This window comes from Trichomycterus rosablanca, chromosome 14, assembly GCF_030014385.1.
Source record: "Trichomycterus rosablanca isolate fTriRos1 chromosome 14, fTriRos1.hap1, whole genome shotgun sequence".
NCBI lineage: Eukaryota > Metazoa > Chordata > Actinopteri > Siluriformes > Trichomycteridae > Trichomycterus > Trichomycterus rosablanca.
Window position 1 is genome coordinate 27410163 of NC_086001.1, and position 72089 is coordinate 27482251.

The 72089-nt window shown below is 39.3% G+C and overlaps 1 protein-coding gene, 1 long non-coding RNA gene and 8 other non-coding genes across 10 annotated transcripts; 8 read left to right on the plus strand and 2 right to left on the minus strand.

Annotated features, from left to right (window-relative positions):
- Window positions 1-9322: 9322 nt before the first annotated feature.
- trnai-aau (transfer RNA isoleucine (anticodon AAU)) lies at window positions 9323-9396 on the minus strand. The gene has a single exon. It is a non-coding gene; the product is annotated as a tRNA-Ile (tRNA).
- A 489-nt stretch (window positions 9397-9885) lies between these two features.
- Window positions 9886-9959, plus strand: trnan-guu (transfer RNA asparagine (anticodon GUU)). Its single transcript has one exon. It is a non-coding gene; the product is annotated as a tRNA-Asn (tRNA).
- Window positions 9960-15602: 5643 nt separating this feature from the next.
- Window positions 15603-16463, plus strand: LOC134326823 (zinc finger protein ZFP2-like; the record flags this gene model as incomplete). The annotated part of the gene is made up of 2 exons (XM_063008977.1): window positions 15603-16199; window positions 16281-16463. Coding segments are annotated over 2 exons (780 nt in total), but the record flags the coding sequence as incomplete, so codon positions are not given.
- A 7708-nt stretch (window positions 16464-24171) lies between these two features.
- On the plus strand, window positions 24172-24631 carry LOC134326835 (uncharacterized). Its single transcript, XR_010014595.1, has 3 exons — window positions 24172-24198; window positions 24401-24472; window positions 24573-24631. It is a non-coding gene; the product is annotated as an uncharacterized LOC134326835 (long non-coding RNA).
- A 5856-nt stretch (window positions 24632-30487) lies between these two features.
- LOC134327189 (U7 small nuclear RNA) lies at window positions 30488-30546 on the plus strand. The gene has a single exon (XR_010014696.1). It is a non-coding gene; the product is annotated as a U7 small nuclear RNA (small nuclear RNA).
- A 417-nt stretch (window positions 30547-30963) lies between these two features.
- LOC134327197 (U7 small nuclear RNA) lies at window positions 30964-31022 on the plus strand. The gene has a single exon (XR_010014703.1). It is a non-coding gene; the product is annotated as a U7 small nuclear RNA (small nuclear RNA).
- Window positions 31023-33816: 2794 nt separating this feature from the next.
- Window positions 33817-33888, minus strand: trnat-cgu (transfer RNA threonine (anticodon CGU)). The gene has a single exon. It is a non-coding gene; the product is annotated as a tRNA-Thr (tRNA).
- A 30529-nt stretch (window positions 33889-64417) lies between these two features.
- On the plus strand, window positions 64418-64490 carry trnak-cuu (transfer RNA lysine (anticodon CUU)). The gene has a single exon. It is a non-coding gene; the product is annotated as a tRNA-Lys (tRNA).
- Window positions 64491-66829: 2339 nt separating this feature from the next.
- On the plus strand, window positions 66830-66901 carry trnaq-cug (transfer RNA glutamine (anticodon CUG)). Its single transcript has one exon. It is a non-coding gene; the product is annotated as a tRNA-Gln (tRNA).
- Window positions 66902-67226: 325 nt separating this feature from the next.
- trnaq-uug (transfer RNA glutamine (anticodon UUG)) lies at window positions 67227-67298 on the plus strand. Its single transcript has one exon. It is a non-coding gene; the product is annotated as a tRNA-Gln (tRNA).
- The last annotated feature ends 4791 nt before the right edge of the window (window positions 67299-72089 follow it).

A 72089-nucleotide genomic window follows, 5' to 3' on the forward strand; every position in this document is an offset into this window, starting at 1 on the left:
CATGGGCCAAAACAACTTAAACATTTGGGAGGGGGGGATTCCCTCAGATGGTAGAACCCATCTAATCTACTGTGATGTAGGGGCTGCACTGTCAGATGAATGGAGAATGAATGCAAGAAGAAGATTAGATAAGTGACAGATAAATGTCAAAATTATTTTTCCCAACCGGCCCAAACTCGAGATTGACATGAGCCGGCCCATCGGGAATCCTCCCGAATCTCCCAGTTGGCCACTCCAGGCTTGGATCAGACCATCAGAGAGATGTAGGTTTAATTCACTAACATCAGACCAGATTAAGAACTAATTCATAGTTTACAAACAAACACAATTCAGAATAAGCAGCAGACACAGAGTTAGGCTGCGTCCGAAATCACACACTCACTGAGTACGTACTAGATAGACTTTCAGTACAGAAGTGTGCAGTATGCACACAACACCCGTACCTACTACGTCCGCCATCTTACCAACTTCAAGTGACCATAGTTACAGACCGCATGCTCATTTCAAGCTCCACTCGCCAAAATTTTGGGTATTTATCGTCTTTATTTGCACCACTTACTGATTAATCTATAGTCATGTATCCCGACTCCACACTGAGACGGCAGAGCATTGTAAATCACAGAAGAGAACTAAGAAAGTTATTGATTTTTTACCTCAGAAATAATGTAAGTACTGCTAACCTCTTTAGCAACAGTATACTACTGTACATTACCATGATTAATTAATACAATGAAAATAAATGACAAAATGATAGATCTGACACATATTAATAATTACAGTAGAATCATTTTTTAAAAATCGTCTGTGCACGACATTGTGCACAAAATGAGTAGGGCTGTCAGAGGGCTCGTCAGGAGGATCATCACCCTACCAACTGGTGATGAACTAGAATGTGTAGGAGCTGGGTTTGCCCACTTGGCCGGATCCGAATGTTTTAGAGTGGCAGTTGGTGCTACTGATGGGTGCCACATTCAAATAAAACCCCCATCTGCCAACGCACAGTGCTACTTTTTGTACTGTGAGATATTTTTGTTGGTTACCCTGGGTCGGTTCATGATGCAAGGGTACTAAAGAACAGCCCTGTGTATAAAGAGGGCTTATACCCACCTGCAGGACGATACATTCTTGGGGATGGGGGTTATCCCTGCATTAATACACCCATCCGGCTCCTGACCCCTTATCGAGAGCCTGTGCAGAACCCTGTACAGGCTCGTTTTAACAGCAAACTGACCAAAGAGCTTTTGGAATGATGAAGACAAAATGGCGTTCCATTTTCTTTAAAGCCCTTGAGGTGAGCCCTGTCTTCGCCCCGGAGGTTGTTGCATGCTGTGCGGTGCTCCACAAGCTCTGTATCACTCATGGAGACATCATTGAGCCAGAATTAACAGAGGTACATGTTGACCAACCAGAGTCTGTAATTAATAACATTACCTTAGGTGAAGATGCAAGAAAGCATCTGGCTGCAGCTGTCTCAGCACCACAGCACAGCATACCAGCTCTTTATGAGCATGATTATGTTATGAGGTGGGGACGAAGGACCCAAGGATGCAGAGGATTTAACGAAAAAGGATTTTATTTAACATGGCCGGGAAGTGGCCGCTTTAAGTGGGAAGCGCTCGGAGGCACTTTGATTTTCAACTATTTATTTTTTCATTAGAATCTATAGGATTTTAATAAACCTTTCCTCTCTCTCTCTTGCCTTCCTATCTCTCCTTTCCTCCCTCATGCTTGCTTCCTGGACTCTCCTCTCTCTCTCTCTCTCTCTCTCTCTCTCTCTCGTGGTGTATGCTGGGAGTTGGGTGAGTGTAGGGTCACAGTGGAGAAGTTGTGGAGCGTTTTTCAATTTTTTTATTTTTCAAATACTTTACACGGGTGTTTCAAGTTTCACAAACATATTAAACATTTAGTTAATAATTCTGTACACACACCGAGTGGTTTTGTGAAACAACCCATTCGGGTAGCGCGATGACGGCTGCCCGGCATATCGCTCCGGCATGGGATTCGGTGTGTACCAGAGGTGGGAGTATCGGTGGAGCAGGTGTTGGAAGATGTAGGTGAGCGGGTTGGATACGAGCACATAGTCTCGGCCTCCCGAATGAACAAAGCCGTGGTCGTGTTTCTGCAGAAACAAACTGGTGGAATCCGATTTAAAGAAAGGCGAAATGTTTGTTTCTGTTTCCCCACTATTTTCAATAGCTACACGGGTAACCATAGCAAACTGTCCACCCTTCATCCCAAATGCGGATATACAGCGTGAACTCTCTCGGTTCGGTAAGTTTGCGGGTCCGATTAAAATGATTCCTCTTGGCTGTAAGAACCAGGCGTTAAAACATGTACTCTCATTTCGCCAACAAGTTTACATGCTTTTAAATGAGCCGACGCTGAACGTCTCTTTTCGGTGCACACATGACGGTAAATCCTACATGTTGTATGCTAACACCGGGGATATGCGTTGTTTTGAGTGTGGCTAAGTGGGGCACATTAAGGAGGTTTGTCCGGTAAGGTCTGAGAAGCAGACCGAGACCGAAGCTGAACCTGCTGCTCACAGTAGTGATGCTGGTGAGAAGAGTCAGGTGCACTCAATAGTGCAGCAAGCAGAGTCTGGTGATGTAACGATTAATACTGGAAGTGTAATAAACACAATTGAAACAGCAAATGATAAAATTAAGGATGCTGAGGCTGGCGTACAGGTGGCTAAGAAGAGGCCAGTTGAGAAAGACAGCAGTGAGGTAAAAGTTAAAGAAAGAAGTGTTGTGCAAGTTGATGAGGGAAAGGTGGAAGAGATCAGTGAGGAAAGGGTCATAATTGAAAGCAGTGTGAAAGCTACTGTTAACAAGTCACAAACCCTAAATATAGATTGTACAGAAAAAGGTTCTATAAGTGAAGACGTTGAAATTTCAGAACCCGAGATAAACGATGAAAGTCTGGAAACTGGTAAGGATGATGACACAATGTCAATAACTTCTGACATTGCAGAATATATAGCCCACTCAACAGAAGATGATCTGTAATAATAGGAGGAGATTGGAACTGTACTGTAGACTTCACACTGGACAGAAATGGAGAAGAACCCCATATACAGTCTAGCTTAGAACTGTTAAACATCACAAAAGATTCTAAGTTAATTGATATATGGAGAGTGAGGAATGAATCAGTCCAGCAGTACACATGGGTGAAGTTCTTAAACTCACAGATAATTGGTGCTAGATTAGATCGATTTTATATTAGCAAACTTCTTAATAATAGAGTATTCAATGTTTTTATTGGTCCAAATGGCCTTTCTGATCATCACATGATTTCTGTTGATTTATGTCTTAAAAAACTGCAACGTTTTAACTATTATTGGCATTTTAATATGAAATTACTTCAGGACAAATTATTCTGTGTTTCTTTCTGTAGTTTCTGGGACACATGGAGGGTCAAGAAGAGGGACTTTGAAAGTTTAGCACAATGGTGGGAGGTTGGGAAAACACAAATTGGGGTATAACACCCTTATAAGATAACACCTTAAACCCCCTGAATACTATCAACATTTTAAAAGAAAAGAAACTAGAATAAGTAGTCTTTTAAATGAAAGAGCTAAGGGGGCATTGATAAGAACAAGAATAGCATCAATTAAAGATGTAGATGCCCCCACTTCCTATTTTTTTAATCTTGAACGAAAAGCTGTAAAACAAAAGCAGATGATATATCTTCGGCGAGAAGATGGCTCCATCATCTCCGACCCAGTGGAGATGAGACGGATGGCTACAGCGTTCTACACAGAACTCTATGGGACTGACAGCTGCGATCATGGCTGTATGCAGATGCTGTTCCAGGAGCTCCCTGCATTGCGGCTAGAGGACAGCAGTGAACTGGATATGGACCTGGTATTTGAGGAGCTTACTGAAGCAGTCCAGCAACTGTCAACGGGCAAGTCGCCTGGCGTGGATGGACTGCCAGCGGAGTTCTATAAACATTTTTGGAAGGAACTTGGGACAGACTTGCATGAAGTACTTTTAGAATGCATTAAAACTGGTTTGCTACCGTCCAGCAGTCAGAGGGCTGTGCTTTCACTTTTACCAAAGAAAGGAGACTTGGGGTTACTGAAAAACTGGAGGCCGGTTTCACTCGTGTGTGGACTACAAAATTTTTTCAAAATGTTTGGCAAATAGACTAAAGAACGTTTTATGTAAGCTAATTGGTATAGAACAGACTTATTGTGTGCCAAGTCGAACTATTTTTGATAATCTTTTTTTAATTCGTGATATCATTGACATATCAATAAGAGACAATCTAAATGTTGGGATTTTATCTATCGACCAAGAAAAAGCATTTGATAGAGTTGGTACCTTTTTAACGTTTTAAAAGCTTTTAGGTTTGGTAATAATTTTATATCCATGATCAAACTCCTTTATAATAATGCTGCTGTAATGCTGAAGGTGGGGAGTGGGCTCAGCTACCCTTTGCCAGTCAGGAGAGGAATAAGACAAGGCTGTCCGCTATCAGGACAGCTTTACACCCTTGTTATTGAGCCACTCCTGAACAGAATAAGGAAAAACATCAGAGGTTTTTCTTTCGCTGAGCACTCTGTAAACCTTTCAGTATCAGCATATGCGGATGATGTCAGTGTGTTTTTTAGAGAAAAAGAAGATATTTTAGATCTATGTAAATGTCTATCTATTTTTGAAAAGGCTTCATCAGCAAGGGTTAACTGGAGTAAAAGTGAAGGACTTCTTTTAGGACAATGGGATCAAATAGAGCATTTACAACTCCCTGGGAATATACAGTGGGCGAGGGATGGTCTAAAAGTATTGGGGGTGTTTCTTGGAACCACTGATTATCAATTGAAAAACTGGGAAGGCGTGTGATGGATAAGGTTTCAACAAAGCTGGCTGGCTGGAAATGGTTAATGCCAGAACTTTCCTATAGAGGGAGAGTTTTAGTTACAAACAATCTGGCTGCCTCCATGCTGTGGCACAAGTTTATTGTTTTAGAACCTCCAGAGCAGTTAATACACAGAATCCAGGGCAAACTGGTAGATTTCTTTTGGTTTGGGCAACACTGGGTGCGTGCCCCAGTATTATACCTTCCTAAACAGGAAGGAGGACAGGGGCTGATCGATCTGAGAAGTCGTGTTGATTCCTTTCGTTTACAGACCATTCAGAAGTTGCTATTCACAGAACATTTAGGATGGGCAGGAATTGCTCGCGCTCTACTCAGAAAAGCAACAAACATGAACTATGATCACCAGTTATTCCTTTTAAATTTGACAGACTTAGAAATTACAAACTTGTCACCGTTATCAGTCTGTGCTGAAAGTCTGGCGAACAACCCTCTCAATCAATAGAAAAACAATAGAACCAGGAGAATGGATTATGACAGAACCATTGTTTCATAACCCATTTCTCCCTCTTAGACTGCTGGCTTCAAGGTGTTTGAAAGAGGCTTTTGTGAGGGCAGGATGCACATTATTGGGGCATCTTAGGGAACAGGATGGTTGGAAATCGCCAGAATCGCTTCAAATCGCAACAGGGATACGTTCCATGCGTCTGTTAAAACAGATACTGGATGAAGTGATAGCGATAGTCCCAGGAATCTGCAGAGAGGTGATAGAACAACAGCACCTGCAGATCCATACAAGGAACATGTGCTTTCCTCATATCAGTGTTTCAGCACTGAGAGTGGGAGAGAATGAAGATGTGAACAGTATCTTGTCCTTTGATACACCCCTGTTAGGAGATCTGAAGGACTTGAGGAAAAAAGCAATGTATATCACATGTGTGAAAGTGCACCATCAGAGTGTCCTACAACAGGTGCAGGCATGGAAGTGGTCAGGAGTGTTTGGGCATGGCCTTTTGATGAAGAGACACTGGCATTCTCTTTATAAGCCCCCTATTGAGAAGCGGGTTGGAGATCTCCAGTGGAGACTGATCCACAAGGCCATAGCCACTAACAAACATGTAGCCCATTTCAATTCAGAGGTGAGGTCAAACTGTCCCTTTTGTGGAGCTGTTGAAACAGTTGAACATCTTTTTATTCTCTGTCCCAGACTAAGTCGTCTGTTTCAAATACTATCCAGGTGGTTTGGAGAATTTGATGAGCGCTTCTCACATCAAGCATTTATTAGTAGTGTCAAATACAGTTTCAAATACCGAAAGAAAATCTGTCTCCTTAACTGTGTCTTAGGCCTCGCTAAGTTAGCGGTGTGGAAAAGCCGTAAAACAGAATAAGGGGAGCTGGAGCTGTTAGTGCTGAGGGGATTTTAAGAGGAATGTTAGCCACCCGGCTATATACATATTTTAAACTGGTTAACAATCTTGCAGAATTCCGTACGATGTGGTGTATAGGAAAGATTTTATGTGATGTTGATGATGAAGGACAATTAATATTAAGATTTTGAACCATAAGCAAAATTTTTAAGTACTAATGTTTATTTATTTATCTATCTATTTGTTTTATTTTTATTTATTTATTTATTTTCTTCTACTTTGCTTAGGTAATGTAAAATTATTATGGATATGATGTCCTGAATGTTTAAATAAAGTTGTGTAAACCTCTCTCTCTCTCTCTCTCTCTCTCTCTCTCTCTCTCTCTCTCTCTCTCTCTCTCTGCGTCTCTTGCTCTCTCTTTTCCTCTCATTCTATTCTTTTCCTTTCTCTTCTTTCCTCCCTCTCCTCATCCTCTCTCCATCTTCTCTCCTCGTTCTCTGCTGCTTCTATCTCCCTCTTATTTTCCCTTTCTTCCATCTCCCTCAGATACTCAACTACATCTTTCTCCACTCGTCTCTTTTTGGCTGGGGTTTCCATGCTTCTCGAGGATGGTGAAGCTTCAGCAGCATCCTGGCCAGATGAGGAAATAAGGGTCGCTGGGCTAATTGATTATCTCCCACCCAGAGTGGTAGAGAGAACAGAGTGGCGACATTCCCATAGGGAACCGTTGGAAAGGGGGCGGGACATTTTTTCTGCGCAGCTTCCGGGTTGTGGAGCTCTGTATAGTTCCAAACAACCCATAGAGCCCCATTCATTTCCACTACTTATCAAGCATTTTTAGCTGTTTGTTGCTTTGTTTTAAAAAAATTATGAATTTAATGTCATTAATATACTTAATATTGTTATTGTTTAGCATTTGCTCAGCACTAAATGTTACATGTTTATCTTAATTAATAGGTATAACTGAATTTAGCTTAGTCAGTTAAGCTTAATTAATGACACACGAGTCTTTTCACCTAAAATGAGTTGATTAATCAAGAGTCTTGTTACAGAAATGATCATAAAACATTAGAACCACAATAAATCATTATACTTTTACTTTCATACTTAAGTACATTTGAAGGTAAATTTAGTTTAGTACTTTAGTGGAGGTAAAGAGTATTTTTACTTTTACTACTACTTTTACTGGAGTAATATGTGACCTTGGATATCTGTACTTTAACTCACCTACATGGTTTGTGTACCTTGTCCACCACTTACATTAGACAAAATGAACTAGTGTATATTCATAATGAATTCATTAATGTATTACATGTAGGAATCAATTATTAATCACTCATGAAATAAGAGATGAATTAATGCTATTTCCTGTACCTTAAAGGTACGGTGGTGTGTTTATCAATCTGTTCATTCAGTGCAGGTAAACCTTATGAATCCAGCACATGACTGAGTGACATGAGTGTTTAGCCAAAATGATTATTATTATGAATCCTCAGGAAAGTGAAGGGAGATTAGTTTATGTAAAAAAAAAAACTTTTATCTCTGTATATTGTCTCTACTACTTAATGATATCGCATTATGTAATGTATGCTAATATAATGTACTGTGTGTTCACAAGAACGACCTATTAACAAGTCATTATAAACATCAATCTTCCACTTCATATACCAAATTGACATTAAAGCAGATGCAGTAAATGTAAACGCAGTTGAAAATACCCATAAATTGTACAAATGTGTATTATTTAGCGTTTAATATTTCATTTACTGCTGCCTGTCCCATATGAGAACATGACAGCGCCGGGTTTGTTTGGAACTATTGGAGGGTTACATGAACCACGTGACCGCGTAGCGGCGAGATCAAGGAGTGTCGCAACTCTCTCTATCTACGGCTCTGCTCCCACCTATTGCCTCATCCATATCCGCATACCATTTCCAGGATGCTGCTGTTGCTTCACCACCCTCTGTACTTACCCCAGTAGGTGGACACTTAAGTTCCTACAAGATTCATAAGCACAGTACAAGGACCTTAACTTGTATTACAAATATTTTCTGATATTTTTACTGAAGATCTTACCAACAAACGAAGCTTACTTTGTATTTTTGTTTGAGGTTCTCCCACTTCTTCTTCACATAAGTGGGAGTCACCTTCCCCTGCATTTGGTTCTCCAACACAAAGACTCTACAATATAATGCACATAACAGTTATTAATGTATATAGCATACACTACTTCAAAAAAAGTTTAGTCATTAAAAGTTTTTAATGCTTTGAAAAAGTTTGCAAAACTTGAATACTAAAACTTGTCTTTATACCACCCTTTGTAATTATTATTATGCATAATTAGTAACACAAATTTTGTTACGTCAAACAAACAGTTACTTACTCAAACCCTCGAACCGCTGCATTCTGTTTTCCAGTGAAGAGGGCCTGGTTGGCCACTCTCCACCGGATAAGATTTTTTGTGTCTTCATCAGACCCTGCAATATCAAACATTAGTTTTAAAAGGGATTTCTAATGTGACTGTGTAGCAACATTACAACAATCATGAATATTTAGCCTCAACAACCCCAAAGCTAGATATATTTACCTTCCTAAAGATAGTTTGGCCCCTCACTAGCATTACAGATAAAATTAAATAAATCTATAGATAGATAATTTATTACAGCAGCTCAATATATATTAATGCAAAGTATTATAGTAAGCAAGTATTAAAGTATGCAAGTATTTAAATTTGCAAGTATTAAAATACAAAAGTATTAAGTACACATGGAATGTTGCACAACACTATGTAGTTAAATACATTGAATAAAAAGTAGTATATCACTTTTATTGTCCTACCAGAATGACAACATTTGAAGCCCAGGTCAATAGGACCTGCTAGTTAGAGAAGGATCACTTGTTTGTTAGTTTAAGTCCAAGAGGGGGTGTGGCCCATACAGGGATCGAACCCACGACCTTGGCGTTATTTACACCACGCTCTAACCAACTGCGCTAACCAGCCGACTTCCAAGGGTAGGGCATATACCCACATACCCGATTCTACACTGACAGCCCTTCAGTTATGGAGCTGCCACACAGAAACGATGGAGAGCTTTACTGTTGTTGAGCAGAACAGATAATTAAAGTGGGTGTGGCCAGTACGGGGATCGAACCCGCGACCTTGGCGTTATTAGCACCACACTCTAACCAACTGAGCTAACCGGCCAGTTCATATATTCTCTCTTTAAATCTTTGTACATAATTCTACACTAACCCCCATTCAACCAGCTGCATGGCAGCACAAAAACCATTAGAGATTCTGCACACTTTCAGTGAAGATCTGCAGAAATGAGCGGCTCCTAAACTGAATTTGGTTGTTATTGCACCAGAAATGCAGCAGTTTCATGTTATTTAATGATCTGAGATCTCAGTCCTACTTCAGACATCACTGTCTAGTCATTTCTTATGTTCAGACTTTCTTAATACACATCTAAGAGGTTTTGTAGGTTCTTATATGTGTGAACTATCTAAACTATACTGTATTGTGGTACATTCATTCAGCCTTCATCAGTTTATCTCTGCTCATTTAGCCTACAGCAGTTTAGACCAGCCCACTTAACCACCAATTTGCCTCCACAGTGAGCCTGTATAGAGAGAGATTAGATTTTTTGTGTGTACCGTCCAATGAAACAGCTGTGCTGTTGGCTCTGCGCGTGTCTCTGTGGCACAATCGGTTAGTGCGTTCGGCTGTTAACCGAAAGGTTGGTGGTTCGAGCCCACCCAGGGACGAGAGCCTTTTATTGCACAGCCATGCCTGATGATCAAACAATTAAACCTCAGTGTATATTATCTGGAAACAGATTCTCTTCATATAGAAATATGCTTTACATTTGCTTGATGGTAATAACTCCTAGTGAAGTCTTAATGAACAATTAAACATCAGTTCAGGTTTAGTTCAATTGGGGAAAAATATTAACAGTAGCTGAACTCCCTAAAACCCAGAATCTACAAGTATAAATCCTACATTTATTCCACAAAGTTCACAAAATACATGATTTAATGAGTGAAAACTTGACGTTTTGACGTGGAGCCCCTCTGGTGTGCAGGCTGGTTCTGTTCAGGTTTCTCTGAACCTTGGTGTTCTGTAGAGAACCGACGCACGTTCCCACCAGTTCTTGAAAACCAAGCAGCGTCATCATCGGTGGGCGTTACTGAACGAAAGTTAAGAGTAGTAATATCATGGCGGAGTGTGTAGATTATGTGCGAGCATTTGTGCTGTTGTTACCGATGTTCGTTTTTATGTAAAAAGCATTGATCTAACAATCGGTGATAAGAAGACGCGATGTGTTTGTCTCAGTTGTTGTTTTTTTAGTTCGTTAACGTGAGAAGCGTTTTGCGCTTCGGTTTCACCGCGACTCTCGGCTCAAATAGCCGATTAGCTCAACGCTAAACACTAAAGTTACACCACATGAACATCCATCTGTTTGAAATAAACATCAAATCTACTCTAAAATACCACATGTATCTGTGTTTAGCTGGATTTACATGTGTGGTGTTTATGCAGCTCGGGGAGTTGAAAAAGCTTCACGCTTTATTTTTTACATTAAGCGTTTTTCATTCTGTCCGGGTCACTTTTATCACGTCATATCACACAGTTCATCTTTTTAAATGCGCTTTGAAAATATAAGCGGCAAACTGGCTCAAAATGTGATCAGGTAAAGTTTAAAAGATAAAAATGCAGCTCCATACGAGACTCCAGCGGACGCCATTGTTGCTAACGCGCTATGCTGTATAACATGACACGCCCTCAGACGGACGTCACGGTTCAGGCTAAAAAACCAAGTATTCTGCCAGATTGCCAGATTGGCCCGCTAGTTCACTGTCTGGAACCTCTTTTTTTTGGTGGAAAAACACGGAATCGGTTCAAAGTCAAGTTCAGGAACCGGAACGGGGTCCGTGCCGCGTTGGTGGAAAAGGGGTATGACACAAGGCGCCAGAACAGTGCCAAAAGTCACGTGATTCACAAACGGCATTAGCGGAACAGCGTTTGTATTTGTAAAATGTGTTCTATTTGTTTGTGAAATGCAGTGTATTAGAAAACAGCTGTGCATTTATTTGAAAGTCACATATGCATTTGCAACAGTGGCGTTTTGTATTTGTAAATCACACTGTGTGTGTTAGAGTCGTGTTTTTTATTTATACATCATGTTGTGTTTGTTTACAAATAGTGTTTTTTATTTGTACATTGTGTTTTGTTTGATTACAAATCATATTGTTTGCGAAGTTTTGGCACTAAATTAGCTCCATATACGATTACTTAAATGAATTTTTACGGGTAAAGTTACCAGCCTAAAAATCTACTCAAGTAAAAAGTAACTCATTTAAAATGTACTCAGAGTAAACGTTACTTCGTTATTTTTAAACAGGAGGGCGTGTCTCTTCTGTGTAATGCAAACATAACAAGTGGATATAAATCTCACAATAGTTGTTTTTAATTCAAATATAATAGAAGAAACATGTTGATACAACATTTAAAACATTTAGGGGTGTGTAATGTGTCATTTTAGTTCCATAAAACATTTTAAACTGTATAACCACTAGTGATGTGTCGTAGAATGATTCGATTCTATTGAACGGCCCTTTAAACTGAAATGAAGGAACCAATTTGCACTGCTGGGAGTCATTATATATACGGCTCTTGAAAATGAACCGAGTAAAAGATCCGACTCCCCATCTCAAAATTCTCTGCAGCAGTTTCCCAGACGCGATTTTTTTTTTTTAGGTGTGTGTTTTTTTTTTTTACTTAGTAACGGATGTTATTTAAAATGTAGCGAATTAAAACTCTTAATACAAAACATACTTAAGTAAAAGTAAAATTACAGGCTGTAAAATCTACAAGTACACAAAAAACTACTCAATTACAGTAACACGAGTAAATGTAATTCGTTACTTTCCACCTCTGTAAAATACTTCCCACACTCTTAACAGTGATGTGGTTTCTCTATGTGAATACGCTGATGCCATTTGAGATTATTTTCATGAGCAAAAATCTTTCCACACCCTGAGCAGTAATACGGTTTCTCTCCTGTGTGAATACGCTGGTGTTTTTGAAGGGTACTATGTTCAGCAAAACACTTTCCACACTCTAAGCAGTGATACGGTGTCTCTCCTGTGTGAATACGCTGGTGGGTTTGGAGGTTACTCTGTTGAGCAAAACTCTTTCCACACTCTGAGCGGTGATACGGCTTTTCTCCAGTGTGAACACGCTGGTGTACCTTAAGGTCACTACTTTGAGTAAAACTCTTCCCACACTCTGAGCAGTGGTACGGTTTCTCTCCTGTGTAAATGTGCTGGTGTTGTTGGAGATTACTCTGCTTAATAAAACTCTTCCCACACTCTGAGCAGTGATATGGCTTCTCTCCTGTATGAATGTGCTGGTGTTGTTTGAGATTACTCTGCGTAGTAAAACTCTTCCCACACTCTGAGCAGTGATGAAAGTTTTTCATGTTTATGCTTTGATAAGACTGTAGCAACTGTTTCCTTGGAAAGCAACAGAAACGAAGAAACAAGTCAATTAATTAGAATTACTTTTACTACATTAATACCACAATAATATTAAACTCATCACCTAGTAATAAAAACATTAAATTCACTTCACGTCTAAGTGAGAATCTGAATTTAAAGAACATCAGGATAAAATACTTATAAATACTGCAGAGATTAATAATTAAATAACTATAAATAACTTGATATAAATAAAAATATAAGAGATCTGACTTTCTCAACATCAGTCCTGCACCAAGCAAATCTAATCCAGTTCATGACAGGACTAATAATTAGCTCACAAGTGTAAATCTTTGGTGTGCTGGGAGTAAAAAAGGCTTCATAAAACACCACAATTATGAGCATAAAGCTATTTTAAACAGTCTGAATATATAAACCTAATAATATTAAATAACATAATAAAATAAAAAGAACAACAAATGCAACATAAATGTAAAAAAACAAACAAGAAAACCCTTTACCTTCCTGTTAGAATCCTGGCAGCCACTTTAACAAAGCTGGTGTCTCCAGCAGGTCGTTTCTGATGAAGAACGTGCAGAAGATCCTTCTTACCAAGTGACTCAGCTACAAGTCTAGAGTTTAGTCCTAAAATAGAGCTGAGGACAAAGACCCAAGACCAGTTAAAAACTCTGCATTGGTCAATCATCAGCCAACCATTCACACCTTCTTGTGTGAAGTACTAGCTCATTATCTATGGAACGTGTGCAAATGAACTAGATGGAGCCACAAAGCATGATGGGTGAAGTCAAACTACACCTATTTATCTCAGCAGAGAAGTTATTTACATTTAATCCTAAACACAAACAAAGAATTGAAAGGCTATTCTGTAAAGTGAAATGACATGAACTTAGATAAAGCTTTTATGATAAGAATCTAAGTCATGTAAAATGCTGTATGTATATTTGTGTGTGACTTTGTTCACATGCTAAAACTAGCAGACCTTGTTCATAGGTATGTGAGCGCAAATCCTCATTAAAAACATTTTGTACGGTTTGTAATGAAAGCTTTTAAACAGCCGTGACACATTTTGAAAGTAGCCCAATTTTCAACCATGACTGAATTTTTAAACAAGCCCAATTTGGCAGGAAAACCGTGAGAGTTGCCAGGTTCAGCAAAATTATCCAGCCTAATGTCTGATCTAAAATCAACCCTGAAGCTGAAACTAGCCCAGAATCCAGGGTGTCACAGATATTGGTGAAATGGCAAATGAATGATTAGTGTACTACTAGTGAATCTTTTATTAATATTAATAATATAGTTTTATTAGTCATTTTATAATCGTTTTAGATCTCATAAAAGAACATTTATTAGTAACACTTTAAATACTAAAAGCTCTGAATTTCATTTCTACTCTTTTCTGTTTTTCTCCTCTCCTGTTTTCTTCTCCTTTCTAATCTTCATTATTAACTAATGATATATGAATATAATTTCAGGTTACATGAAGAACTATTTTAAATTAGGCAGATGCTATCTGCACCCTGGTGTATGCACATCTAAACCCTATTTTTTGGTACACTTACATTTCTAGAATTTATTTAGAAATGATACATCAGAATGTCTTGATATTAACTGAGTGTAAACTACAGGTGATGTACTATCATTATAAAGTGGAATTGTTCTGTGGAAACAAGATAATTCATTTTAATAACAATAACAATTCATGTAATCAAGATTATTTTATTTAATAACAATCTAAAATAAAATGGAAATGAGCTTAAATTATGTTTTAGATGACTTTAAATTAAAGTAAAATCATAATAAATCTACAGATAAATCTATAGGTGGGTGTTTCCTCTTCTAGTTTTCTTATTGTTCCTCATATACAGTAGAAACTAATTCACACAAATATACATACAGCATTTTACATGACTTAGATTCTTATCATAAAAGCTTTATCGAAGTTCATGTCATTTCACTTTACAGAATAGCCTTTCAATTCCTTGTTTGTGTTGAGGATTAAATGTAAATCACTTCTCTGCTGAGATAAATAGGTGTAGTTTGACTTCACCCATCATGCTTTGTGGCTTCGTCTAGTTCATTTGCACACGTTCCATAGATAATGAGCTAGTACTTCACACAAGAAGGTGTGAATGGTTGGCTGATGATTGACCAATGCAGAGTTTTGAACTGGTCTTGGGTCTTTGTCCTCAGCTCTATTTAAGGACTAAACTCTAGACTTGTAGCTGAGTCACTTGGTAAGAAGGATCTTCTGCATGTTCTTCATTAGAAACGACCTGCTGGAGACACCAGCTTTGTTAAAGTGGCTGCCAGGATTCTAACAGGAAGGTAAAGCGTTTTCTTGTTTGTTTCTTTTACATTTATGTTGCATTTGTTGTTCTTTTTATTTTATTATGTTATTTAATATTATCAGGTTAATATATTCAGACTGTTTAAAATAGCTTTATGCTCATAATTGTGGTGATTTATGAAGCCTTTTTTACTCCCAGCACACCAAAGATTTACACTTGTGAGCTAATTATTAGTCCTGTCATGAACTGGATTAGATTTGCTTGGTGCAGGACTGATGTTGAGAAAGATCTCTTATATCTTTATTTATATCAAGTTATTTATAGTTATTTAATTATTAATATCTGCAGTATTTATAAGTATTTTATCCTGATGTTCTTTGAATTCAGATTCTCACTTAGACGTGAAGTGAATTTAATGTTTTTATTACTAGGTGACGAGTTTAATATTATTGTGGTATTAATGTAGTAAAAGTAATTCTAATTAATTGACTTGTTTCTTTGTTTCTGCTGCTTTCCAAGGAAACAGTTTCGACAGTCTTATCAAAGCACAAACATGAAGAACTTTCATCACTGCTCAGAGTGTGGGAAGAATTTTACTACACAGAGTAATCTCCAACAACACCAGCGCATTCACACAGGAGAGAAGCCATATCACTGTTCAGAGTGTGGGAAGAATTTTATTAAGCAGAGTCATCTCCAACAACACCAGCGTATTCACACAGGAGAGAAGCCATATCACTGCTCAGAGTGTGAAAAGAGTTTTACTATGCAGGGTAATCTCAAACAACACCAGCGCATTCACACAGGAGAGAAGCCATATCACTGTTCAGAGTGTGGGAAGAATTTTATTAAGCAGAGTCATCTCCAACAACACCAGCGTATTCACACAGGAGAGAAGCCATATCACTGCTCAGAGTGTGGGATGAGTTTTACTACGCAGGGTAATCTCAAACAACACCAGCGCATTCACACAGGAGAGAAGCCATATCACTGCTCAGAGTGTGGGATGAGTTTTACTACGCAGGGTAATCTCAAACAACACCAGCGCATTCACACAGAAGAAAAGCCATATCACTGCTTAGAGTGTGGAAGCAGTTTCTCTTATCAGAATACGCTTCAAAAACACCAGCGCATTCACACAGAAGAGAAGCCATATCACTGCTCAGTGTGTGGAAAAAGTTTTACTCAACAGGGTCACCTTCAAAATCACCAGCGTGTTCACACAGGAGAGAAACCGTATCACTGCTCAGAGTGTGGAAACAGTTTTGCTGAACTTAGTACCCTTCTAAAACACCAGCGTATTCACACAGGAGAGAAACCGTATAACTGCACTGAGTGTGGAAAGAGTTTTACTCAAAGTAGTGCCCTTAAAGTACACCAGCGTATTCACACAGGAGAGAAACCCTATCACTGCTCAGAGTGTGGAAACAGTTTTGCTGAACATGGTACCCTTCAAAAACACCAGCGTATTCACACAGGAGAGAAACCGTATCACTGCTCAGAGTGTAAAAAGTCTTTTGCTAATAAAAGTAATCTTAAACGACATCAACAAACTCACATAGGAAAGTAACATCACTGTTAAAAGTGTGGAAAGTATTTTTGTGCATTATTCTCTCTAACAACACCAGCACATTCACACAGGAGGTAAAGCTGTATGGTTTTCTTTTTCTAGAACTGTTCTACTTCAATTATTGAATGTACTGTACATCATGGTGTGAATATAATCATTACTCATTAAAAGTTATGTGGTGTAATGTACCAACCTCAGATCTGAATCTGTTTTTGTTCATTATTCAAGTTTAATCTACTTTAATAAACACAGAACAACTTTTACTCTCAAGTGGAAGAATTTTACCCTGGTCTTTATGGTGTTTGCTAAGTTTTCATGAATGAATAGCCTCTTACTTTAACACTTCTAGGTCTACACTCCAAAATTCTAGTCTTTAGATGATTTCCACTTAGCAAATAATGAACCGTCCTCAACCAGAATGTACATGAGAAGGTGTGAATGGAGGGCTGTGGACTGAACAGTGTTGCATTGTTCTATCATCATGAGTCTTTGTTCTTTGTGTTTATCTATAGACCAAATTAGTGGTAGCTAAACTCCTTTGTTAAAAGAAATACTCATATTTATGTTTAATTATCCCACCATCTTCTAGTGCATAAAACCCAGTTCATCTAAATCCTAATACAGACTGAACAGACATGTTTTAAAATTACATTTAAAAATAAATAAATACTATTGTGGTAGTTCAGGTGTTTTCTTATCATGGAGGTGACCAATTGACCAAGACCAGTTGAGGGCTCAGGAGACAAGTGTTTCTTTATTGATGAATAAATGTATTTGTTAAACTGTAAATTCCATCCGAGTCCTCTGTGTGATGAGAGTTTGGTTTTGAATCCGATGTCAGCAAATGTGTCCACAGTTGTTAAATGGGACTAAACTCACAATGTATTTGTATGTAGGCTTGAGCTGGAGTGACAATAGGAGATAGATGTAAAGAACTGGGTGGGTACCCAGCTAGCAAAAAACGTAGGATATAAATATCCGGCATGCCGGAACTTTTTGTGTCTGCCCACATCCGGCAGCCGGATCTGGCCCGGTGTCAAAATGAATGACGGATAGATTGTGGCTCGTATACGGCTGCCCGGATCCCAGCCATGACTGCCAGCAATATGCCAGCACTTAACCACCTGCTAGCCAGAACAGCCATTATCGGGCCAAGATAAGGCCCAGATAAGGCCTGCAGTAGATTTTTAAAAGGCTTTCCTTTAATGGTCACTGGGACTACTACAACTGTTCTTGCTTCTTGTAGCTGTGAAAATACTCTGTAAAAAAAAAAAATAATAAAATAAAAAAAATAATATATATATATATATATATATATATATATATATATATATACTTTATTATAATTATAAGTAATAATTATAATAGAGTACAATTAAAACATTAACAAAAAAAACAAATGTACACCAAAACACATTTTTCAATATTTTATTATATATATTTATATTATTATATAGTTTATTTATGGATCTTATTCAAATTTCCAGTTCCACTTAATGATGGAAAAGAAATGTTGAATAAGAAAAAAAGTAACTGTAGACATGCTAAGTAGCCTTAGACATGATAATGTGCTTTTTGATTATAATATTTTACAGTGTTATGTACAGTGCTTGCATACATTATCCCTAATCAATCCTGAAAATGTATTTCAAACTGTATGTTGATAAAAGCAGCTTTTGTAAATATCTTACCAAGATCAGTGTAGGCCAAATAACACAAGGTGGCTGAATGAGCTGGACTCAGGGGTGCACAAAAAGTCACTGCAGAAATATAAACACTTCATTAGTTCAATCATTCAATCAAGGAAATGTATAAAGACCTTTAAATATGTGCTTTAGGCATGATAATGTGTTTTGTCGCTGTAAACATGTTTCCTGGGTTATTTATGCCAGCCAATGACTAAAAGTTTTTATAATATTGTCAACTGCCAGGAAGAACTAATGTAACCAACCTTTTATATACATCAAACCCCTTACTCAAAAAAGATGGACCACCAGCTCCATACAGCTGTAGGTATAGGTAACTAATGTAATCATTTTAAAATATTATGTGTGTAATATAACTTGGCTATATTGTTAGATGGTTTATATCGTATTCATAATATCAGTGTAAGTTTCCTTTAGATGTATGTTTTAAATTATTTTTGATAGTCTTTGCTGCCATATTTATGTATAGCTGGCTAGATAGTTATAGTTTACCGTACCTGCCAAGCTAGCATTTTTGGCGTTAAAACGTTAAAACATAGCTATACTAAATGTATTAATAAAAAATACGAAATAATTTGATTATATATATTGTTCTGTTACTACAGTATATCAGTATTTTTAATATAATGTTTTAGTAAGGTTTTAGTCCTAAAGAGCAGCAGTTAACGTTACCTTGAAATCCTCAGTGAATAAGTATAAGTTTCTTATTTAAACTGAACTAAATGCGCGAGCCCCCTAGCGCATGCGTTCAGGGAACCTTTCGTATTGAAGTAGTGAACTGATTCTATCTGACACCACCATGTATTAACATTAAGGTAATAGTTAAAAATCACTTGTCAGTTATCATTGTTATAAACAGTTATCATTGTTATAAACAGTTATCATTGTTATAAACAGTTATCATGGCTTAGCGTACGTACATCTGGTTCAAGTCAAACAAGCTTATCAAGCGACTGTAAAATAATTTTACACATACATATACAACTATTATATTGGATTAAAAAAGTTGCTTTGAGTCTCAGTCAGCCAACATGCAGCCATATTCGGGGCAGATGCGGGGTGCCGCAATTCCGCCGAGTCTCAGTCAGCCAACAGTGGCGACATGCAGCCATATTCGGGCCAGATGCGGACTGCCGATCCGACAGACAGCCGACACTGCCAAACCGGAGCCGGAATCGGCCCAGATCTATCATGCTAGCTGGGCTGTGCGCTTCTCAAACTGAACTGTGTCTTTCTGTGAATTGTCTTGTAGTGATGACGTGTTAATGAAGAAATGACCACTCCGCTTGCCACTGACTAATTTACCCAAAGATTTTATTTCAGAACAATATCAAGGCAGTGACAAACGAGCATTCGCGATTTTGCTCGGAGGAAGACAGCCGATTTCTTCTCTCCCTTCTTTTACGCCAGCCCCAGGTTTAAATACCCCAGCGATTTACATACAACACATCTGGTTTAAATAGATCTAAACTAACTTGGGTAAGTACTATCAGTCTCTGAAACTGTTTAATCTATCAAACTTTTTCTCAGCATGTGCTACTCAATTATTCCTGTGCTTATATCTCACAGACCCTGCAGACATCAGAGGGCACATTATAGGAACAGCAACCTCATCTACCCCCAACTGTTTTGAATTTCATGCTATTACTGTTACTTTTCCGATTACTCTTCATATCATTGTCATTTACAGACCACCTGGCACACTGGGAGACTTCATAGAAGAGCTGGATGTTCTTCTGAGTTTCTTCCCTTCAGATGGAACTCCTCTAACTCTTCTTGGTGACTTTAATCTCCCTACACTTCAGTCCTCCTGTCTTCTTCCTCTTCTTTCATCTTTCGACCTCCTCTTTAACCACAGCCCTCCGACACACAAAGGAGGCAATCTTCTGGACCTGGTCTTCAGCCGTCCAGCTTCTGTTCTGGACCTCACTGTCACCCCACTCCACCTCTCTGACCATCACTTTGTGTCCTTCTCTCTCTGCCTCCCAACTCTTCCTACCTCCAACCACACTTTCACCCTTACAACACGCCCCAATCTTCACTCTTTATCTTCCTCCCTGCTAATCTCTTAAACATCCTAACTTCACTACCTAACCCTGACATGCTTGCTACCCTTCCACTCAACTCCGCAACTAATACTCTACTCTCTTCTCTTTCAACATCCCTCGATCAGCTCTGTCCTCCTACCCTCAAACGAGGAAAACCTTCTCACCCTGCTCCTTGGCTTTCAGATGCACTGCGCAGCAACAGAAGAGAATTAAGGGCAGCTGAGAGAAAGTGGAGGAAATCTAAGCTCAGTGGTGATCTCCACTCCTACCACGATCTGCTGTCCAGGTTCTCATCTGACGTGACTGCTGCAAAAACATCTTTTTACAAAGCCAAGCTTGAACAATCTGCTGCTGACCCACGTAAGCTTCATGCTATCTTTTCCTCTCTTTTAAACCCTCCTCCTCCTCCCCCTTCTGCCTCTCTCACTGCTACTGACTTTTCAACATTCTTTCAGGACAAGATCGACAAAATCAATCAATCCTTCTCTCCGACTGACCCACTTTCAACTGACCCTCAACCCACCAACACACTCACCAGCTTCACCCCACTCACCATGGATGAGGTTACACAGCTCCTCTCATCCAGCAATCCCACTACATGTGCACTTGACCCTATACCATCCACCATCCTCAAAGACATCTCACAGGACCTAATCCCCTTCATCACACCCATCATCAACAACTCCCTGACATCAGGTGTTGTCCCTACTGCATTTAAGAAGGCTCAGGTCATCCCCCTTCTTAAGAAACCTACACTAGACACTACAGACATCAACAACTACAGACCTGTCTCACTCCTCTCTTTTCTATCCAAAATTCTTGAACGTGCTGTCTATAACCAACTATCTGCCTTTCTCACTCAGAATGACCTCCACGATCCGTACCAGTCTGGCTTCAAGGCAGCGCATTCTACGGAAACCGCTCTTGTAGCGGTTACTGAGAAGCTTCATGCAGCCAAAGCAGCCAAACTGTCATCTGTCCTTATTCTTCTTGACCTCTCTGCAGCCTTTGACACAGTGAATCACAGCATTCTCTTGTCCACTCTCTCCAACCTTGGAGTAACAGGTTCAGCATGGCAATGGATGGCCTCCTACCTGGAAGGGCGCTCCTACCAAGTGTCATGGAGGGGATCCATATCTCCTCCATGCACTCTCTCAACCGGCGTTCCTCAGGGCTCTGTACTTGGCCCACTTCTTTTCTCTATCTACACCCGCTCTCTGGGCAAGGTCATAGCCTCCCATGGCTTCTCCTACCACTCCTATGCAGATGACACTCAGCTCATTCTGTCATTTCCTCCTGACGCGCAAGTCTCAGCTCGCATCTCAGCATGTCTGCAAGATATCTCACAATGGATGTCAGCTCATCATCTGAAACTTAATCCCAGCAAGACAGAGATGTTGCTCATTCCTGGAGATCAGTCTCCAACCCAGGACCTAGTAATTTCTCTGGATGACTCCCAGATCAGACCATCTGATAAGGTAAGAAGTCTTGGTGTTGTCCTTGATAACCAGCTGACATTCTCTCCTCATATAGCCAACATGACAAGATCATGCCGGTTCCTCCTGTACAACATCAGGAAGATTCGTCCCTTTCTCTCTAGGGAAGCTACCCAGATTCTGGTGCAATCACTTGTAATCTCACGGTTGGACTACTGCAACTCCCTTCTGGCTGGAGCTCCCATGTCCACGATTAAACCCTTACAGCTCATTCAAAATGCAGCTGCACGTGTGGTTTTTAACCAACCTAAACACTGCCACATCACCCCACTGCTACGTTCTCTTCACTGGCTTCCTGTAGCTGCACGCATTCAGTTTAAAACACTGACGCTCGCCTACAAAGCCAAAAATGGACCAGCCCCAAGCTACCTTTGTGGCCTAATCAAACCCCGCTCTGTACCACGCAACCTCCGAGCCTCTAGTCTCGCTCAACTTGAGCCCCCATCCAGGACTAAAGGAAGACAAGCATCAAGGCTGTTCTCTGTTCTAGCGCCGAAGTGGTGGAATGAACTTCCTCTGTCTGTCCGAACATCTGAGTCTCTTGCTGTCTTTAAAAAACGATTAAAAACCCACCTTTTTACTAAACACTTAGGCTGACTTGTACTTATTTACTAACATTTTGTTCCATTCTTATTCATTTCCAAAAAAAAAAAAAAAAAAAAAAAAAAAAGCACTTTGGTTCTAACAGGTTTTAGCAGATTTGTGTTCTTTGACTGTTGTTTTCCTAAACTTGAGAAATGAAATGTTCACTATAGAAGCACTTCTGTAAGTCGCTCTGGATAAGAGCGTCTGCTAAATGCTGAAAATGTAAATGTAAATGTAGATCACATTTCTCACCAGGCACTAAGAGAGATAGCCAGGCCCTTTGTCCATAGGAACACTGGCTCCCAACTTCCAACTGCACCAGGAGAACCTTATAGTTCACATACATTGAAGTCAGAAAGGCCTCCCAATGATGTGTTCCATATGTGGGGACATACCTATACGGGCCTCTCTATGGAATGCTCACTACAACTCACTAACCCCTACTAATTCAACTAGAAATGAGTATCACATATGAACTAATATTAAATGAGGTTTCTGAATAAAATATTTCATATAAAACTTCCAGATACATCATCTGCATATGAGGAAGAAATCTATGGAGAGATCTCAAATAACATGAACCTGAAGGTATGAACTTACATTGTAGAAAAGAAAAACAAGCCAGTAGCATCAGTGTGCACATTAAACCATTTACAGAAGGGTCATTAAGTTTGGCTAATTGAAATAATGGCATGTTTCTGACTTGAATGAGAGGGGCATTAAAAAGATCTCACAACATTTGAAGCCCAGGTCAATAGGACCTGCTAGTTAGAGAACGCTCACTTCCTAGCTAGCACGATAGATCTGGGCCGATTCCGGCTCCGGTTCGGCAGTGTTGGCTGTCTGTCGGCTCGGCACCCCACATCTGGCCCGATTACGGCTGCACATCCCCACTGTCGGCTGACTGAGACTCGGCGGACCTGCGGCACCCCACATCTGAATGATAACTGACAAGAGATTTTTAACTATTACCTTAATGTTAATACATGGTGGTGTCAGATAGAATCAGTTCACTACTTCAATACGAAAGGTTCCCTGAACGCATGCGCGTGGAGCCTCGACCATTTAGTTCAGTTTAAATAAGAAATCCGTTATTTTTTACACTTATTTATTGAGAATTTAAAGGTAACGTTAACAGCTGCTCTTTAGGACTAAAACTTACTAAAACATTATATTAAAAATACTGATATACTGTAGTAACAGCACAATATATAGAATCAAATACTTTTGTATTTTTGATAATTAATAATATATTATAGCTATGTTTTAACGTTAGCCAAAAATGCTAGCTTGGCAGGTACGGTAAACTAACTATCTAGCCAGCTATACATAAATATGGCAGCAAAGACTATCAAAAATAATTTAAAACATACACCTAAAGGAAACTTACACTGATATTATAAATACGATATAAACCATCTAACAATATAGCCAAGTTATATTACACACATAATATTTTAAAACGATTACATTAGTTACCTATACCTACAGCTGTATGGAGCTGGTGGTCCATTGTTTTTGAGTAAGGGGTGTGATGTATATAAAAGGTTGGTTACATTAGTTCCCTCTTCCTGGCAGTTGACAATATTATAAAAACTTTTAGTCATTGGCTGGCATAAATAACCCAGGAAACATGTTTACAAAGACAAAGCACATTATCATGCCTAAAGCACATATTTAAAGGTCTTTATACATTTCCTTGATTGAATGATTGAACTAATGTAGTGTTTATATTTCTGCAGTGACTTTTTGCGCACCCCGAGTCCAGCTCACTCAGCCACCTTCTGTAATTTGTGCTACACTGATCTTGGTAAGATAATCACAAAAGCTGCTTTTATCAACATACAGTTTGAAAGACATTTTCAGGATGGATTAGGGATACTGTATGCAAGCACTGTACATAACTGTAAAATATTATAATCAAAAAGTACATTATCATGTCTACAGCACATATTTCAAAGTTTGTGCTTATGTTTTTCAGCCTACTAAAGGCACTGTTTCTTCTGCTCTAGCACTGTTCTGGAAACTGCTTTTCATGATGCCACTCCTGCTGCCTGAGTGAATCAATAAACCATTTTAACCAGGTAAACATATTTAAACTACAGTTACCATCATTAAATGGAACTGGAAATTTGAATAAGATCCACATTGATCTATGAAAAATCATTTTTGTTTTCATTCTAGAATTACAGACCAGTGTCAGGAGGCAGGAGATCAGCAGTCAATTATGGCAGGACAAAACATTTTATAATAAATAAAAATACTTGAAATAAAATATTGAAAAATGTGTTTTGGTGTACATTTGTTTTTTTCTGTTACTGTTTTAATTGTACTCTATTATTAGTATTACTTATAATTATAATAAAGTATATATATATATATATATATATAAATAAATAAATATATATATATATATATATATATATATATATATATATAAATTTATTTATTTATTTATTTATTTATTTTTATTTTTCATAGCAATAAGAAGCAAGAACTGTTGTAGTAGTCCCAGTAACCATTAAAGGTTAAATATGGTGGGGGAAAGCCTTTTAAAAATCTCCAGTAGGCCAGAACTGCAATAATGGCTGTTCTGGCTAGCAGATGGTTAAGTGCTGGCATATTGCTGGCAGTCATGGCTGGGATCCGGGCAGCCGTATACGAGCCACAATCTATCCGTCATTCATTTTGACACCAGGCCAGATCCGGCTGCCGGATGTGGGCCGACACGAAAAGTTCCGGCATGCCGGATATGGCTGGGTCAGAGTTCAGGTTTAAGTTTGATGTTTGTTAAATTCGCTTTCTGGAATACCCCCCTGGTCGTGATGTTAGTGAATTAAACCTACATCACTCTGATGGTCTGACTGATGAGCTGTTCTGACAAGCTGCTTAAGCCCGGCTAGCTCAGTCAGTAGAGCATGAGACTCTTAATCTCAGGGTCGTTGGGCGAGTATCTTCATTTAACATCTACGGAAACCAAAAGAACGTTCTTCCACTTTGGACAGCCGGTCTCTGATGACTTATCAGGTGGATATTTGTGCTTGTAGGACTGTTGTTTACTGGATGTTTTTCAGTTACTTATTTCCACTATTCTGTGGAGCTACACATTGTTGTTGTGTCTCACATCCGTTTGATCAACAGGCAGGTTGGGCAATAAAAGACACTCGTCCCTGGGTGGGCTCGAACCACCAACCTTTCGGTTAACAGCCGAACGTGCTAACCGATTACGCCACAGAGACTCACACACAGCTGTTTCATTGGACGGTACACATGGGTCACATGACTCGCTAACGTTTAAGTCAGGCTAATAAACAGTGTAATACTCAGTGTTGCCAACTTATATATATTTAGCGAGTTTTCAGACCCTCGTGACTTTTTCTGGTGTTATTGGAGACTTTTGGAGACTCGGACGTGAGAGCACATATCGTTCTGCAGTTACTGTCCTCACCGAGCAGCAGGTGCTGCCGTTGTTCTGTTGACTTATTTTACCCAATACCATCGATTTGTCCTACCGAGCATGCGCACATCCGCTTTTGACTCGTTGAGTGGAACGCCTATAATTCTGTGCTACCTTTGCCTAATTTATTTCTGCTAGCGGTTAGTAATGTGTGGTTTTAGTTTTAATTCCTTTAAAAGTGTAAAGTTTAAGTGTATGTAATGCCGTTATCATGTGACTTATTTTGTATTCTATTTCAGATCTATACAAGGTGCTCAAATTATACATGATTGCATACAGTTGAATAACAGTTGTTTATCTAATGCTATGTGTTAATGTTTTATTTAACCATGTTTATACATGCGTTCAGTGATACATCTAGGAAAGCCAATCATTTTTAAATAACAATCTGCGACCTTAACATTACGACAACACAAAATGTATTCGGTTATTTTTCAGTTTTGTGCTTTCTTAGCAGTTCAGCTGCAAGGTCGTGTCTAATAAAGTTCATTACTGAGTGAATATGTTGAGCATTTATTACGTTATCTTGTACTTAGCTGTTTGTGTACGTCAAACAATGTTGTTGCTTTTCCCTTGTCAGTTCAGTTCTAATGATTTGTTCCTTATTCCATGTTTTTGTAGCTATAGATAAGATCTGTGTGATCTATAGTTTTCTCACTGGGATTTTATCCAAAAGGGTATGATAAATCACGGAGGTAAAACCTTAGAAGATATTCCTCATAGAGGGTTAGAATATTATTTACTACATGCCTGAGATACATGTAAACATACTACATTTTTACTATATGGCTGAGATACAGATCAATGGATCTATTGAGATGTGCTACCTACAGTTTACAATAATATATAGACCTTTCCACATGTGCTAACCCCTATGCAAATTAGGCGATGGCGTCATTTAGCGACTTCTAACGACTTTTTTAGGACAGCCAATAGCTACTTTCCTTACTGAGGAGTTGGCAACACTGACAGTGACCCACAGTATCCTCAGTGCAGGACTATCAGCCAATCACACAAATACCTCAGAAACAACCGGGAAAGTAAAAACACAAGTTTATTAATTAGTGTAAAATGAAGAAACTGTAAACATGAAACATGAAGAACAGCGGAGCCAAAATACAGAAAAGGTTCAGAGCTTTTACTTCATCAGATAGTTTATCAGTTAAACATAAAGCGTAAAACCATAAACACTATTTATAAATAAATACATTTCTTTAGTCGCCCACTTGAGATTTTTGTTTACATATGCCTGAAATTTGACAACCTAACCTAAACAGTTTTAAGCTTTTAATTATTTATTTATTTAGAAAGCCTGAACGACGGTCCTCTATAAGAAGCAGCTTGTTTACAGCGTCTCTCGTTTACGGCCACACCACCCTGAGAACACCTGTTCTCGGAAGCTACACTCTAAAAAGTAATGTGTCATTTTTTCTACACAACTACTGTGTCCTGTGGTCTGTAACATGTTTTGTGTCATTTCTGGCCACTTCTTACACAGACGCGTGTAAAGTAACTCCAATAGTTAGTCTACACAGAACTGTGAGAAAATACATTGCGTAAAAATATATATTTTTTCAATTTTACTTACATTTGTTGGATAAAATTTTTTATTTCTGACTAGAAACATAGATTATTTCACATGGAAGATTAAAAATAAATTAATAAATAAAAAATATGCGTTAATCACATTTCTCCTATCATGTATATCTGTGTTTCATGGTTGATTTCCTCTTTTTGGACCATGCAAGGAAAGGAGCAGGAGCAGTATGTTTTATTGATGTTTATTTAGTTCATGTTTATCAGTGTTTTGTTGTGTGTTTTATGTCAAGCCAAGCTATAAAAAGTAGGTTTTAACCCTGTGACCTGTTTTAACTTACAATAGACTCACAATTGACTTAGTTAGGTAAAAAAGGAGGCACTGAATTACATTAATATAAACCTAAGTTTGCTTTTCTGTTCCTATTCAGTAATAAATGTTCTGTTAAACATGACTAGTCGTTCTTTTTATTGGTATTATTTATCGTTAGCTAACTGGCTAACCGTTAATTGGACTTTTAGTTTGGTCAAAATGGCGCCACCACAGAATGACTGTGGATGAGGTTACCATAGCAACCCTCTGTGTGTTGAGTTTTCTCAAGGTAATTTACTTAACTGAACTATTGGGACTGTGTGGTTACAGTGATTCAGTAACATTATTTCAGTTAAATCTCATTATGAGAAGCGGATTTTAATCATTTTAACATTTTTCTTTAGCTCAGTTTAGCTCAGTTCGTTTTACTGAATCAATTATTTTAAATCATCCGTTTCAACGAATCGAAAAACTGAATCGATTGATTCATTAGGATTTAAGAGGATCTAATGCAGTCGGTTCGGAGGTTCAGAATCAGTTCGGAAGAATCGGTTCTATAAGTCGAATCGTTAGGAACATTGCTTATTGTTATTAGCGTTAAAGCTGGTAGTGGTGGATATATTTAGGGTAAAGCACAACTCTTCCAAAATACATCATCTGATTTACTAGGGTAGTAAATCATCTGATTTACCAGAAGGTAAAGGAAACATTTGAGCTTGTATGCTGTAACTAGTTTGCAGGTGACTTGTTTAATAGTTGTTAAACAGCCTATGTGAATATTAGAGACATGACAAATTTGGAGGAATATTAGTTGTGTTAGCTGATTACTCATTTGGTTGGTTGACTAATCAAATATTTAATGTTGTAAATGTCTAATTCAGTTAATATTTTGTAATGTGATTACACAAGACTCTCTGAGAGAGAAACACAGTAGTACCTTGTAATGATATTTTTTATCTTTCTTTTAGGACAGAGAAACAGACCTTTTACGAGTCATCTTTAAGAATGGAAAAGAAAAGTTCAAGAAAGATATATTTTGTACCTTTACTGTTAAACTGTTTGTAATTTGTTTTAATTTATCACTTGTCACAAAAAAAGAATGGTATTTAAACATTTGTAATATTGTACACTTTATTTTACCCATTTTCTTAATTACACATAATCAACACACATTGTGTAAGAACAACACATTGTGTGTGTTAAGTATCCTAACACGGTGGGTGTGCAAAAACAGGATGACACATTTACTGTGTTTAAATCAACACAGTATGTGTCGTCCCTGAGCACACTCTTCACATGTTGAAATTCCACACAGTGTGTGTCGTTTTTAACACATTTCTTTTTAGAGTGTAGGTAATGTGTGTGTGTGTTATGTGTGTTAGGTGCAGTGGTGTATAAAGTACCTGAAGGCCATACTTGAGTAAAAGTACAAGTATCTTACCAGAAATTTACTTTGATAGAAGTAAAAGTCACCTTTTAAAATATTACTTGAGTAAAAGTCTAAAAGTATCTGGTGTTTAATGTACTTAAGTATCAAAAGTAATTTGATATTAAATGTACTTAAGTATTAAAAGTAAAAGTAAATGCTGTTAGTATAAACTGAAGCGGTCATTTAGAAAAATATAAGATTGTTCTTTTAAGCCTGTAAACCACCTTAACAAGCTTTTTTCTTCCTTCCATCTGAACATGATCTGTGCCAATTCATGATTATAATCAGCTGTTCACATCACCTATTTGAAATCACGTCATTATTTAGTTATTTTTAACCTTATTACGAGGACTAAATTGCCCTGTTCCAACTTTTTTTAGAATGTGTTGTAGCTTAAAATGCATGTATGTGTATGTTAAGAATGAAGTTGACCAGACAAAACATGAAATATTTTGGGTTCATAAAAGATGGAATAAGAGTCGATGTAAGTGTAAAAAACACTGCATCTATTTTATTTGCATTTTCTATACTGTTCCATTTTTTTTTTTGATTTGGGTAGTAAATTCAAGTTATAGATACTGTATATATCCCAATAACCTAAAACAACTGAATTTTGGCAGAATTAATTTAAAAGCAAAACTCAAGCAAGTTTAACTAAACGTGTGGCACTTTTAACCCTTTAATGATCTGTTCAACCATTAGTATAATGTAAATAGCTGGGTAAAATAAGCTGTATTTAAATAATCTTTTTTTGGCTGTATCTACTCCCTGATTGGCGTGTGTTAAACGTAAAAAACATTGGTATTCTTACTTTAAGAAAACACCATTTCTAAATTATGTGTCAACCTGAAGCAGCAGCTGAAAAATCATCCATAAAATTTTGAAAGTTGAGTTCTTGTTGAGAGCATTAAAGAGTTAAGAATTACCGGTACGTTTGTAAGGGATATGTTCAATCTGATGCAAATAGAAACCATAGCCTTGAACTTTTATTTAAGTTTTCATTTTTCAGGTACTCAAGTATAAGGAAACTAGTTTGTGTGATGTATCTTCTATTGTATTTGTGGTATAACACAATATTACGGAGTCCTTCAACAAACAATCCAAATTGTATTATTCCTTACTCTTAACACTAAAGTAAACGTTTAAGAGATATCTGTTAATTTCCTATATTATCCAGCACCTTTCTTCAACGAACAAGAGACTGTAAATAAGGCTTATACTTCTTTATCCTCCAAATTATTCAGCAATTAAAAAACAATTTGCATAGACCACGCCCATAACTTCATTCAGCTTTTCCACATGTTCACCATCTGTGAGAAAACCTTGCAAAACAATCCCTACTTTAACAGTTCTATCACACAGGTAGGAAATTTGTCTCTTTTAGTATTTGTCTAGAAGGGTCCTGAAGTTATTAGGACCCCACCATTACCTGTATAAAGAAAGACTATTCATTCTTTAAATAAGATTTTTTAATATTTAGTCATACTATTTAAACTCTCACTGTCCAGAAACCCATATATCCTATTGTTTGGCCCAATGGTTAAAGAGTCCTTTAGCAAGATAATCTGGCCAAACAAGCCACATTTTATTTAACCCTTTCTCTTAACACTAAAGTAAACTTTTAAGAAATATCTGATAGTGTCCTATGTTATCCAGCACCTTTCTTCAACAAATAAGAGACTGTAAATAAGGCTAATGCTTCTTCATGGTCCAAATTATTCAGCAAATAAACAATTTGCATAAGCCACACCCACAACTTCATTCAGCTGTTCCACATGTTCACCATCTGTGAGAAAACCTTGCAGAACAATCCCTACTTTAACAGTTCTACCACACAACTAGGAAATTTGTCTCTTTTAGTATTTGTCTAGAAGGGTTCTAAAGTTATTAGGACCCCACCATTACCTGTATAAAGAAAGACTCAATAAAATTTTGTCATAAGGGCTTTTAAACCTTTGGTCTAAGAATCATGTTTATAAGGGATATGCTCAATCTGGTGTAAATAGAATCCATAGCCTGGAACTTTCATTTAAGTTTTCATTTATAAGGAAGCTAGTTTGTTCAACACATCTTCAATTGTATTTATGGTACAGCACAATATTACAGAGTCCTTCAACAAACAATCCAAATTGTATTATTCCTTACTCTTAACACTAAAGTAAACGTAGAATGACTATAGTTACGCTTTTTTGCGCAAGGGACTCTAGCCTCTCGATCCCCCGCTCCCCTGTTGTGAGCCACTTAGTACCCATTATCATGGTAATGACCCACAGCCACAGTCTACACACAAACACCTCACACACATCATCCCCCTCTGCCCTAATTTTACAGACAGGCCTGAGTTACAGGTCTGTGAGAGCCAGAGATCTTGCTTGTTTGTGGGTGACCAAATACTTATTTTCCACCATAATTTACAAATAAATTCTTTAAAATTTCCTACAATGTGATTTTCTTTTTTTTTTTTTTTTCATTTTGTCTCTCATAGTTGAAGTGTACCTATGATGAAAATTACAAACCTCTCTCATCTTTCTAAGTAGGAGAACTTGCACAATCAGTGGCTGACTAAATACTTTTTGACCCCACTGTATATGGCCAAGGGGATACCAGGGACATCATGTGCAGCGTAGATATTTATTTATATGCACACCTTTATGGCTCAAACAATGTGCGCATTGCTTTTCTGTTTAATACATGGTACTGGAATGCAACATACGGCAATTGATTTCACAACATACAGAGGTAGAAGTTCCTGCTGGTAATGTCCTGCTAACAGATAACAGACTGATATATCAGATGTCTTGTAATGCTGATGTATTCGCAAATCAGAGCCGTTTTGAGCTTATATTAGGTGGCATACAAACGTGTAAACAGGTATGGCACTTCTGTGCAATACATATGCAGCAGGCCTAATTGTTAAAAAAATAAATTTTTGGACTAAACTCATTAAAGATTTGTAATATTTAAATCTGTGAATAAAATGCATGAGTGCAAAAAGGTGATAATGCCAACTGGTCTGGTTTACCATTGATGCAGGGGCACATATTGGGACTTTAGAGACAATAGAGTGCAGAAATATAGGGTGTGTGCTGTGTGTGACTGTTAAGCTGCTAACATTTGGTATCAAGCAAGAACAGAGAAAAATTCTACTTAGAAAAAATGCACTAATTAGTGTCCTTGGTTTCTCAATTTCATATAATTAATAAAGAAATTTTGTAGTTAGTCTGAGATCTCTAACAAGTGTGACAGGAAATTTTATACTTTAATAGTTATTTGCATTAAACTCATAAGTTATTTGCTTTTTTAGTTTATTGCTTTCTTAGATCAATAGACCACTGAAGTCGTGCGTCATTCTGTAGTCCTCGTTATGCCCATATTTGGAGACCTGGGTCTAAGCGCGATTTCCAGTGGGAAAAAAGGTAACTCACAGGTTTGCTGTGATAAACGTTGGGGGTGGGTTGAATAGTGTGTTATCTGCTAGCATTTGCATGACAAAAGAGGACTGATAGCACTCTAATGGTTGTGTAGAAGGAGGGGTTTGTCCTCAGAATCTCAGATTTTCAGTCAAGCTAGTGTTAAAGACATGCATGTTCCTCAGCACCATGAATATTTCCTCTGTTAGTGTAATACAGAAGTTATCTGAGGAAATATTTTTTATGAGTTTTTAAAAATGATGGGACACATCATGTCTGCACTGAATTAATTACAAACTAATGTAGTGAAACGTTTTATTTGTGGTTCGAATGTAATCGGTAGCTAGATATCTGAACAATGTTAATGCTAATAATAATAATAATAAAAACAATGGTGCTGTGGCTTTACTTTGTTAATCATTCCTAACTTACATCAGTGTGTTAGACGGGGAGATTCTGAAATGACGATTATTCTGTATCTTTGAGTGAACGATGCGCTTTTACAAAACGTTTGCATCTGCGCATTAATGTGTTTAACCGCTGATGTAATTTACAAGCGCAGATTCACCAAACCTGCTGCGGTCTGTCACACATCTCACATTGTTTAGCTAAAAAATGTCGTTTCATTCTGTAGTAACGAGTAACGAATTCGCATACAGCAAATGTATCGGAGTAAAAGTACCCAATTTCTTTAGGAAATGTAGTGGAGTAAAAGTGAAAGTTGCCGAATTTTTTTATACTCCAGTGAAGTACACATACTCCAAAAAACTACTTAAGTACTGTAACGAAGTATTATTACTTCGTTACTATACACCACTGTAAACCTTCAACGGGTACGAGAGTCTTTGCAAAAAGAGAAGCAAAACCAGGAGCAGGAATCTCTAGCCTCTGTCAAGTGAGGGATTGCAGATTTAACAGCACACTTGCATAGTCTTCTGTGGTAGCGGTTAAGAACTGGCTCTCTGAACCGGTTGGCTCCAAAAGACATTAAACACTCAGTTAACAAGCTCCATCATGTCATGCAAGCCAATAGAAAGTCCAATCCAAAATTCATCTAACTCCTGTACCTTTGCTCAGTCAGCTGGGTGAAGTTTAAAATAAGCTTGTGATTGAGTCTGACTAAGTACCTGGATATTTCAAGGGATTGTGACACTCTGGAGCTCATACAGGCACGACATGCAGTACCTCTAAGCTGCCATCCCTATGTAGAGGAAATATGCTGGTGTGGAAGCACAGCATTAATGTGATAAATAAGACCTGCAAGGGAAAATAAGAAATTAGTTAGGCACGAACGGGGATTGAACCCGTGATCTTCGGTTTACGAGACCGACGCCTTACCACTTGGCCATCGCGCCTCTCTAGGTAGCTGGCAGAAAGTTGAAAAAACGTTTTTGTGCAAAAGTAACAACTGGAAGCTGAGCACATTCTTAAAGTTCAAGAGTAACAAGCAGAACGCCAGCTTGATCATGACCGTTCTTAAAGCCATAGCCTTTAGAAGCACACTTTTTTCTGCAAGCTTTTTTCTAGCAGAGTGAAACAACAAGCTACAGGAGATGCAAGAGATTGAACCCGGGGCCTCATACATGCAAAGCATGCACTCTACCACTGAGCTACATCCCCCGGAGCTGGCATTAATGTAACAGGTACAGGACTCTTTGCAAAAACAAAAAGAGACCCATGACCAGGTATCTTTAGCTTCTAGCAGGCAGGGGATTGAAAATTTAAAGGCACACTTGCAGAGTAATCTGTGGTAGTGTTAGGATGAATCTTTTTAGTTCACGAGGCCCTGAAGAAGCAGTCGGGAAGTCCAGAAAGTACTCTTTAAAACACTTTATTAAGTGTAAAAATGATCTGTGAATATATGCCAGAGCTAGGCCGATCGGCGCTCCTTTCTCCTGCAGTCTAGACACACAACCACCCAAGAAAGAGAGCCAGCTTCTCAACGCGCCTTTCTTTTTAAACTAGTCTAGGCTCCTCCTCCGCCGCTGCTGTTGGAGCCAATGAAATGTGCTAAAAAGCCCAGGGCTCCGCCTCCCCCCCTCGGTAGGAGTCAGGGAGGGATCCGGGTCACGGCGCCATTTTGAACAATAGGCCATGCGGCCTGGATGTAAAATTGCCGTAAAACTTCCCATATTGAAATTATGTTTAATAATGATGTTTAATAATGATGTTATGTTCCAAAAATCCTAACAAACCCCCCTTGAAAGCATCTTAATGCTTTCACATCAACTTTTAACTATAGGTTAGGTGTCTCTAGATTCCAGGAGATAGGATAGCCGTCAGCAACCCCCAATTTAACCCCTTCTGACTACATGGCCACTGGGCTGAATTTTTTACAATAAAAGTTATCTAAAAAATAAAAAGGCTACCAGTTAAACTAAAGGAACTGTACCTATCGCAACAGCTCCTAACCCTAAAACAAACAAACAAACAACAAATAATAAAAACAGGAAATCAAAATAAAGTAATTTAAAAAATAGGAAATCAAAAAGAGAAGAAAAAAAATAAAAACAATGGGTGCGTAGCTTCCACAGGAAGTCCGTTCAGGTTGTCCTCCACCGGACGGAGCTGCAGATATTCAGAAGGGGCCCATAGCTCCTGTTTCTCTGCATGGCTCCTACTGTCCCATGGATTCCACCCTGTCGGTCTTACCTGTTTCCGCAGCGGCACAAACATTTAAACGATGAAACACAGAGAATATCTTTTCTAAAAATAGCAGAGTACCAAACATATATCCATCGTACACAATCCTGAGCTAACCCCTTGCGTTTTGTAGCTAAACTATGTGTGTTGTACTTAACCAGTGTTTTCAAGGACGATCTGCGTGTCTGCGAACTATATGTTTATGTTTTTCCCTCCTAGTCTAACCAAATCCTTTCTCTTCTTCTTGTTCCGGTGGCTCCTCTGGACTCTTCTTTCGCATGGTCGGTTTTGTCGGGCTTTCTGCTGTGGTTTGTTCCCTGTAGGCAGGTCCAGTTGGTGTCACTTCTGTCTCTCGGAGTGGGTCTTCCAATTCCCACGAAGTCTACCTCTGCCAGTCCTTCCAAGTCTCCTTCCTTCCTCTCGGTGTATGATCCGTAGTGCTGGTCCTCTCTCCTCATTTTCTCTGGACGGTTTTACCTTTAATTAAGCAGAGTTAGTAGCACTTATGCCGCTCGAAGTGGGTCTTCCGGCCCACCTTCAAGGGTATCCTCCTCATCATCATCTACATGATATCTAGACAAATCAGCCAACATCATCTGGATAACTGGTGTATCCTGCCCCCCTCTGCTTCCTCTACACACTACTTCTATCACAAATTTTTCTATTAATACCCTGATGCACGGGATACCACCACAACAACATATCACTAATATTACCAACCCTACACATACTGACATCACCAAACTCGCAATAACTTCCTTCCATGGCCCAAACATCCCTTCTAGCCACTTAACCCATTCATTGTTTATCCCTGAATTTTCCTTCCATTCTCGTGACAAAGCCCTTAATCCTTCCAAAGCTCGTGTCACACTACTATCGGGTGCAGTATTATTGGGGATGAAGGTGCAACACGATGACCCCACAATCTGGCAAACTCCACCTTTCTCTGCTGACAACATGTCTAATGCCATTCTATTCTGTAAGGTCATAAGTGAAGTCTGGTCTAGCTGGTCTCTCAGTCCCTCAATGGCCTGAACACTGAAATTAACAAATCTCTGCTGATAGAGATAGTTTATCCAGTCTACATTCTTATTGATAGTTACCCACCAAAAGAGTGCACTTTCAAACCCTGCAGCAATCTGGTTCCTAGCCTTAAATTCATCTGGGACCCCCCTTGGGACCCCTATACCATCAATCCACACGGTCTTGTCGAAGGATCCGCCAGGTTTGACCTCTCGGGTGTCTCTTCGATGGTTGTGGTGATTGGTCAGGACGTCCCCGGCATCCTCCACTCCGTGCTGCTTGTAAATTCTGAAAGGCATGATCAGAAAGACCAACGCACACTCCCCAGACCAATTCCCATGTAACCTTCGCCGGATTCTCATATCTCCGCACAACCATATTAAATCCGCCCCACTGAATTTTTGTGCATTCAGCTGGCTGCCTGTATAATTCCCATCACTATCCAGGATAATGGTTTCCCTACACCATCCTTTTGAAAAATGTCCCCTGTTTATCGGTCCTGGTTTATTGCTCCTGAAACAGGTGTAATTGCCTTTATAGGCTTTGATGTTGGTTGGGGTTGGTTCCTGAGTTAATGGGTGGGACCTGGATAAGTTCTCACACCCTATTGGCGCAATCTCATTGAACAATGAGATTAGGCATGTCCAATTACCTGAAATTACTGGATGAGTGGCCAAATTAGGTTTTGCAGCTGCACATACGACTTTCGCTAAGGGCTTTTCCACGCTCAATTTCTTTACTGCAGGGGCACCTTCCAATTCCCTTTTACATTTGTCAACTTTATATTTTAGATACATTTAGAAAATTTTTAATACGTTGTTCAGAACCCGGTGGGGCTTTAGTTTCCAGTGGATAGAGACCAACCTTTGTCCAACTCAGTTCCTCAACTTTTGCGCCTGTTTTCGCCTTCTCTTTGACAGAGGAGGTTTCCACCAGTCGCTTAACAACTACTTGTTTCAATTCTCTGTGTTAAATTAGACATTTTAGACCGCTTTAAACAACCTTTCGAGCCAAATCTGTAACACGTATCAAGAAAAAGACAAACTGATAGGTTTTAACGAGTCACACCCTAGAACAGAAGATTCCTGCCTAGTCGAAGAATACGAGTATTCTTTTAACATTCACTGGCACAACTCACTCGGTTGTCCAAACACAGCTCAGACAAAAGAACGTAAACCTCAGTACAACAACAGTGTCTACTGGAAACAAACAATTACTTCACAGCGACCGACAATGGCCCTATGGAAACAAACATATACTTCAGGGCAATCGACAGTGATCCCCTGGAAACAAACAGTCACTTCACAGCGACCGACAATGGTCCTATGGAAACAAACATATACTTCAGGGCAACCGACAGTGATCCCCTGGAAACAAACAGTCACTTCACAGCGACCGACAATGGTCCTATGGAAACAAACACATACTTCAGGGCAACCGACAGTGATCCCCTGGAAACAAACAATTACTTCACTATTTGTCTCTCATACTGCATTAACCCTTCCTGCTATATAAAATTTCACTTCAAACTGTTCAAACTGATCAGAGCAGAAGGTGCATACACATTACATCTAACATTTTCTACACTTATTCTACTTCATCATCGCCGCATACTAGAGAGCCTTCAAATTTTCTAAATCACATTTTTCCCAATACAAAATCACCAATCCACTATTTATTATTTACTCTGCCCTACTTAAAATAACAACAGCTCTGCTATATCAACTTCCATCAGTCCTACAAACCCCTGACTTATATTATTTATTCATTCAGATTTTTACCCCAACTTTTGGTCACTGGTACTGACACACCTCCTGCTTCTAACAATACAGACTCCATTTCCCACAATCCAACAGACTCTCACATGACCATCTCCTGCTCCTAGTCAGCCAATCCCTCATGCTCATCATCACCAGCACTTTGATCCACTTTGGCTTTCTTGAATCACATTAAACTCTACTTAAATAGTTCCACTTAGTTAACTGTCTACTAGACTATTCGATACTTCTCACCTACCAAGTTATTTTCTTCACTGTTCTCTCAATCTTTAAACTGCACTCATCTATGATCATGCATAGTATTGCCACAAGGTTTACTGCACCACATTGAACCAATCTAACTTCTTCAATAAACTATATAATATAAAATGAGTGAGTTGACCTGATCAATTAGCTAGAAAAGATTCATCGGATACAACACAAGCCTCAAATATTAACAATTGCCAATTAACAATTTCCAAAAAATATTACCAATTAAATTTAATCTTACCGGAGTCCGTGTAAGCAATTATATTTAATCTCCTGAGACCCGAGCTTTGATTTTTTCAATGCATTTTTCCTATTCCTTTTGTTTTTTAACCTTATTAGTTGGGCGACACGGTGGCTCAGTGGGTAGTATCGTCGCACACTGTCACAGCAAGAAGTTCCCCCCTGTTTGACACATGGTTCTACTCATGGGTCAATTTGGTATGGTATAGTATTTTTAGTAAGACATGGTTTGCCCACTGGACATCTCCGAACATCAGGAGACACACAATCAGAACCTTCTAAATGTGTTTATTCTGTTGGAAAGCACAGAATTTTAAAGTTAGTTCAATCAAAGTCTGGTGTTAGCTGGACCTGTAAACAAATAATGTCGTTAGTGAGCAGTGGAAGGTGTGTAACAGCTTTGTCGGCAGTGTCACCTCTGGCATTGCCCTGTAAAATTGGAACAAAACTTTAGAACATGCACAATTTACAAAATGGCTCTCTGTTTGGGCAGCAGAATTGCATCCACAAGTTGTGCAACAAGGTATGGTGGGCGATTTCCAAATTTAAATTAGTCAAAACAAGACACTCTCCTACCAAATACAACCAATTGTTCGATTCCATATGTGAAAGTTTAGATCATAAACATGTAAGCAGTTTTGCTTTCAGCCAGTCTAGGGGCTGTTATTAGAGCATGTAGTTCAACAGTTTAAGCCAATAAATTGAATAGGAGGGACAATGACACAAAGTATCATTTGCTAACATTTTAACTAAGCCCACTTGTTTCCTGTCTGTTGCAGCATCTCTGGATGCAAATCCTTTCACAAACATTTCCAATTCAGGATTCCTATCAGGCCCAGAAAAAATAGATAGAGTAATATAGTCCTGATGTTCACCATCTTCCCTGTAGTGTATGAGATATGAGGTTGAGTGAGAATACTATTGATTCTGTTTTTTCTCGCTCTTGACAGGGTAAAGGCTGTGGAAATCAAAAATGCAGTCACACCATGACTTGTATTGACAATAAGAGGATGACATGACCAAATGTGCTGTTTGAGCTATGGTACAAGGGTACAGCTCTCCACTCCCCCCTTTTCTGAAAAAGAACTGCATTTATAATGCCATTCTTTTCAGAAACATTCAAATAGAAAGGGTCAGAGTATTTCGGTTGTTGTAGGTCACTGGCTAAGGTCAGTTGCTGTTTTAATTCAATAAAAGCAGCCTCAAGGGGCTTGGCCAACTCTACTTAGGTTGTTAGGTTTCTTTGACCTAACCTGGTAATTTCAGCCCTCAAAGGTGCAACCAAGCCTGAGTAATTAGGGATGTAGTTCCTGGAATAACCTGTCAAGCCAAGAAAAGACAGAAGGTGACTCACGGTAGTTGGCTTCGGGTGATTCAGGATGCAACCTCTGGTGTCAGCAGTCAGGTATTGACCCTTTGCTGGAAACCCTCCATCCTAGAAATGTCACGACAGGTCGGCATATCTGCAGTTTGGCTTTGTTGACTTTGTATCCTGTAAACTTCTGAACCCTGCAACAGTCTATGAAATCTCACTCTTTACAACTACACAATATTTTAGAAACAGTAACATGTTAGCTTTTACTTTTTACTTGTATTCAGCATTTGTACACAGAGAAAAAACACGACATCATTCTCAATTAAACACAAGCTTTGACAATATATAATCTAATATATCAACACATGTCTTAATCAGAGGTGGAAAGAGTACCAAAAAGTGTATTCGATCAAAAGTACTATTACCTTAATGAATCTCCACCTAATTACGAGTAAAGTTACTACTCTGAAAATCTACTCAAGTAAAAAGTAGAAAGTAACTCATTTAAAATGTACTCACCGAGTAAACAGCAGGGGGTCTCCTCTGTGTAATGCAAACAGGAGTGGATACAAACCTCAACAGTAGTTTTTAATTCAAATGCAATAGAAGAAACGTTGTCCTTAACTCAAATGCAATAGAAGAAACATGTTGATGCAACAATTAAAACAGTTAGGGATGTGTAATGCGTCATTTCAAATGACATAAAACTTTTTCAAACTGTATAACCACTAGCGATGTGTCGCAAAATGATTCGAATCTATGAACCGGCTCTTCTAACCGAAACAAAGGAATAGACTCTTCCGGGAGTCGCCATGTAAATACGCGGCTCTTCAAAAGGAACCGAGACAAAAGACTCGACTCCCCTACCCACATTAAAACACACTTAATAAGGTACCATAACAAATACTTGTCTTAACTCACAGTTATCTTAAGATTATAAAAATAAAGTTGATCATAAAATTAACTGCAGCACTTACCCAATCCAGGCGTACAAAGACAAAGATAGCCGATGGACAAGAGATACGGCAAGCTGCGCACATAGAGCCAAAATGGCCGACGGACAGAAACACGCTGCCCATTCCCGAGACCAAAATGGCGGATAGACGGGAAACCACTCTGCATTCCCAAGACAAAAATGGCGCCGACAAACAAAAGAAACCACGTTGCGCATCCAGAGTCAAAATAACACAAAACACTCACACGGTTTCACAGACAAACATACACAGAGACTTACTGACAAACAAAACTCCTGATGTACTGTTTTCGAACCGAATTTAGAATTTAAAGTAGTCTAATTAACCGAACTCCGCTTCCATAACAGACAAGTCCGAATTTTAGGACAATCTTTTTCATAGAACCCCGTCCTTTGAACAGCCAGGTTATTAGATTTCCAACGCTCGCTCATTCATAGAATCCCGCTCTTTGAGCAGCCAGATTCTAGGTTTTACAACGCTCGAATTATACTAGATCTATAGAATTAACCCAGTCCCAGACTCGTTAAAACTTAGATCATTCGAATCACGCGCCCCTGCTTTTGAAACAGACAGACACGTTTCGCTCCAATGGTGTTCCGGGTGGAGCCCTGCCGAACAGCCCTTTACCGTTTATTTTGCTCGGTCTGATTCAAACTCAGCAATCAGGAAACATACATTTTTAGCTTCGGCATATATTCACAGTTTTAAACTATCTAATGATACTTTAGTAATTTAATCAGACACTTACGGATTCTGAGATTCAATTTCATACTCAGTACGCAAAATAATAAATGCATCTAATATATACAGAGAACATCTGTTTACCTTGTAGGCGCGCACCTTGTACTGAGTACAAAATATCCTCAGAATTCCAGGTCCTTAGCTGAGTCAGCTGAATTAATTTGCTGCTACTTCAGGTTTCTACGAACCATATCCTCTGCTACCATCTGTTAGGATGAATCTTTTTAGTTCACGAGGCCCTGAAGAAGCAGTCGGGAAGTCCAGAAAGTACTCTTTAAAACACTTTATTAAGTGTAAAAATGATCTGTGAATATATGCCAGAGCTAGGCCGATCGGCGCTCCTTTCTCCTGCAGTCTAGACACACAACCACCCAAGAAAGAGAGCCAGCTTCTCAACGCGCCTTTCTTTTTAAACTAGTCTAGGCTCCTCCTCCGCCGCTGCTGTTGGAGCCAATGAAATGTGCTAAAAAGCCCAGGGCTCCGCCTTCCCCCCTCGGTAGGAGTCAGGGAGGGATCCGGGTCACGGCGCCATTTTGAACAATAGGCCATGCGGCCTGGATGTAAAATTGCCGTAAAACTTCCCATATTGAAATTATGTTTAATAATGATGTTTAATAATGATGTTATGTTCCAAAAATCCTAACAGTAGCTGTTAAGAATTGGCTCTGCAAGGCAGTTGGCTCCAAAACACATTAAACACTCAGTTAACAAGCTGCACCGTGTCAATAAAGCAAATGGAAAGGCTGGCCAAAAATAACCAAACCCCTGGCCCTTTTGCCCAATTAGTTAGGTAAAGATTAAAACTGATTTGTGTATGGGTCTGGAACAACTACTCGGATATTTGAACGGTTTAATCTAAGCTACAATCCCTGTGTAGCAGTAAGATGCTGCTGTGGAATTACAGCTTTGATGTGTTAGGTAAGTTCTCTTGTGCTGTCCTATAGCCGTTGATCTTTTTAGCCAGGTGAAGTTTACAAAAGAAAACACTTGTGATTGGGTCTTTATCGGCCAAGTGTTTGTTTCAAAGAGCGTTTTGTCTGTGACTTTAAAAACAAAGCACAAATAAGACACACTCTGGGAATGAGCCGTGAGCTTTGGGTTCCTAGAGTGACGCCTTAGCCCAAGGCCATGGCAACACACACTGTAAAAAATCCAACTTAACAAAAGTTAGAAAGACTATTTTTATCAAGTCATTTGAGCAAAAAGCCTTTTAAAAAGTGTAATCAACAATACATTTTGAGTTTCTTGAACCTTTATATGGATTTCGTTCAGAAAATGAATATGATAAGCCTGATGAACAATAAATAATGAGTTCATTTAAAATTCATCTTACAACATGTGACTGTTTGAAAGCTCATTGGCTAATGTCATCGCGCGGGAAATTGCCAGGCAGTGTGCCAGAAAAACTCAGCCATTTTTTCCCCGAGGGAGCCAACAGTATCTGTGGATGGTTTTATCAACTTCAGAGCATCACTCAACGTTTTAAAATGGTAGGTGCTTTAATATTTTACATATATTAATATTGATTAATATTGTTAATATTTGGTTTCTTGTTTGATATTGCTGTTTTATTCGTTTAGGTGAGTAACACTTAGCTAGGGTTTGTAGTCGATATAAAAAATTTAGATAGCACCGCGCTTGATTAAAACAGTGTAATGGTGTCTTTATAGGTACAATTCTAAAATAAACTAGTTATGTTACACGAGAAACCTCACTGTAAAATTATATTAATTTTAATATTAATAGAATAATTAATTCTTTAAGGAATCATATCGTCCTTATAATGACTAGCTGTAAGACAAACTAAACTGCTGTAGCTACCCTGATAGCAAAACAACGTTAAATTAACGTTAATTTTTTTTTTTTTATCAACGTTGATCTCCGACGTCAGAACAGATTTATTTATGCACATCGGTTTTAGGTTGATTCAACATTGAACCTTATGTTTCAACACAACTCCAAACTTAAAACCAACATAAAATCCACAATGGTTTATGGTTGATTTATGGTTGTTTTGTAATTAAATATATATTGAATTAGTGTTAAGTGGCTTATATTAATTCACCGTGCATAAAATAGTTTTTTTAATGATCTGGGTTTACACGAAAACGGAGAATACGGCCAGTTAATCACTGTCAGCGGTATGCAAATCTGTAGGCGGGATTACAGCACTGACTGTAACCGCATGTTGGCCAATCAGAAGCCTTAAAAAGTTACGTTCTGGTGGCTGATGGGTGTTTGGAGGAACAAATGGATTAAATGAGTGGACTAATAACAAAGTGGAGTCTTTCCTCAGTGTCACACTGTAATGTAACAAGTCCGCTTAGCAGCGTTAAAGCTAGCGCTATATTGACACAAAACATAACAATTTAAAGCGACAACATCCCAAACAGTACGCTGTGGAGGTCCGCTACACTGCAGCCAGCAGAGGCTAACGTAAGTGTTAGCAAGACCAGCTGTAAGAAGTGTGAATAATAAATGTTTTTTTAATCTGCTGGTTTTTGTTAAAGACAGTTATTATTGACTTTGTTTCGGTTCTGAATCACATTGCACTTTTAAGAGATTACAGCAGGTAAAATATTTAGTGTTATAACTTAACCAGTCTTCAGTCAGTGAAATATTCAGGGTTCAGTTAAATATTAATACCAATACTTAGATTATAACAAGAGTTAAAAAATGTATTTCAACTTTTTTTAATAGGCCAAGGCTACTGTACTGTTTAGTAGTATTGAATCATGATGAAATTGAGATTGTGATCCTACAAAAAAAAGTTGTGAAATAATATACAGTATATATATACAGTATATATATATATATATATATATATACAGTGCCTTGCAAAAGTATTCAGCCCCCTTGAACTTTTCAACCTTTTGCCACATTTCAGGCTTTAAACATAAAGATATGAAATTGTAATTTTTTGTGAAGAATCAATAACAAGTGCGACACAATTGTGAAGTGGAACGAAATTTATTGGATATTTTAAACTTTTTTTAGAAATAAAAACCTGAAAAGTGGGGCGTGCAATATTATTCAGCCCCTTTACTTTCAGTGCAGCAAACTCACTCCAGAAGTTCAGTGAGGATCTCTGAATGATCCAATGTTGACCTAAATGACTGATGGTGATAAATAGAATCCACCTGTGTGTAATCAAGTCTCCGTATAAATGCACCTGCTCTGTGACAGTCTCAGAGTTCTGTTTAAAGCGCAGAGAGCATCATGAAGACCAAGGAACACACCAGGCAGGTCCGGGATACTGTTGTGGAGAAGTTTAAAGCCGAATTTGGATACAAAAAGATTTCCCAAGCTTTAAACATCTCAAGGAGCACTGTGCAAGCGATCATATTGAAATGAAGGGAGTATCAGACCACTGCAAATCTACCAAGACCCGGCCGTCCCTCTAAACTTTCAGCTCAAACAAGGAGAAGACTGATCAGAGATGCAGCCAAGAGGCCCATGATCACTCTGAATGAACTGCAGAGATCTACAGCTGAGGTGGGAGAATCTGTCCATAGGACAACAATCAGTCGTACACTGCACAAATCTGGCCTTTATGGAAGAGTGGCAAGAAGAAAGCCATTTCTCAAAGATATCTATAAAAAGTCACCTGGGAGACACACCAAGCATGTGGAAGAAGGTGCTCTGGTCAGATGAAACCAAAATCGAACTTTTTGGCCACAACGCAAAACGTTATGTTTGGCATAAAAGCAACACAGCTCATCACCCTGAACACACCATCCCCACTGTCAAACATGGTGGTGGCAGCATCATGGTTTGGGCCTGCTTTTCTTCAGCAGGGACAGGGAAGATGGTTAAAATTGATGGGAAGATGGATGGAGCCAAATACAGGACCATTCTGGAAGAAAACCTGTTGCAGTCTGCAAAAGACCTGAGACTGGGACGGTGATTTATCTTCCAACAAGACAATGATCCAAAACATAAAGCAAAATCTACAATGGAATGGTTCACAAATAAACTTATCCAGGTGTTAAAATGGCCAAGTCAAAGTCCAGACCTGAATCCCATCGAGAATCTGTGGAAAGAGCTGAAAACTGCTGTTCACAAACGCTCTCCATCCAACCTCACTGAGCTCGAACTGTTTTGCAAGGAAGAATGGGCAAATATTTCAGTATCTCGATGTGCAAAACTAATAGAGACATACCCCAAGCGACTTGCAGCTGTAATCGCAGCAAAAGGTGGCGCTACAAAGTATTAACGCAAGGGGGCTGAATAATATTGCACGCCCCACTTTTCAGTTTTTTATTTCTAAAAAAAGTTTAAAATATCCAATAAATTTCGTTCCACTTCACGATTGTGTCCCACTTGTTGTTGATTCTTCACAAAAAATTACAATTTAATATCTTTATGTTTAAAGCCTGAAATGTGGCAAAAGGTTGAAAAGTTCAAGGGGGCTGAATACTTTTGCAAGGCACTGTATATACAGTATATATACAGTCCCTGACAGAAGTTCTGTCGCTTATCCATGTTGTGGAAACAAAAGCTTATAACCTGACTTTAAATTCATCCATTGGTTTTAGAAATGACTCAAGTTGTGGTGCTATTAGAGCCATATTTAATATTTTGTGTGACTTCCATGAGCTTTAAGGACTGCATCCATGCGGTTCGACAATGATTCATACAATTTATTGATGAAGTCATCAGGAATAGCAAAGAATGCAGTCTTACATGCCTCCCAGAGTTCATCAAGATTCTTTGGTTTTGTCTTCCAAGCTTCCTCTTTTATCCTACCCCAAACATGCTCAATGATGTTAAACACTTGTGATTGGGTGTTTAACGGCCAAGTGTTTGTTTCAAGGAGCATTTTGTCTGTGACTTCAAAAACAAATTAAACCTCATTTGGGAGGGTTTCAGCTTTCATATGAGTCATTTCTAAAACCAATGGATGAATTTAAAGTCAGGTTATAAGCTTTTGTTTCCACAACATGGATAAGCGACAGAACTTCTGTCAGGGACTGTATACTGTATATATATACAGTGTATCACAAAAGTGAGTACACCCCTCACATTTCTGCAAATATTTTATTATATCTTTTCATGGGACAACACTATAGAAATAAAACTTGGATATAACTTAGAGTAGTCAGTGTACAACTTGTATAGCAGTGTAGATTTACTGTCTTCTGAAAATAACTCAACACACAGCCATTAATGTCTAAATGGCTGGCAACATAAGTGAGTACACCCCACAGTGAACATGTCCAAATTGTGCCCAAAGTGTCAATATTTTGTGTGACCACCATTATTATCCAGCACTGCCTTAACCCTCCTGGGCATGGAATTCACCAGAGCTGCACAGGTTGCTACTGGAATCCTCTTCCACTCCTCCATGATGACATCACGGAGCTGGTGGATGTTAGACACCTTGAACTCCTCCACCTTCCACTTGAGGATGCGCCACAGGTGCTCAATTGGGTTTAGTCCATCACCTTTACCTTCAGCTTCCTCAGCAAGGCAGTTGTCATCTTGGAGGTTGTGTTTGGGGTCGTTATCCTGTTGGAAAACCCAGTTTTGGAAGGGAGGGGATCATGCTCTGCTTCAGAATGTCACAGTACATGTTGGAATTCATGTTTTCCTCAATGAACTGCAGCTCCCCAGTGCCAGCAACACTCATGCAGCCCAAGACCATGATGCTACCACCACCATGCTTGACTGTAGCCAAGATACAGTTGTCTTGGTACTTCTCACCAGGGCGCTGCCACACATGCTGGACACCATCTGAGCCAAACAAGTTTATCTTGGTCTCGTCAGACCACAGGGCATTCCAGTAATCCATGTTCTTGGACTGCTTGTTTTCAGCAAACTGTTTGCGGGCTTTCTTGTGCGTCAGCTTCCTTCTGGGATGACGACCATGCAGACCGAGTTGATGCAGTGTGCGGCGTATGGTCTGAGCACTGACAGGCTGACCTCCCACGTCTTCAACCTCTGCAGCAATGCTGGCAGCACTCATGTGTCTATTTTTTAAAGCCAACCTCTGGATATGACACCGAACACGTGGACTCAACTTCTTTGGTCGACTCTGGCGAAGCCTGTTCTGAGTGGAACCTGTCCTGGAAAACCGCTGTATGACCTTGGCCACCATGCTGTAGCTCAGTTTCAGGGTGTTAGCAATCTTCTTATAGCCCAGGCCATCTTTGTGGAGAGCAACAATTCTATTTCTCACATCCTCAGAGAGTTCTTTGCCATGAGGTGCCATGTTGACTATCCAGTGGCCAGTATGAGAGAATTGTACCCAAAACACCAAATTTAACAGCCCTGCTCCCCATTTACACCAGGGACCTAGACACATGACACCAGGGACGGACAACGACACATTTGGGTACAATTTGGACATGTTCACTGTGGGGTGTACTCACTTATGTTGCCAGCTATTTAGACTTTAATGGCTGTGTGTTGAGTTATTTTCAGAAGACAGTAAATCTACACTGCTATACAAGCTGTACACTGACTACTCTAAGTTATATCCAAGTTTCATGTCTATAGTGTTGTCCCATGAAAAGATATAATGAAATATTTGCAGAAATGTGAGGGGTGTACTCACTTTTGTGATACACTGTATATATATATACACATTTGAGGCAGTGCAGAACATCTTTGTCGGACTAGGAGACAGGTGCACCAATAGAGTTCAGTGCCTATAGAATAAACTCTTCAAGCTGTAGACAGCCAAAGTATTGCTTTCAGTTGGTGGGTGTTTTACCCTCGTTTATCATTGTAAAGTCCCTTCAAGAATTAAGAAAAGTTTTGGAGAACTTTTGTTGTGTTTCTGCGGTGGTTACTTTGGAACTGCTAATTTTGGTTTCTTTTTATGGTGGGATTGGTGTTAGGTTTATGTATCCTTGATGCATCAGCTGAGGCTGTGAGATTAATAAAACAAATCTTGTTTCTTCTAAAGTTTAAAGTGTCCTCCATTTCTTTACACCTCACACACCAGCTGTAATCTTTAAATTTTATAGCAAAACTTGATATTTCTTAGTACTGATAGTTTTTAGCCAACTCAACTTGAGAAAGCTTTGTTTATTAGGCGATAATGTAAGGCTTACATTAACTAAATTTTCTTTGTTTGGTAAACAAAAGAAAAGTCAGTGCAACTCAAATTGTTTTGCTCAAGACTACTTGTAGTTCATAGTACAATGAATGTTTTCATGTTTGCTCAACTTAATATGTATTTTAATATTGACAAGAAAATGTCAGTCAGTTTAACAAATGTGCAAAAGTTGAGTAGACAGGAAAAATTTCAGGGAAATTTTGTCCCAAGGTTTTTTTTTGTTTACTCAACTAAATATGTCTTTTAGTGTTGACAAAAAAAAAGTCAGTCAATATAACAAATAATTTATAAAAGTTGAGTCAACAAAAAAAAATATGGGGAAATTCTGTACCAAGTTTTTTTTTGTTGTGCAAGCAAATAAATACTATTGTGGTAGTTCAGGTGTTTTCTTATCATGAAGGTGACCAATTGACCAAGACCAACTGAGGGGTCAGGAGACAAGTGTTTCTTTATTGATGAGTCCTCTGTGTGATGAGAGTTTGGTTTTGAATCTGATGTCAGCAAATGTGTCCATGGTTGTTAAATGGGACTAAACTCACGGTCCATGTATTTGTATGTAGGCTTAAGCTGGAGTGACAATAGAAGATAGATGTAAAGAACTGGGTGGGTAATAATTCTAAATAGTTCTTCATGTAACCTGAAATTCTATTCATAAATCACAAATAACAAAATAAAAACTAAATTGTTAATAAAGAAGATTGGAGAGGAGAAGAAAACAGGAGAGGAGAAGAACAGAAAAGAGTAGAAGTGAAATTCAGAGCGTTTAGTATTTTAAGTGTTACTATTAAATGTTCTTTTATGAGATCTAAAACGATTATAAAAAATGAATGAAATGACTAATAGTTTAATGATAAAATATTACTAGCTGTAATACTAATGTAAACAAAATACAACATACATACAAAGTGTCATTCGGAATGTAAAATGAAACTATATTATTATTAATAATAAAAGATTCACTAGTAGTACTGCTCGATCATTTGCCATTTCACCAATATCTGTGACACCCTGGATTCTGGGCTAGTTTCAGCTTCAGGGTTGATTTTAGACCAGACATTAGGCTGAATAATTTTATTAAACCTGGCAACTCTTGCGATTTTCCTGCCAAATTGGGCTTGTTTAAAAATTCAGTCATGGTTGAGGATTTGCACTCACATACCTATGAACAAGGGCTGCTAGTTTTAGCATGTGAAGGGCCGGTTTAGACAGACTTAGGGGCGGGTATTTGTGCTGGACTTGGCAACCCTGGGTAGAGTTAAATTGTTTGGTGTTGGTTCCAGTTGCTGCTGGAGGTAAACAGACCGAGTACAAGTACAGTCTGTGTTCCTGTAGTTATGAACTGCTCTCATTCTCAGCAGTTTGAACAGGATTTGAACGGAAGGTAAAGCTCTTATTTTCAGGTTTTGTTTCCTTCCCTTTATTAATCTTTATGTTTCCTCAGTGAGCTCGTATCACTGCTCAGAATGTAGAAAGTGTTTCAGTAAATCCAACAGTTCACATATTTCTACACCATAAATACAGATAAATCTATAGGTGGGTGTTTCCTCTTATAGTTTTCTTATTGTTCCTCATATACAGTAGAAACTAATTCACACAAATATACATACAGCATTTTACATGACTTAGATTTGTCACGCGAGACCAGGGTAGTAGGGATCCAAATGCAGGTTTATTTCAAGATACAAACAGGTACTTACAGACAAACAATACAGAAAAGGGCAAATCCGATAATCGTAGTCGTTACACAAAAGCTAAGTCAAAAACCGGCTCAAACTAAACACACTGACAATAGATAGATCGCTCACGCTTCGAATTGAGGTATAACCAACAAGACGTTGCACCTCAGCTCAGGTGCAGCATCCTTATATACCTTGCTAAATGAGATCACGAGTAACAGGTGAGCGATTCAATATTGAGGCGAGGGTGACCTCCTCTGGCGCGGAGGCGTAACTTCAGGGTCATTTGTGACATTACCCCCCCCTTGACGGGAGGCCCCAGCCGACCGCTGCATCCCCAGCCGGGGCCGACCCCTGGGTCGAGGAGTGGGACGATCTGGGTGGTCTCGATGGAAATCCGAGATCAAGGATGGATCTAGAATGTCCTTAGACCACACCCATGACTGTTCCTCAGGGCCGTACCCCTCCCAGTCCACCAGATACTGCATCCTGCCACCCCGGCACCGGGAGTCCAACAGCATCCGTACGCTGTAAGCGGGGGTATCATCTACGACCAGCGGTGGGGGGGGTTCCTGCACTGACCCTGAGTCCGGAGAAAAAACAGGTTTTAGTAACGAGACATGGAAGGTAGGAGCTATGCGATACTGAGAAGGTAGCATTAACTGATATGAAACAGGAGTGACTTGTTTGACTATCTTAAAAGGACCTATATAACGAGGACTTAACTTCTTTGAAGGTAATTTCAGTTTCAAATCCCTCGTGGACAGCCAGACCCTCTGTCCCACTTGGTATGCTGGTGCCTCCTTTCGCCGTCTGTCCGCTTGTGTTTTCATACGCCTCACGGCGCGTTGCAACCTGACGTGAGCCTCCTCCCATGTTTGCTGGCTGCGCTTCATCCAGTCGTCCACGGTGAGCACATCGCTAGGCTCCCTCTCCGGAGGTAAGAACGGGGGCTGAAAACCGAGCACACACTGGAAAGGAGTTAGTCTGGTAGAGGAGCTGATCAGAGAGTTTTGCGCATACTCCGCCCAGGGTAGGAAGGAACTCCAATCATGTTGATGTCTATGGCAGTAGGAACGGAGAAAGCGTCCTATTTCTTGGTTAAGTCTCTCAACTTGACCATTGGCCTGGGGATGATAACCCGACGTTAGGCTGACATTAATGTTTAGCACTTTGCAGAAAGCCCTCCAAACCCTGGAGTTAAACTGCGGTCCCCTATCAGACACCACATCCTCCGGCAAGCCGTAGAACCGGAAGACATTCTCAAACAAGGCCATTGCGGTTTCCCAAGCTGAGGGTAGCTTGGTAAAGGGCACCAACCTACAGGCCTTCAAAAACCTGTCTATTATGACAAGGATGGCAGTGAATCCCTTTGAGGGGGGAAGATCTGTGATAAAATCGATTCCCAAATGCGACCAGGGACGCTTGGGTATCTCCAAAGGCACCAACTTACCCGACGGCGGGGACCGGGGTGTTTTACACTGTGCACATATGTCGCATTTTAAGACGAATCGTGTAGCGTCCTTCACAGACGAGGGCCACCAATACTTACGGTGCAACTGCTCTACAGTGCGTTGGATGCCAGGATGACCAGAACTAGGGGAGGTGTGCACAAGCGTAAGTACTCTATTACGTAACGAAGCGGGAACATAAGTTTTGCCTTCTGGACATGAAACAGGACTGGGATCATTTACTTGCGCTGCCCTAATTTCACTATCAATGTCCCAGCTGACAGGGGCTAAAATACATGAGGTGGGAATTATGGTTTCAGGATTTTTAGCATCGGATACGTTAGAGGGGGGAAACATACGTGACAGGGCGTCGGCTTTGCCGTTCTTTGATCCTGGTCGATAGGTAACCGTGAAACTGAACCGATTAAAAAACAATGACCACCGAGCTTGTCTAGAGTTCATTCTCTTTGCAGTTCTCAGGTATTCTAAGTTACGGTGGTCAGTGTACACCAAGAAAGGTTGTCGAGCTCCCTCCAACCAATGTCTCCATTCCTCCAAGGCTTCTTTCATCGCTAACAATTCCCGATTACCTACGTCATAGTTTTTCTCGGCACTGTTTAATTTACGTGAGTAGTAAGCACATGGATGTAATTTAGGAGGTGTGCCAGAGCGCTGGGATAGCACGGCTCCTATTCCCGTTTCCGATGCATCAACTTCCAAAACGAACTGTATTTCGGGGTTCGGGTGTTGGAGAATGGGTGCCGTGGTGAATTTCTGCTTAAGAGCTGCGAACGCGCGTGCAGCCTCAGTGGTCCACCGCAGAACTTTGGTGTTGCCCTTCAGCAAGGAAGTGAGGGGTGCTGCGATAGAGCTAAAACCCCTGATAAAGCGACGGTAAAAGTTGGAGAAGCCTAGAAAGCGTTGCAATTCCTTCACAGAATTGGGTTGTGGCCACTGCACCACCGCACGTACCTTGTCTGTACTCATGCGTACTCCTCCAGGTTGAACATGATACCCTAAAAAGGAGACCTCCTTGACATGGAATTCACATTTCTCGATCTTGACGAATAGTTGGTGCTCTAACAGCTTCCGAAGGACCATTCTGACATGACGAATATGTTCTTCTTCTGTAGCAGAAAAAATCAGAATGTCATCAATATAGACCATAACCCAGCGATCTAACATGTCCCTGAGCACTTCGTTCATGTAAGCTTGAAACACAGAGGGGGCGCAAGCTAGCCCATATGGCATGACCAGATACTCGTAGTGCCCTCTAGTGGTCACAAAAGCCGTTTTCCACTCGTCGCCCTCTCTGATACGGATTAGATTATATGCGCTTCTAAGATCCAGTTTGGTGAAAATGTTCGCCTTTCTGAGTTTCTCAAGGGCGGACGGTACTAGAGGTAAGGGATAGGGGTATTTTACGGTGATGGCATTAAGGCCCCTGTAATCTATGCAGGGACGGAGGCCACCATTCTTTTTCTCTACAAAGAAAAAACAGGGGAGGTAGAAGGGGAGGTAGAAGGTCTAATATGGCCCAACGCTAGAGCTTCCTCTATGTAATTTTCTAGGGCTAACGTTTCAGGTTCTGATAGAGGATATACTCTACTGCGGGGTGGCACCGTGTTCGGTAGCAAGTCAATACCACAGTCCCCAGGCCTATGTGGTGGTAACTGTGCAGCCCGTTCCTTACTGAAAACATCCTTCAGATCATAATAACATTGAGGAATCGACACAGTTTTGTTCACGTCCGGGCTTTCTATGGAAGTGGCAAAACAAGGGATGGACATGCATTGTAACTTACAAGTGTCACTCCATTCCTTTATCTCTCCTGATTTCCAAGAGATCAGGGGGTCATGTACAGCTAACCAGGAATATCCCAATATGACGGGGTGTTCAGGGGAGTCTATGATTAAAAAAGAGAGTTTTTCTTCATGGAACAGACCTATCTTGATCACCAGTTCTTCTGTGACTTGAGAAACCGTCCCTTTGCCCAAAAGACGTCCATCCAAAGCCTTAACCTGGAGTGATGAAGCCATTCTTCTCAAGGGTATCTGGAGTCCTTTAGCCAGGCCAGAGTCCATGAAGTTACCTGCAGCCCCAGAATCTATAAGGGCTGACACAAATACATTACCTAAACCCCAAGCCAGCTGAACAGATAATACCATTTGATTAACGGTAGATGATAGGGGTGATACACTTACCCCTGTCGTCCCAGAATAACTGGGACGTGTAGGACAAGTTGCGCAGATATGACCTGCCTGGCCGCAATACAAACACAGACCCTCGCGACGCCGTCGGAGTTTCTCCCTCGGGGTCAAACGGGCTCCTCCCACCTGCATTGGCTCTGGATCGGGTTCGAAGTGAAGGTTACTGGGGAGTGGTCTTGTCTCCCTTGTCATCCTGCGTTTTCCTCTCAACAGGTTATCAAGTGAGATAGCGGTTTGAATAACTTGGTCCAGTGTCTTATTATCTGTGCGAAAAACCAATTCTGCCTGAAGATCCTCCCTCAGACCTCTCTGGAAAACTGTCAATAAGGCTGGTTCGCTCCATCCACTGCCCGCGGCCAACGTGCGAAAATCTAGAGCATAAGCAGCTGCAGAACGAGTGCCCTGTTTGAGTTCCATCAAACGAAAACCCACCTCCTTTCCGGCTTCGGGGTGATTAAACACGGCTTTAAACTGCTCCAGGAACTGTGTTTCTGAGCGTAATATTTCACTGTTAGCCGACCAAAGAGCTGTAACCCATTCTCTAGCCCTCCCGGTTAGCAGGGACATTACAAATTCAATTTTGTCCGTCTCCGAACGAAATTTAGCAGCGTTATGGTTAATATATATGTTACACTGCATCAAAAAACTCACGCAACTCTCCGGGGTGCCGTCGTAACGCTCAGGAACAGCGATGAAATCCGAGGACGGGGTTGCGTTCGCCAGGGCTTCGGCCGAAACTGGTGGTTCGTTGACAACCGGAGGTTGTTGTACGGGTGGTGAATACTGTTGCATCCAACCCTGCACCAGCTGAACCAACTCGTTGAGCTTTTGTTCTTGGCTTTCCAACCGTTGTTCAAACCCTGCTGGATCCATAATAGGCAACGTCTTATGTCACGCGAGACCAGGGTAGTAGGGATCCAAATGCAGGTTTACTTCAAGATACAAACAGGTACTTACAGACAAACAATACAGAAAAGGGCAAATCCGATAATCGTAGTCGTTACACAAAAGCTAAGTCAAAAACCGGCTCAAACTAAACACACTGACAATAGATAGATCGCTCACGCTTCGAATTGAGGTATAACCAACAAGACGTTGCACCTCAGCTCAGGTGCAGCATCCTTATATACCTTGCTAAATGAGATCACGAGTAACAGGTGAGCGATTCAAAATTGAGGCGAGGGTGACCTCCTCTGGCGCGGAGGCGTAACTTCAGGGTCATTTGTGACAAGATTCTTATCATAAAAGCTTTATTTAAGTTCATGTCATTTCACTTTACAGAATAGCCTTTCAATTCCTTGTTTGTGTTTAGGATTAAATGTAAATAACTTCTCTACTCAGATAAATAGGTGTAGTTTGACTTCACCCATCATGCTTTGTGTCTTCATCTAGTTCATTTGCACACGTTCCATAGATAATGAGCTAGTACTTCACACAAGAAGGTGTGAATAGTTGTCTGATGATTGACCAATGCAGAGTTTTGAACTCGTCTTGGGTCTTTGTCCTCAGCTCTATTTAAGGACTAAACTCTAGACTTGTAGCTGAGTCACTTGGTAAGAAGGATCTTCTGCACGTTCTTCATTAGAAACGACCTGCTGGAGACGCCAGCTTTGTTAAAGTGGCTGCCAGGATTCTAACAGGAAGGTAAAGGGTTTTCTTGTTTGTTTCTTTTACATTTATGTTGCATTTGTTGTTCTTTTTATTTTATTATGTTATTTAATATTATTAGGTTAATATATTCAGATTGTTTAAAATAGCTTTATGCTCATAATTGTGGTGTTTTATGAAGCCATTTTTTACTCCCAGCCCCCCAATATTTACACTTGTGAGCTAATTATTAGTCCTGTCATGAACTGGATTAGATTTGCTTGGTGCAGGACTGATGTTGAGAAAGTCAGATCTCTTATATCTTTATTTATATCAAGTTATTTATAGTTATTTCATTATTAATATCTGCTGTCATGAACTGGATTAGATTTGCTTGGTGCAGGACTGATGTTGAGAAAGTCAGATCTCTTATATCTTTATTTATATCAAGTTATTTATAGTTATTTCATTATTAATATCTGCAGTATTTATAAGTATTTTATCCTGATGTTCTTTGAATTCAGATTCTCACTTAGACGTGAAGTGAATTTAATGTTTTTATTACTAGGTGAAGAGTTTAATATTATTGTGGTATTAATGTAGTAAAAGTAATTCTAATTAATCGACTTGTTTCTTTGTTTCTGTTGCTTTCCAAGGAAACAGTTTCTACAGTCTTATCAAAGCATAAACATGAAGAACTTTCATCGCTGCTCAGAGTGTGGGAAGAGTTTTACTATGCAGAGTAATTTCAAACAACACCAGCGCATTCATACAGGAGAGAAGCCATATCAGTGTTCGGAGTGTGGGAAGAGTTTTGCTCAACAGGGTAACCTTCAAAAACACCAGCGTATTCACACAGGAGAGAAACCGTATCACTGCTCAGAGTGTGGAAAGAGTTTTGCTCAACAGGGTAACCTTCAAAAACACCAGCGTATTCACACAGGAGAAAAGCCGTATCACTGCTCAAAGTGTGGAAACAGCTTTGCTGAACATATTACACTTCAAAAACACCAGCATATTCACACAGGAAAGAAACCGTATCACTGCTCAGAGTGTGGGAAGAGTTTTTCTTACAGTAATGCTCTTAAAGTACACCAGCGTGTTCACACAGGAGAGAAACCGCATCACTGCTCAGTGTGGGAAGAGATTTGCTTACTGTAATGCTCTTAAAGTACACCAGCGTATTCACACAGGAGAGAAACCATATTACTGCTCAGTGTGTGGAAAGAGTTTTATTCAAAGTAGTGCCCTTAAAGTACACCAGCGTGTTCACACAGGACAGAAACCATATTACTGCTCAGAGTGCGGAAAGAGTTTTGCTCAACAGGTTATCCTCCAACAACTCCAGCGTATTCACACAGGAGAGAAACTGTATCACTGCTTAGTGTGTAAAAAGTTTTTTGCTTATGAAAGTAATCTTAAACGACATCAACAAACTCACATAGAAAAACTACATCACTGTTAAAAGTGTGGAAAGTATTTTTGTGCATTATTATCTCAAACAACACCAGCACATTCACACAGGAGGTAAAACTGAATGGTTTTCTTTTTCTAGAACTGTTCTACTTCAATTATTGAATATACATCATGGAATGAATATGATTATTAATAATAAAATGTAATGTTGTGAAATGTACCAACCTCAGATCTGAATCTGTTTTTATTCTTTATTCAAGTTTAATCTACTTTAATAAACACAGAACAACTTTTACTTTCAAGTGGAAGAATTTTACCCTGGTCTTTATGGTCTTTGCAAGAATTCTTCATATTATAAATGTTAAGTTTTCATAAATTGCAGTTTTTCTCAATCGCTAAAACACTAAACCCCATTCTTGGAACACAACTGTCAACTGCCAAAACTTGTCTATTGAATGATTCACTAATTTCACAAAACCTTAAACCATTTTCTTCTAGTTTGACACTGTTTCACGTCTGATTCAACCTTTTTGCAAAACTCTAAACACATTCTCACTGACTAACACACATTTCTCATGGCAGTGCACTTTGATGCAAAATGGCACACACATGCCACAAAAGTTAAACACAACAAACACACTATTGTCATCGTTAACACACTACAGGTAAAAACTGTGCACACGTGTCATATCAGTAAAAAAGTGTTAAAATGATTAGGTAAACAGAATAAAAGTTATTTCAGATGCATGTGGCATTTCTGAGCTGTATTGTGACTTTAGCAATAAAGGGCAACAATAGAAGAAGAAGAGAAGGGCATGTCAGAGGTGGTGGACGAGGAGGAAGATGAGGATGACCAAGAACAAGAGCAGTCAAAGCAGTCAATCAAATACTGTATTCTGTGTAAAGCAGCACATTTATACAACAACATAAGGTCTGTCATGATGTGTCACATTTAAACTAAAACCCCGGAGACGCCCCATGAATGTTTACATTTGAACAAAGCTGGATTTATTCTTACAAAGAGGTGGAGAAGAGGTCTCATCTGATAAACATATCAGTTTCATATATCATACATATCAAACATAACTGATCAACCTGCAATTATAGAAATGCCTGATCATTGTGGTGGCAATGTCAACATGTAGCCTAGCAGTTAAGGTACTGGACTAGTAAACTCACTGCAACGTTGCCACTGTTGGACCTTTGAGCATGACCCATAACCCTCAGTTGCTTAGACTGTACACTGTAAGTTGTCTGGATAAAAGTGTCTGCATATTGCTGAAAATGTAAAATGTATGTGCGGCCATCAACAGCAATGGGGTACTACTAACATTTCTGGAGGGTCTACAAGATACTTTGATTGGACTTGAGCAGGGGATCCTGAGCTGAGAGAGCACCACCCTGTGTACATTGTCGTTTGACCAATGTGAGCTTTCACCGTCGTCAAAACGTCGTTAGTGGTTTATCAATAAACTCTGTTTTTTAAATCTAAGCCTTCAACCATACTCCCTCTTCCTAAAATCATTTGATGAATTCTACTTGGCGTACCCAGAAAAATCTGCTCCAGTCAATGGATGCAGTATGTGATGACATTAGAGTGGATTCTTCTCAAGCCTGAATTCTGCATGGATTGTTTTTGCATTGTCTGGATAGGGAGAATATTGCCTGTGATGTACAGTGTATCACAAAAGTGAGTACACCCCTCACATTTCTGCAAATATTTCATTATATCTTTTCATGGGACAACACTATAGAAATAAAACTTGGATATAACTTAGAGTAGTCAGTGTACAACTTGTATAGCAGTGTAGATTTACTGTCTTCTGAAAATAACTCAACACACAGCCATTAATGTCTAAATGGCTGGCAACATAAGTGAGTACACCCCACAGTGAACATGTCCAAATTGTGCCCAAAGTGTCAATATTTTGTGTGACCACCATTATTATCCAGCACTGCCTTAACCCTCCTGGGCATGGAATTCACCAGAGCTGCACAGGTTGCTACTGGAATCCTCTTCCACTCCTCCATGATGACATCACGGAGCTGGTGGATGTTAGACACCTTGAACTCCTCCACCTTCCACTTGAGGATGCGCCACAGGTGCTCAATTGGGTTTAGTCCATCACCTTTACCTTCAGCTTCCTCAGCAAGGCAGTTGTCATCTTGGAGGTTGTGTTCGGGGTCGTTATCGTGTTGGAAAACTGCCATGAGGCCCAGTTTTCGAAGGGAGGGGATCATGCTCTGTTTCAGAATGTCGCAGTACATGTTGGAATTCATGTTTCCCTCAATGAACTGCAGCTCCCCAGTGCCAGCAACACTCATGCAGCCCAAGACCATGATGCTACCACCGCCATGCTTGACTGTAGGCAAGATACAGTTGTCTTGGTACTTCTCACCAGGGCGCCGCCACACATGCTGGACACCATCTGAGCCAAACAAGTTTATCTTGGTTTCGTCAGACCACAGGGCATTCCAGTATCCATGTTCTTGGACTGCTTGTCTTCAGCAAACTGTTTGCTGGCTTTCTTGTGCGTCAGCTTCCTTCTGGGATGACGACCATGCAGACCGAGTTGATGCAGTGTGCGGCGTATGGTCTGAGCACTGACAGGCTGACCTCCCACGTCTTCAACCTCTGCAGCAATGCTGGCAGCACTCATGTGTCTATTTTTTAAAGCCAACCTCTGGATATGACGCCGAACACGTGGACTCAACTTCTTTGGTCGACCCTGGCGAAGCCTGTTCCGAGTGGAACCTGTCCTGGAAAACCGCTGTATGACCTTGGCCACCATGCTGTAGCTCAGTTTCAGGGTGTTAGCAATCTTCTTATAGCCCAGGCCATCTTTGTGGAGAGCAACAATTCTATTTCTCACATCCTCAGAGAGTTCTTTGCCATGAGGTGCCATGTTGAATATCCAGTGGCCAGTATGAGAGAATTGTACCCAAAACACCAAATTTAACAGCCCTGCTTCCCATTTACACCTGGGACCTTGACACATGACACCAGGGAGGGACAACGACACATTTGGGCACAATTTGGACAGGTTCACTGTGGGGTGTACTCACTTATGTTGCCAGCTATTTAGACATTAATGGCTGTGTGTTGAGTTATTTTCAGAAGACAGTAAATCTACACTGCTATACAAGCTGTACACTGACTACTCTAAGTTATATCCAAGTTTCATGTCTATAGTGTTGTCCCATGAAAAGATATAATGAAATATTTGCAGAAATGTGAGGGGTGTACTCACTTTTGTGATACACTGTACATGAAGTCCTGTGGCCTGACCGAGTCCAGAGACATGGTCCTGTGGCAGAATAAATGATTGACTTTGCAAACTGTACATACAATAAATAATTATATTGCACTTCATATACTGTATTTCTTTGTTTGTTACCTAGTATTTAAATATGTAAACACTTCAGTAAATATGTTTTTATTTAAACAAAAAAACATTTCAGAATTCCTGAATAAAGATATTTGGTTTTGCTATGATAATAGCACAGTGTTTTGAATTGTTTTATGTAGTGTGTAATGACTGCTGTGTAGTGTTCATGCATTGGCTGGATTTGTGTGTATTTTGACAGCAATGTGTTTTAGCAACTCAGAAAAACTGTAATATGTGTGTCTACATCACTTCATGTATCTATACGTGTCTAACATATGTATCAATTCTGTTAATATTCATAAGCATACACACACACACACATACACAATACACACACATGCTTCCACATTCACATGTTTTTGCTGTATGTGTTATGTAGATTATTTAGGTAATTTGACTGCTCATTGCTGAGTACTATCAACTTAGTGAATCGACTCTTTCGAATTTATTCCTGACGTTAGAATTAAAGAACCTGATTAAAGAATCAACTCATTTGATTCATTTGAACGCGCAGACTCACTCGCTCTCCCGCTGTGAGCTTCTCAAACTGAACTGCATCTTTCTGTACATGAGGAAGAAATCTATGTAGAGATCTCAAATAACATGAACCTGAAGGTATGAACTTACATTGTAGAAAAGAAAAACAAGCCAGTAGCAGCAGTGTGCACATTAAACCATTTACAGAAGGGTCACTAAGTTTGGCTAATTTAAATAATGGCATGTTTCTGACTTGAATGAGAGGGGCATTAACCCTCCTATTACCTTTAGGGTCAATTTGACCCCATTCAATGTGTAACGTCTTAAAATAAATGATTGACATCATATTTAATGACTTTTCCTAATTTAATGGGGACAACTGGGTAAACATAGAACTAACATGATATGTTTTCAGTGTCCTGTACACATGTTGTACGCATCGGTGTTCTTTAAGGTCAGTTTGACCCCAGGCTGTTTTAGCTGTATAAAACATATAATATATATCAACATTTTACACACATTTGTTTTGGTTGTTTAGGAAGATATTGAGGTCACTATGACATGCAATTTTATAATCTTTAAAAAACGTTAAGGCCCTAACTTAACATACTCATAACTGTAGTAGTGCCAGAACCACTGATAGTTCACACAACATGGGGGAGGGGAACATCGTCCTCGTGAGATTTTTAATATTTCCCATGCTGTGGGGACAGGAAAGTATGGTTTCTGTGAATAGAGACAGAGAATGATGTTGAGGAGGACTCGGATTATGAGGCATCCTCCTCTGATGAGAATGAGACCCTCAGTGTTGACCCTTCTTTTGTTTCTCAACCACCAGCAAACACACTACCTTCCAAAACTGAAAAGTTATTATGGTCTGTCTCCCCACTTGAACAACAGGGTTGACTTAGTGCTGCTAATGTCATCAAAATGGTTCCAGGCCCCACCAGCCATGTACAAGACATAAAATCAGCATTTGAGCTCGTCCTAACACCATCACTTGAAAGGATATACGTAAGATGACAAATTTAGAGAGGTGTGTGTATGGGGACAGTTGGAAAGACTTGGATGTGACCCACTTGCAAGCCTACATTGGGTTGCTTATTTTGGCAGGAGTGTACAGGTCAAAAGGTGAGCAAGTCTTTGGGCTGCTGCACTGTAAAAAAAAAAAATAAGCGTAAAAAAACAGGAAAAAACTGTAAAATTTAAAACAGAGATAAACTGTAAAAAAACGGTAATTATATTTACCATAATTAACATCTATCACTGTAATTTTACAGGAAAGTGTCCTATAATTTCATGAAATCTTCTACTTTCAACATATATTAATTGTTAGAAGAGTGTCATACACCTCTAAAAAAAACTATCTTTAAGAATTATCTTTATAAATGATAAAGAAAAGTTTAAGTACAGACAATTACTACTGTTATCACAAAAAATTAGCATATAAAACAAAAAAAACCCTGTAATTTTAGCCCAATTTTAAATTAACTGTCAGAGGTATTGCAAAAAATATCTGTTAAATTGTCTTTTTTTATTATTTAAATACATTAATAAACTGTCAAAATAAAAGCATTTTCTTTCTCTAAAACATAAGTTAACTGTACTTTTAAATTGTTATTCTTCATTTAAAAAAATATACAAAATACAAAAATTTTAAGTAGGTTAAGATTTGTCTGCATAATACTTACTGTGATATTTTGCAGCTGTTACATGTTATATAGAACTTTAGAACATATATAGAACTTTAAAAATGCAGTATATAAATAGCTTTTGTTAATTTCAGCTTCAAAATGGATCCAAATGCACCACAGTTCAGCTATTTTTGACCCAAATAATTTTCACACAAATGAACAGTAAGTGTAGAAACAAGGAGGTTTTAATGTTATGGCTGATCAGTGTAAGAATCAGATGTCTAACACAATTCAGCATACAATAAGTGCAATCATTATTCATTTCAATGAAAAATGTTTAACAAAGCAGCACACAGTTAAGTGAAATGTCTGCAAAACATGGGCATGAAACACTTATAAATCTGAATTATGTACAAAAAAACAGTGCCAACATTGAAGTTTTCAGAAAGTGCAACCACAGTGGAATTCGATAAACAGTACGTAATACGTACAAGTGTAATACTCAGTATGGACTACATCTCACTGAACAGCTTGGTATTTAGTAATTGAGCTTTATGAGACAGTTTGTTAGCATCTAGTTCCAGAAACAGTTTTTGGAGTACATTAAGTGGAAGGTGGAGGAGTTCAAGGTGTCTAACATCCACCAGCTCCGTGATGTCATCATGGAGGAGTGGAAGAGGATTCCAGTAGCAACCTGTGCAGCTCTGGTGAATTCTATGCCCAGGAGGGTTAAGGCAGTGCTGGATAATAATGGTGGTCACACAAAATATCGACACATTTGGGCACAATTTGTTCACTGTGGGGTGTACTCACTTATGTTGCCAGCCATTTAGACATTAATGGCTGTGTGTTGAGTTATTTTCAGAAGACAGTAAATCTACACTGCTATACAAGTTGTACACTGACTACTCTAAGTTATATCCAAGTTTTATTTCTATAGTGTTGTCCCATGAAAAGATATAATAAAATATTTGCAGAAATGTGAGGGGTGTACTCACTTTTGTGATACACTGTATATACATATATATATAGTATATACATACATACATGCTACTTTGTAATAATTACAGAAATAAACTATAATGGCATTTCCTAAAGAAAGTGCATGTGAGCGCTGAAATCAATCTAAATACAGCATTATTTACATGCAGACTTTATGGCCGGTTGTAGCCGTTATGGACGGACGTAACGAATTCGCGACGAACAGAAAAATTCAAATAACGGAACAAATATTCGTCACATGAAATCTATTCCAATATGTCAGCTGTAGAAGCAATCAATAATGTGCTACGTATTTTTATCTAAGCACAACTTGCATCAAATTGGACAATTTCTCCAAATTTGCAGCCGCAAAATGCACAAGTCACTGTCCGACAGGTTAGCTTCCGTATTAAATAAATACAAACCGGCATTGGGGGAAAACATACACTAACTCGGCTACAATCTGAATGGAAGCGCTGTGTTGCGAATTCGCGACAAGCGGCGTTAAGGGGTTAAATTTTAGGATTTTAATTATTAATTAATTAATTTATTTTACTTTCAATACAACGTGACACCGGCAAGATTAAGAAAGCAAAAAGAAAGTGTCCCAAGTGTTTTTGTAACATGTTGCAGACCTGCAATGGCGACTTCTTTATGGTACACAGGAAAGAAAAGGCCGAATGCAGGTGAAAATGTGTTATTTGGAAACCCAGCACTGTGTAAATATTGGACAGAACACATGATGGGTTATTTTAACTTGTTGGGTTGTGCAGTTTAACCATTGTGCTGGATTAAATAAATTTAAGAAAATACAGCATTAAAGCATAATCTCATTAAAATACACTACAATTTAACACTATAATACAATACAATACAGTGACAGTAAGTCTGTGTGTGTTTCTGTTGTTTATTCTGAATTGTGTTTGTTTGTAAACTGTGAATTAGTTCTTAATCTGGTCGTGATGTTAGTGAATTAAACCTACATCTCTCTGATGATCTGATCGATGATCTGTCTGTTTTGACCTGCTGCTTAAGCCCGGCTAGCTCAGTCGGTAGAGCATGAGACTCTTAATCTCAGGGTCGTGGGTTCGAGCCCCACGTTGGGCGAGTATCTTTATTTAACATCTACAGAAACCAAAAGGACGTTCTTCCACTTTGGACAGCCGGTCTCCGGTGACTTATCAGGTGGATATTTGTGTTTGTAGGACTGTTGTTTACTGGTTGTTTTCAGTTACTTATTTCCACTATTCTGTGGGACTACACATTGTTGTTGTGTCTCATATCAATTTGATCATCAGACATGGTTGTGCAATAGAAGGCACTCGTCTGTGGGTGGGCTAGAACTACGAACCTTTCAGTTAACAGCCGAACGCGCTAACCAATTGCGCCACAGAAACACACGCACAGATGTTTCATTGGATGGTACACATGGGTCACATGACTTGCAAGCTTTTACAGAAGGACAGTTACGTTTGGCAAATTGAAATAATGGCATGTTTCTGACTTGAATGAGAGGGACATTAAAATGATCTCACACTTTTCAGAGACAACGTTTGAAGCCCAGATCAATAGTACCTGCTAGTTAGAGAAGGTTCACTTGTTTGTTAGTTTAAGTCCAAAAGCAGGTGTGGCCCATACAGGGATCAAACCCGCGACTTTGGCGTTATTAGCACCACGCTCTAACCAACTGAGCTAAGCGGCCTGTGTGCAAGGGCAGGGCATATACCCACATACCTGATTCTACACTGACAGCCCTTCAGTTATGGACCTCACAGAAACGATGGAGAGCTTTACTGTTGGTCTCAAGTTCGTCTTGGCTGTAGGAGAGGAGACTTAATGAATGAATTCAGTTTAAATATTAATTTAAAAAACTTGATGATTTACCAGGTCGTTTGTTACAGTTTCCTTTCCAGTCGCATCTCTACAAAAACCAAAACACTCAATCTGTAAAAGAAAGACACGTGCATGAATGTGATTAGGTTCTAAGATTTTCTAATGTTGTGCTCACTATTAAAAGTCAAGAAGTTTTAAGGTTTAAAAAAAAAAATCATTTAGGTTTTTTTTTCTGCTCTTAAACATAGTAGAGGGCCACTTAAGAACACACCAGGGTTAAGTAACTTGTCAAAGTGCATCTTTTAAAGGGACTATAACAAAGTACATACATAACACATAAAAAACAGTTTAACGTAGAAAGCACTTACTAGTCTAGAGGTTCATGTCAAAGTGTCTGAACTGAGATTCGATGGCAAGTGGAGAAGTGAAATCCTCAATTTGTTTTGGATCATTTTTTCCAAGAGCATTTGTGATGGACCTGAGTAGGTCGAGCTTTTCATTATGTTGTTGTAGCAGCAGCTCTAATACAGTCAAAATTTCTCTCTCCATTACTATTAGTACCAGTACCAGGGTGTGTCATGGTATGGGGGTGTGTCAGTACCATTTGGAATTGTGTTTGTTTGTAAACTGTGAATTAGTTCTTAATCTGGTCGTGATGTTAGTGAATTAAACCTACATCTCTCTGATGGTCTGACTGATGAGCTCTCTGTTCTGACCTGCTGCTTAAGCCCGGCTAGCTCAGTCGGTAGAGCATGAGACTCTTAATCTCAGAGTCGTTGGTTCGAGCCCCACGTTGGGCGAGTATCTTCATTTAACATCTACTGAAACCAAAAGGACGTTCTTCCACTTTGGACAACCGGTGTCTGGTGACTTATCAGGTGGATATTTGTGCTTGTAGGACTGTTGTTTACTGGATGTTTATCAGTTACTTATTTCCACTATTCTGTGGGACTACAGAATGTAGTTGTTGTTTCTCATATCCGTTTGATCAACAGGCAGGTTGTGCAATAAAAGACACTCGTCCCTGGGTGGGCTCGAATCACCAACCTTTCGGTTAACAGCCGAACGCGCTAACCGATTGCGCCACAGAGACGCAGGCACAGCTGTTTCATTGGACGGTACACACGGGTCACATGACTTGCTAACTTTTACAACAGGGCAATTAAGTTTGGCAAATTAAAATAATCACATGTGTCTGACCTGAATGAGAGGGGCATTAAAACGACCTCACACTTGTCAGAGAAAACGTTTGAAGCTCAGGTTAATAGGATCTGCTAGTTAGAGAAGGATCACTTGTTTGTTAGTTTAAGTCCTAAAGTGGGTTTACAGCTCCATCTACCGGCCAACTGAGTCCTGAACTTGGTGCAATTTTCCAACAGTGGAACGTTTTGTTGTGATTTTGATACTTGGGTGGCAATGTTTAACTAAAATTACTTTTATTTAGTGTTTAAAACTTCTAAATTACCTCAGTTTGTTCAATTGATTTCAATCAATTATATCAATCACGTAAGTTTAAATCACTTGAGATGTAAAAGTAAAGTCTGAAGTTGTGTAGTTTTGCTTTATTTACTCAGCAAATGGCGAATCATTACGTTTAGTTTTTGTGGTGTCAGGGTTCCATGGTGTAATGGTTAGTACTCTGGACTCTGAATCCAGTGATCTGAGTTCAAATCTCGGTGGGACCTTACTGCTTTTATTTGGGGCCGGTGTGAGGTCCAAGATTGAGAAACATTAGCAGTTTCAGGATGGTAGCATTCAGCGCATGTGCAGTACAACAGAGCATCACAATTGCTTGTGCTAGTTTAGAGTCACCTTAAATTACATGTTAATTTCCATCCATTCATCCAGCTTGAATATCATAATATCACTAGTAGTGTTATAGTGTTCCACATGTGACTGCTCCATCCCAAAATATAATCGCAAATCATTGTTTACAGCGCCATCTAACAGCCAACTTGCTCTTAAATGACTAATTATTCACTTTTGGACTTAAGTAAGACCTCACTGTGTGGTTCCATGGTGTAATGGTTAGCACTCTGGACTTTGAATCCAGTGATACGAGTTCAAATCTCGGTGGAACCTGGTTTTATTTAGGTAAAAACACTGTTATCAATGCTGAGTAGAGAATAGTGTTCCACATATGACTGCTCTATGCCGAATTGTAACACCAAAAGCAGTGGCGGCTGGTGCTAAAAAATTTGAGGGGGCGCAAACAAAACAACAAATTAAAAACAAAACAATAAAAAAACAAGCCTTTAAAAGTAGCACTATTTGAACATGAAGTTTGCCCTCCTTTCCTTCTGTCTTGCAAATTTCTCAATGACATTATGGTTAAAGTCAGTAATCTCAGTCACTAGTCTCTTCTCCATTGACAACATGGCCAATGCATTCAGCCTGTCCTGGGTCATAGAGTTTCTCAGAAAAGTTTTAATTCTTTTCAAGGTTGAGAAGCACCTTTCAGCTTCTGCTGTGGTCATGGGTGTGGTGATGAGGATCTTCAGGAGAGTGACAGTCTCTGAAAATACTTCTTCAAGATTATTTTCCATAAACATCTGGAATAGGCCCACAGCACCACAACAGGCTTTGAACTCTTCCCTGCTGTAGATAAGACTAAGCTCTGTCTTCAGCTTACCTTGATTGAGCACTGGATAGGCTTTTAAGGTGTTGCTCGGTGCATCTTCAGGAAATGCTGTCTTGTATTGTTCAAACCTGTCCCCCTGCAAGAGTGTGGCACTAACAAGGTGGTTTGTGAAGGAAAAGCGCTCACTGGTGTGTCCCAGTATGATATCACAGACCTAGAGAAGGATAAACATGAAAATTATGAAGTGATCATAATTTATTTATTTCACATCTAAATAGTTATTTTTCTATCACTGTTGAAATTTAGTCATAGATCAAGTCATAGAAATGAGTTTGCTGCCATTTTCAAGACAAAATGTGTTAAAGCATTTTTGGAACAGCATTTTTGTGGGACAGGTTTATAGAAAATTCAGGAACCAAATGTTATGAGAATTTGTTTTATTCCATATTACCCATATATTGCAGTACAGCAAGAATAATAACATATATTGCTGACAAGCATTACACCAACATACACTGATCATTCATGCATAGCATAGAAACAGCTCTAAACAAATCTAATTGGACTGTGACTTCCACAACTCACCTCTGCAGCAATCCTTTCATGGTGTTCTACACTGAGTGTCCGACGCTTCTTTACTGGCTGACCGCTACCTTCACTGCTTTGTCCAACCATGGAATGGAGAGAATTTCTGCAAAGGAAAAAAATTACAATAACAATAATAATAACAATAATACTAATAAACAAAAGAGGAAAATGTACAACGATTACCTGATCTTTTGAATGTCCTGCTGGAACTGCTGAATGCTCTCCTTGATATAAACTGAATCTATGACCTTCTTCTGGAGTTTGGAATAGAGGAGGTCCACATGAGGCATGATATGGTGGAAAAGCTGCAGAAAGAACTTAAAATCCTGATCCTCCAGTAGCATGGCAAACGCACCTGCCTCTCTGACAGTAATGGGGTCAAAGTCACCAGAGTCTCGTATGCTTTCAAAACAGCGAATGAGGTCCTCTCTGTGTTCAAACACAGTATTGATGGTACGGCTGTGAAAGTTCCATCTGATATTGCTGAATGCTGGTAGTCTGTGCGCCACAACTCTATCAAGAATACTTGTGCGCTTGGGTGATCTGGAAAAAAAGCTGGCAAATCCACCAAGGTTAGAAAAAAAAATTCTCACTTTGGTTATGTGAGAAGTAGCCTGCTGCATTATCAGATTGAGCTGATGTGTGTAGCAGTGGATGTAGTGTGCATTTGGGTACATGTCTTGTATCTTCTTCTGAAAACCCCAAATTCAATATCTCAGAAAATTAGAATATTACTTAAGACCAATACAAAAAAAGGATTTTTAGAAATGTTGGCCAATTGAAAAGTATGAAGATGAAAAGTATGAGCATGTACAGCACTCAATACTTAGTTGGGGCTCCTTTTGCCTGGATTACTGCAGCAATGCGGCGTGGCATGGAGTCGATCAGTCTGTGGCACTGCTCAGGTGTTATGAGAGCCCAGGTTGCTCTGATAGTGGCCTTCAGCTCTTCTGAATTGTTGGGTCTGGCGTATCGCATCTTCCTCTTCACAATACCCCATAGATTTTCTATGGTGTTAAGGTCAGGCAAGTTTGCTGGCCAATTAAGAACAGGGATACCATGGTCCTTAAACCAGGTACTGGTAGCTTTGGCACTGTGTGTAGGTGCCAAGTCCTGTTGGAAAATGAAATCTGCATCTCCATAAAGTTGGTCAGCAGCAGGAAGCATGAAGTGCTCTAAAACTTCCTGGTAGACGGCTGCGTTGACCTTGGACCTCAGAAAACACAGTGGACCAACACCAGCAGATGACATGGCACTCCAAACCATCACTGACTGTGGAAACTTTACACTGGACCTCAAGCAACGTGGATTCTGTGCCTCTCCTCTCTTCCTTCAGACACTGGGACCTTGATTTCCAAAGGTAATGCAAAATTTACTTTCATCAGAGAACATAACTTTGGACCACTCAGCAGCAGTCCAGTCCTTTTTGTCTTTAGCCCAGGCGAGACGCTTCTGACGCTGTCTCTTGTTCAAGAGTGGCTTGACACAAGGAATGCGACAGCTGAAACCCATGTCTTGCATACGTCTGTGCGTGGTGGTTCTTGAAGCACTGACTCCAGCTGCAGTCCACTCTTTGTGAATCTCCCCCACAATTTTGAATGGATTTTGTTTCACAATCCTCTCCAGGGTGCGGTTATCCCTATTGCTTGTACACTTTTTTTTCTACCACATCTTTTCCTTCCCTTCGCCTCTCTATTAATGTGCTTGGACACAGAGCTCTGTGAACAGCCAGCCTCTTTAGCAATGACCTTTTGTGTCTTGCCCTCCTTGTGCAAGGTGTCAATGGTCGTCTTTTGGACAACTGTCGAGTTAGCAGTCTTCCCCATGATTGTGTATGAAAGGCCTTTGCAGGTGTTTTGAGTTAATTAACTGATTAGAGTGTGGCACCAGGTGTCTTCAATATTGTACCTTGTCACAATATTCTAATTTTCTGAGATACTGAATTTGGGGTTTTCATTAGTTGTCAGTTATAATCATCAACATTAAAAGAAATAAACATTTGAAATATATCAGTCTGTGTGTAATGAATGAATATAATATACAAGTTTCACTTTTTGAATGGAATTACTGAAATAAATCAACTTTTTCATGATATTCTAATTTTATGACCAGCACCAGTATTTTATGATTTCTTACACGAATGAAAATAGTCAACATACTACAAAAACAATTTTATGTTAATTTTAAGATTACGTCCATTTATCTAAAAAAAAAGTTATAACGAAACCGTTTATCAAGCTCCCGCTTCAGCTAATCAGTTAGGGACCGTAATAAAACTAACGGTGAAACGTAGGAGACATTTACTCTGCACTTATTCAGACAAATAAATCCATTTAAATCTTGTATGATTTGATGAATTAATGTCAAACAATTTTTACACAATCACATCAATGTTTCTCACCTACTACACACACCTTATTTTTTGAAATAACAGTATTTATTTTACATTACATTTAAATAAAGATAAACAAATCTGTAATAAATGTATATTTCAAATATACAAATTATATTTCCAAAAATACAAATCATACAAGATTTAAATGGATTTATTTGTCTGGATAAGTGCAGAGTGAATGGCTACTACGTTTCACCGTTAGTTTTATGACTGTCCCTAACTCATGGAGTGGGAGCTTGATAAACGGTTTCATTATAACCTTTCTTTAGATAAATAGACGTAATCTCAAAATTAACAAAATTGTTTTTGTAGTATGTTGACTATTTTCATTCGTGTAAGAAATCATAAAATAAGTAGGTCTTATGTGTTTTTTGAAGCACTTATTTAGATCGGAATGCCGAATGTCAGACAGATGTTGAATATTAAACTAAGTTTAGACATTATTGTTCCTAAAGGAGAATCTTGATTGGCATGTCAAGCTGCAAGGTTACACAAGTTACAGCATCATGCATGTATCAGCAGATATGCTTCAGTCAGCTATGCAGCATTTAAGGTAATGAACTTTTCTCGTTATAACGACATCATTTTCTCGTTTTAACGACATCCTTTTCTCGTTATAACGACATACTTTCTCGTTATAACAACATCTTTTCTCGTTTTAACAACATTCTTTTCTCATTATAACGACATCTTTTCTCGTTATAACGACATCCTTTTCTCGTTATAACGACATCCTTTTCTCGTTATAACGACATCCTTTTCTCGTTATAACGACATACTGATGGTATTTTTTTTTTCTGTGTGGCAGCAATACGCTTCTGTAATTATTGTTATTATTATTATTATGCTGTGTGTTATTGTGTCACTCTCTACATAGGATCCACCAATGGATCGCTGTTCCGCTCGGAGGCTTGGCGGACTTCAGCGAATGGGATTGCAGCACTTCAGCAGCGTCATAGGTTCCATCAGCCAATCCTCGCGGGTGATCCGGGAGCGGAGGCGGGACTTAACGCTTAAGAACCCATTTTTCATTCTGGAGCTCAGCTCACTGTATTAGCGGTTATTGTTAGTGGTTGTGCGGATTGGTGTAAGTGTTAGTTGCTAGGTAACCTGTGTTTGTGTGTGTTGTGGTTGTTTCTGTGTATGTGGGTGTGTGTTGTAACTACAGCGCTATTGTAAATAACTCGTCTCACTTATCACCTGTATACATTTAGTGCTGGTAATTGCGGTTCATTTTATGAGTCAGTCACTCAGTAATGTGATCCGGTTCACTTGAGTCACTTGGGTCCCGCCCGCACCCGTCCAGTAA